Here is a 72,089-nt window from a genome sequence, read left to right on the forward strand (position 1 = left end):
CCAGCTTCCCCCCTCTACCCCTCCCAGTTATCTTGATTTTCCCCCTTTCCCTTCCCATTTCAAATAAGCAAATAAACTTATATACAATATACCAGGTACCAAAGTCAGATACAGTAACAACATAAGATAAATCATATGGAGGGAGCGAAGGATGGAGGGAGAGAGAAGGAGAAGAGAAATACATTCACAGGTAAGTTAAGAACAACAAACACAAAGATAAACCTCTTGTTTCCATATCCTGGAATTCATTTTGCGTATCCTCGTCCTGTATGGCCATATGCACATAGCTTTTGAGCTATTGTGATCCTCAGCTAGGAGAATCCTGGATGTGTACTAGTTCTTGCAAATGAGGGAAACCAGGGAGCTATGATCCTTTAGGTCTGGCTTACTTTACTTAATATTTTCCCAAGTTTTTCCATTTCCTTTTGAATGGGTTGATGCCATTCTTTTTGATGGCAGCATAGAATTCCATTGTGTATAGATACCACATCTTCTTGATCCAATCATGCACTAATGGGCACCTATCTTCGCTATGGTAAATGATGGCATCTGTGTTCCTTATTCTTTTGCATGGTTGTGTTCTTTGTTTATATTGGGGTATTTAGTAAAGTCAGACATATATACTTGTTTCTTTGCCTTTGTTTGTTTAGTGTTAGTTCTAGGCTTAAACTCAGATCCTAGGGATGATTTTCTTTTGCTTAAGTCTAGTAATCTACTACTTGAGCTGCAGCTGGACTTCTGGGCTTTATTTTTCTAATTGGAGATAAAGAGCCGCATGCATTTTTCTACCTGGGCTGACTTTGAATGATGTTCTTTAGATTTCAGGCTCTTGAATCCCTAGGTTACAGTTATAAGCTATCACAGTCCAGTGAGTAGTTGAAAATGTAGACAAGTGGATATATGCATACATGAGAGTTAGAACCACTAGTTAAGCTATTTAAAAACTTTAAAGATCCTTACTACAATGCTCCTGTGCTAGATATTTTTTCCCTCATTTTCCCAATAAGAAGTTGCCCATATGTGTTTTCAAGTATTCATGCATTTTTTTCTTTTACCTCTTCTCAGTTAAACCATAGTGAAAGGAAACCAAATAATGAATCTGAGTTACCTTTAAGTAGCAAAAGTAAAGCATTTTTGTGTGTATGCATGTATATGCCATATCTTGGGAGGATTGAATTCAGGGCCTGGGCACTGTCTCTTTTCTGGGTACCTTCTCACTCAAGGCTGATGCTCTACCATTTGAGCCACAGCTCCACTTCTGTGAATCCTATTCTCAGTTGCTTCCATTCACAAATGGAGCAAGAAAGAGAGGTTCTTACAAATAAACCCTTCGAATGTAACCAAAAGCACTTATGTAAGCCCATAAGCGCTGTCCTGAAAGGTAGGAATTTTAATTAGCTTGCTGTATGTTTTTTTTATCAGATAACAAGAAATTATCTTTCTTGCAGGGCCCTGGTGGTTCACACCTGTAATACTAGCTTTTTACACAATATGCTTGTGATGCAATTTAAAAATTTCAGGCATGTGGAAATTTCAAATTTCTCTTGTGACCCTTCTTGAATTCTTCATCTCAGCTGTGTTGACACTTTTCTTTAGTCACCTTGTCAACGATTTTCTAGTTGTTCTCTGTGGTTTTTGCCCCATGTCAGGAATCTTCTTCTCCGATTATAGAATTATTTCATCCATCATGAGGCTTTTTCTCAGGTGGGAAATACAAAGCCTTCTTCACCTGTGGCTCTCATCTCTCTGTGGTGTGCTTATTTTATGGAAGCGCCACTGGTGTGGGTCAACAGTATCAAAGTCTCCTAAAGACTTGGTGCTATATGATGTGGTCACCCTATTTGAAGCCCTTCATCTACAGCCTGAGGAACAGGGACATCAAGTGTGCTTTATTTAAGCTGGGGGGCAGACTACTCCAATGACACTCACTACCTTTGGTGCACTGTCCAAGGTATTTATTTTTGGCTTCTTATGCTTATCATCCTATATCAAACCTGTGCTTCTCCAGGCCTGCATCCTCATATCTCAGACTACTGAGTAGCTAGGATTACAGGTGTGAACCATCGTTCCTTGCAAGATAGATGTTTGTTCACTCATCTAAGATTCAGAGCTCTGCTGAAGCCACAAACCTCTTGTACCACAACACCACTTCTGGCTTTTGGCTGCCTAGTTGGAAATAAGAGTCTCTTCTTGCCCAGGCTAGCTTTGAACCTTGATCTTCATATCTCAGCCTTCTGAGTAGCTGAGATTACAGGTGTTAAACCACTGGTACTCATTTCTACTTAGTGTTAAATTTGACCTGCCCAGTTCTTCATCACTGCTACTTCTACCATCATTCTTCACATCTTGACTATTCCTCCCATAAAAAATTAATTTGAGGTTTCCCACTTCTGTTATCACAGATACACATTGTCTGTTGTTCTTTTTTGCCAGCCTTGGGGCTTGAACTCAGGGTCTGAGCACTGTCGTTGGGCTTTTTCCTCAAGGCTAGAGCTCTACCACTTGAGCCACAGCACCATTTCTGGCTTTTCTATGTATGTTGTGTTGAGGAGTCAAACTTGGGTCTTCATGCATGCTAGCACTCTACCACTAAAACAAACTCCCAGCCCCTTTGTTCTTTTTTGATTCATCCACCTGCCCTCGCCCCAACTAGCAACCTTCCCATTAAACTTATTTTTGCTAAAATCTGTTTTCCTACTTAGTGTTTAGCTCACCCTTCTTGACATTCATGGAACTTTATCAATTGTTTATTTGTTCCTTATCATCTATATTTGCCTATAATGTGGTCAAATGTAATTGAAGGATTTTGTATTTTGTGCAGGCCTTGGGGCTTGGACTCAGGGAATGGGCACTATTCCTGAGGGTTTTTTTTCTCAAGGCTAGCACTCTGTCACTTGAACCATAGCCCTACTTTCAGACTTATGGTAGTTAATTGGAGATAAGAATCTCACAGACTTTTCTGCCTGGGCTGACATTAAACCATGATCTTCAGATCTCAGATTTCTGGGAAGCTAGCATTACAGGTGTGAATACTGGTGTCTGACTAAGTCATTTTTGATGCTATTAAATGCATTCCCACTTGGGTCTGAAGTGGGAATTCAAAGCGATCTTGACTACCCATTCTGTATGGATCTTCTGTCCAAGGCTCAGTGAACAGTTGTGCTTGCTGTTGGCAAGGGCCTCTGTAATAATTTTGAACCAGGTCAAGAAATATTACTTTGCAACAGTGACTCATGACTTCAATCCTACCTACTCAGGAGGCTGAGATCTGGGGATAATGGTTCAAAGCCAGCCCAAGCAGGAAAGTCTGTGAGTCTCTTATGCCCAATTAACCACTAGAAAACTGGAAGTGGCACTGTGGCTCAAATGGAAGAGTGATATCCTTGAGCAAAACGAGCACAGGGACAGAGCCTAGGCTCCATGACCCACACAAAAAAGAAAGAGAGAGAGAGAGAGAGAGAGAGAGAGAGAGAGAGAGAGAGAGAGAGAGAGAAATTTAAGAACTTGATCCTTACATTCACTATTCATCCATTCAAAAAGAAGCCAAGACTTTAGAGAATGTCTAGCCCTCAAGGATTGATCGATAGCAGAAGTATAATAGCCTCAAATTGGAAATAATCCAAAATGTCCATTAACTGATGACTAGATAGGCAAAACAAGAAATATTTATACAATAGGGTATTATTCAAAGGGGTGACTTACTTGATAGATGAATCATACATTGATAAATTATGTCCATAAACAATAAAAAAGGAGCCTGGAGTTTGGCCTAGTGGTAGAGTGCCTGCCTAGCATGCACAAAGACCCAGGTTTGATTCTCTGTACCAGATACATAGAAAAAGCCAGAAGTGGTGCTTTGGGTCAAGTGGTAGAGCTTTAGCCTTGAGAAAGCTCGAGATAAGCTCTGAGTTCAAGCGCCAGGACTGGTAAAATAAAACAAAAAACAATAAAAAGTATTCCTTTATCTAAGCACGAGTGGTGGTTTATGTCTGTAACCTGCTACTCAAAAATGCTGAGATCTGAGCTTCACAGATGGAAGCCAGCCCAGGAGAGGAGAGTCCATACGACTCTCATCTCCAGTTAGCCAGCAAAAGAAATAGAGACCTGTCTCAAGTTTTAGAGCACTAGCCTTGAGCAAAAATGTTCAAGGACAGCACACAGGTCCTGAGTTCAAGCTTCAGGATTGGAACACACACACACACACACACACACACACACACACACACACACACACACACACTGCACCCCCATAATGTGCATAACATGAAACACATGCATTGCTGTATGGTTTCTTTGGGGGTATTGCCTCATTTTTGGCACGGGGGGGATTTGCTTTTACTTTATATTCTACTTTCTGCACGGATTCTTCATTCCTCAAATTCATTCACATTTTGTCTTCCTACTTCCAGGATGCTAGCACCTGTGTGAGCTGCACCGCCAAAGTCATTAAAGACATTTCTAGTCCTCAATATGCTTGATGGCTCAGTAGCAGAGCCAGAGGAACTGTGGTTGCTCATTGTAAGATGGTGATGATGGGTTATTTCTCATACAGTTCATTTTTGGTACAAATGGGATCCTGAAAGTCAAGGCTGTTGAGACTTCCTGTAACACTAATATGTCACTCAGGGAGAAACTTCTATTTTGAAATTTTTTTTTGCCAGTCCTGGGCTTGAGCTCAGGGCCTGAGCACTGTCCTTGGACTTTCTCAAGGCTAGAGCTCTACCACTTGAGCCTCAGCACCACTTCCGGCTTTTATCTATATGAGGTACTGAGGAATTGAACCCGGGTCTTCATGCTTGCTAGGCAAGCACTTTAACCACTAGGCCAATCTCCCAGCCCCTGAAATTAAAATCTTTAAAAAATTTTTGTGCCAGTCCTGAGGCTTGAACTCAGGGATTGGGCACCTTGAGCTATTTTGCTCTGCCAGTTGTGCTAGATCTCCATTTCCAGTTTTTGTTTTGTTTGTTTGTTTTTGGTGGCTAAATTGGAGAAAAGAGTCTCATGGGATTTCCTTCCTGGGCTGGCTTTGAACTGCCACCCTCAGATCTTAGCTTCCTCAGTAGCTAGGATGACAGGAGTGAGCCATTGGCACTCAGTCTGAAATTAAAATCTTTTAATGGGAGACAGCAATTAGTGAAGTTTGATAAACAGTCATGGGAAACTTCTTTTTTAGAATGAGAAAGGTGATTAAAAATCTCCAGGGCACTGATCATATTAACTAAAAATGATCAAATATAGTATATAAAGAAAAAAATAGAGAAAACAAATGTATCTGTCTTTAGAGATAGGTGGCTGGCAAGACATTTATTCTGTCTCCCCGTTAAAGTAAAGAACAATTAAATGAAGGAGTTGCTCTGAAAATTCTTTTCTCAAGGTCTTGGAAATATCCCCAAAGAAAACATGGGGACTCTTACCGCTTAGGGATTACCTAAGGGGGATATCTCCTTGAGCTTTCTTGTTTTTTTTTTTTTGGAAAAAGTTACTGGGGGAAAGGAGACATGTCAGACAGGGTTCTATGATGCAGTCTGAAAGTGATGTGTCTTATAATTGCAAGAGCTTATTTAGAAGTAAATTAAAATTGAATGGAAGCAATAGGGACCCAATAAAGGTCCAAAGTTTCTAAAGTATCTTCTCCAAATTAGCAAAACCAGCCTCCCTGGGTGCTTATTAAACACGAGAATTCTTGGCTCCTTTCACAGATCTTTTAAGTCTGAAACTCCTGGAGTCAGACTCAGATTTTTAATGAGCTCTTAAAGTCATTTCTGCATGGTTGAAGTTTGGGAACGTGTGGCTCTAAGGGGTTTGTTAGCATGAGTAACTTTAACGAACAACGGGAGACCCACAGAGGACTGCCCTTTTCAGATTTCAGGGCTCTCTGCCTCCTTCCAAATGCTCATGGGTACATCTGAAGAAAGAATGATGTGTTCATTTTGGAATTCATTAAAAATAGTCTGCATTTTTTCTTTTGGGAACACTGCACTTTTTCCGTATATTTTTTATTGTAATTAATAGAAGGGTTACATTGTATTCATCAAATAGAAAGTGCATTACTTCACAAATATTGATACCCTTTCTCATGTCCTGTTTCCCATTTCCCTCCCCTCTCCCCCCTCACAACTTGATTTCCCCCCTTCCCTCTCCTATTTCAAATAACCAATTAAGCATATATAAGATATATGAGATAACAAGGTGAAGTATTGTAACAATATGAGATAACCAAGGGACAGTAAAAGAGATGAGATGAGAGATAACATAGTACATCAAGGACAACAATCACTCATTATATTGCTTTTGTTTCCTTATCTTGGAGGTCCTTACATTTAGTGTTGTACTATTTGGCCTAATGTCTCTAGATTTTGTTCTATTTTAAATCCCTGCTAAGAGAGTCCTAGGTTCCTACTGATTATGACAAATGAGGGAGACTTTTGGGCCTATGTTCCTTTGAGTCTGGCTTACTTCACTTAATATGATTTTTTCTAAGTCTTTCCATTTCCTTACAAATGGGGCGATGTCATTCTTTCTGACAGCAGCATAGTATTCAATTAACACTGCATTTTCTTAAAACCACCATTTCTTAATGTTTCTATGTTCAGTGGAATGTTATTCCTCATATGAAAATCTAATTATTTATCTTATTTTTTATTGGAGTTTCTTAACATTAATTTTTACATCATATTTCAAATGACATATTTAACAAATAAATATTCAAGAAGTGAATCTCTATTAATCACTGGCACTTACATTTTAGAACATAATTAAAATTAGGCTGAGGGGTTGTATGTCATAGATACATATTTGCCAATCCTGGGACTTGAACTCAGGGCTTTGTCACAGTCTTTGGACATTCAAGGCTAATGCTCTGCCACTTGAGCCACAGCGCTATTTCCAGCTTTTTCTGTGTATGTGGTACTGAGGAATTGAACCCAGGTCTCCATGTATGCTAGGTGAGCACTCTACCATTAGTCTGTGCTCTGGCCCCAATTATTTATCATTTTAAAGGGGCATCTTGATCTTTTCCATTTGAGTGTCTACATGCATGCTTCTCCCTTCTCATGCACATTGGCAACTGCTGGTGACATTAAAAATTACAGACAATAGCTGGGAGTTTGGCCTAGTGATAGAGTGCTTGCCTAGCATGCACAAAGACCCAGGTTTGATTCCTCGGTACCACATCCATAGAAAAAATTCAGAAGTGGTACTGAGGCTCAGGTGGTAGAGCTCTAGCACTGAGAAAGTCCAAGGACAGGGTTCAGGCCCTGAGTTCAAGCTGAGGACTGGCAAAAAAATGAGATGTAAATTTTGATTTCTATTGTACTGAAGTAGATATATTTACCTGAACACTTAATGCATATTTATTTATTTTTTGTTTGTTAATGCATATTTATATCTTAAGAGTGATGCACATTTAAATTCCTGGGAGAAATTGGTCAGGTGTGGGGCTTGAACTCACAGCCTGGGTACTGTTCCTGAGCTTTTGTGTGCAAGGCTAGCACTCTACCACTTTGAGTCACAGCACTGCTTCCAGTTTTCTGGTGGTTAATTGGGGATAAGCCTCATGGACTTTTCTTCCTGGGCTCATGATTTTTTTCTTATATTTTCTTTAATAATATAAGATGGGGCCAGGAGTATGGCCAAGTGGTAGAGTGCTTGCCTAGCATGCACAAAGCCCTGGGTTCGATTCCTTGGTTCACATACACAGATAAAAACTGGAAGTGGTGCTGTGGCACAAGTGGTACAGTGCTAGCCTTGAGAAAGCTCAAGGAGGATACCCGTGCCCTGAATTCAAGACCCAGGACTGACAAAAAACAAAACAGAACAAAACAATACAACAACCCCAAATCCCCAATATAAGATGGTCTTACCATTCTACTCAGCTTTATTTTCTTTATATTTATTTTAGCATTTAAAGCACTATGTTATATATGGAATATATAGTGCATGTTATAATTAGATCATATACTTTATTATATTTATATTATAAAACATAAATTATATAACAGAATCATTTGTATGTGATAAATGCAATTTTATTAACATTTTATATTAAAATAATTTCATTACTTTTAATACAGATATGCTATAGAACATTATACATTATATCTATAGACTATAAATTCCTATGTAATGCATACCATAGATCATATAATATACACTATGTGTTATACTGCATATATTATATACATTATACATTATATTCTATAAATCATGCATGATGTATTATATGTTATTTACCAGGTATGAATATAAATGTGAGCCATTGGGGCTTAGCATGTTGTCTTTTCAAGGAAGAGTCAGGACAAGATGTCTCTATGAATGAGAAGAATCAGTAAAGACAGAAAAGAAAATGGATCTCCTTTTCACCAAGATGGCACTGAACATGAAGAAGGGAGCTCCTGCCCTTTCTAAAGCTGAAGCCAAGGAAGGAAAAGGCATTGAAGGCAAGAAGGCAGTGCTGAAAGGTGTCCAAGCCACAAAAAAAGAAGATACACACTTCACCCACTTTCAGGCTGCTGGGGAGACCGCACAAATATCCCTGGAAGAGTGCTCTGAGGAAAATAATTGTATGCAACTATCAGGTGACCTTGACCACTGAGTCATCCGTGAAGACGATAGAAAACAATAACACATTTGTGTTCACTCTGGATGTCAAGGCCAACAAGCATCAAATCAAGCAGACTGCGAGAAGCTCTGTGACATTGATGTGGCTAAGGTCAATACCCTGATCAGATCTGACAGAGAGAAGACATAGGTGCGACTGGTTCCTGATTATGATGCTTTAGATGTTGCCAACAAAATTGAAATCATCTAAACTGCATCCAGCTGGCTAATTATAAATGTACAACTTTTTCCCACTTAAAAAGGAAAGAAAGAAAGAAAAGAAAATGGAGGTGTGGTTCAAGTGCTAAACACTAGCCTTGAGCAGAAAAGCTCAGGGACAGAGCCCAGGCTCTGAGTTTAAGCCCAGGGCCAGCTCAAAAAGAAAAATAAATAAACAAACAAACCAAAAAGGAAAACAGGAAAGTCTATTCTGTGGGGAAAGAAAGAGAGGAAAACCAGTGGGAATCACAAAAGAGGAAGACAGCAGAAAAGCCTATATAGAGAGAATTAAAAAATATACAGATACCCTGCTTTCATCAAAAGAAATGTAATCAATTATAATAGATATAGATATAGGATATAGATTAATCAATAACAAATATATACAATCCTCTATTATTATGTAGCATTGCATATCATGCATTGTATATTATTATTATTAGTATTTTTAGCCTTAAGAGGATGTCCAAAGATCTTGACTTCAACAAGTCAGTGTATGAGAACAAAGCATCTCTTCCCATGCCACCACTTCCAGTTTTTTCTTCCATCTCTGCCAACTCTATGGCATCCCCTCAGGTTACCTGGTTCCATTTTCACATCTGTACCTTGCAATTATGACTGCTTCCATTTATTTGCCTAACCTTGACCTCCCCCACCCTGACAAAACATGTTTCAGCTTCTTGCTATTCCTTTTGTCAGGAGGCTACTCAGGAAATCTGTGGATCATGTTTTGAAGGCAGCTGGGGCAAAAAAGTTTGTAAGATTCTTATAGCCAAAGAACTACCAAAAGCAGGAAGTGGAGGTGTGGCTCAATTGGTATCCTTGAGTGAAAAAGCTCAGGGATAGCACCCAGACCCCAAGTTCAAGCTCCAGGACTGGCATATGGAAAATGAAGCTTGTTTTAGCTTTACACCTGCATTCAGGTATCTAAATTAGTGCTATCTGGGGCTAATTACCAACAATTTCAGTGTGTATTAACTAAAGTTTTGCTTCTTTTTACTTCTGTTTTCCACTTAATATGTAGGGAAACGTCATGTTAAATAGGAAAATGGTATTGTTCCCATCTAAACAAAAAGTGGAGTGAACTCTGTACATACGATAGGTTTTACAGGTGATAGAATGAATGTAAGATTCATGAACAGAATTTTACTCATATATACCTTTTTTTCTTTTTTGCTGGACCTGGGGCTTGCTTTCAGGACCTGGATGCTCTCCTTGTGTTGTTTTACTCAAGCCTAGAGACCTACCACTTGAGACACAGCTCTGTTTTCAGAGCTTTGGTAGTTAATTGGAGAGAAGAGTCTCATAGATTTTCTTGTTTGGGCTAAGTTTGAATTTCAGTCCTTAGATCTCAGCCTCTGGAGAAGCTAGGATTACAGCATGAGCTCCTGGCACTCAGCTTAGATTGGTTCTAAAGTTTGAGAATTTGAGCCACTCAGTTCCTCTGTGAGCTTCAGATATCTCAAGGCCAAACTGAGTGCAATATATTTATAACTCCAATGTCATTCAATGATTATATAAAATTGTATCACAAACAATTCCCGTAATAGTTCACTCTCAATGGTCCATCCTATTGATGTAGACAACTAGCTTCTTTTTTTTTATTTGTGCCAGCACTCAGGGGCTGGGCTTTGTCCAAGTGGGCATTCTACCACTTGTGCCACAGCTCCAATTCCAGCTTCTCAGTGGTTATTTGGAGATAAGAATATCATGGAATTTCCTGTCCAGGCTGGGTTTGAACTGCAGTCCTCAAATCTCACCCTTCTGAATAACTAGAATTATAGATGTGAGCCACCAGTGCCTGGCAATAACTAGCTTTTCCATGTGCATTCATTCCAGGTGCTGGTGGTTTACACCTGTAATCCTAGCTACTCCGGAGGCTGAGATTTGAGTATCTTGATTTAAGGTCAGCTTGGGCAGAAAAATCCATGAGACTTTTATCTTTAATTAATGAGTAAAAAACCAGAAGTGGAGTTGTGGCTGAAGTGATAAAGTCCTTGCTTTGAGCAAGAAAGACAAGTGAGAGCACGAGGCTCTAAATTTAAGCTCTAGTACAGGAATACATAAAAGGTGTTCATTGGCTGGGAGTTTGGCCTAGTGGTAGAGTGCTTGCCCAGCATGCATGAAGACCTGGGTTCAATTCCTCGGTACCACATACATAGAAAAAAAGCTGGAAGTGGTGTTGTGGCTCAAGTGGTATTTCTCTAGCTTTGAGAATAGTCCAAGGACAGTGCCCAGGCCCTGAGTTCAAGCCCCACGACTAGCAAAAAAATGTGTTCCTAGAATTCACGAATTAAAGCTTGTGTGATCTTCAGTATGCCAGCAAATGTGTTGTAGTTAGATTGCTTCTCAGAAGTGTGTGGTACCCGGAGCATTTTACTGAAATCCTGGACCACACAGAGTCGAATGTTCTAAATCAGAATTTAGTTCATAGTAACATATAGTAGGGAAAACTGTCATTATTAAAAAATGATAACTAGGAGCCAGGTACCCTTGTCAGTAGTCATAGCTACTCAGGAGGCTGAGATGTAAGAATCAACATTCAAAGTTCAGGCAGAAAAGTCTATGAGATTCTTTTTTTTCATATATTTTTATTGTAATTAATAGAAGGGTTACATTATATTCACCAGATAGAAAGTGCATTACTTCACATACATTGATACTCTTTCTCATGTCTTGGTTCCCATTTCCCTTCTCCCACCCCCGCCCCCATCTTGGTTTCCCCCCTTCCCTATCTGACTTCAAATAACCAAATACACATATGTACAATATATCAGACAACCAGGTGAAATACTGTAACAATATGAGATAGCTAAGGGACTGCAAAAGAGATGAGAGATAACAGTACATTCAGGACAACAATCACTCATTATATGGCTTTTGTTTCTATATCCTGGAGGTCTTTCATTTAGCATCATGGCCTTACATATCTAGGTTTTGTTCTATTGTAGATCTCTGCTAGGAAAGTCCAAGGTTTCTACTGATTATGACAAATGAGGGAAACCATTGAGCCTATGTTTCTTTGAATCTGGATTACTTAACTTAATATGATTTTTTCTAAGTCTTTCCATTTCCTTACAAATGGGGCGATGTAATTCTTTCTGACAGCAGCATAGAATTCCATTGTGTATAAATACCACATCTTGTTGATCCACTCATCAACTGAGGAGTCCATGAGATTCTTATCTCCAATGTATTACCAAAGTAGTTAGAAGCAGAGCTGTGGCTCAAATGTTAAAGTACTAGAGTTGAATAAAAGAACTCAGGGACAGTGTCCATGCCCTGAGTTCAAGCTCTAGGACAAGGCAATATATATATATATACATATATATATATATAAATTCATGGAGAACTCAATAAATAGGCTTGTAGTTCAAAGCTATTTTTCAGCATCATCTCAGTTATAAACTGAGCAGACTGGATTTCTAATGGTGATCAGTTTTTAGTGTACTCAGCTGGGGGAAAATAACAGAATGGATAATATCCACATTGTGTAGGAATTTAGTAAATACAAATATAGTTATCACCATCATTATCATCATCTGTTGACCTATTAAGTAGGGCATTTCATTTAGCTACCTGAACCCTAGTCGTGCTTAACCTCAAGGGTTGAGAGACCTTGGGGTCTTTAATCTTGTTTATTTGAGTCTCCCCTTTCCTTTTTTTGATTAATCTTGCCAAGGGTCTGTCAGTTTTGTTGACTCTTTCAAAGAACCAACTTTTTGATTTATCAATTTTTTGTATAATAGATCTTATTATACACAGATGTGTCTTGTTATCATTTTTGGCTGCATGGATGACATGCTTCTGACAGTGATGGCCTACGACAGGTACGTGGCCATCTGGCACCCCTTATATTACTCTGTCCTCATGAACCCTCGGTTCTGTATCTTTCTGGTTCTGGCCTCATTTTGTGTTAGTCTCTTGGACTCCCAGTTGCATAATTTGTTCGTGTTCCAGTTTACTTACATCAAACAAGTAGAAATTTCAGGCTTCTGTTGTGCGCCTGCACAGATCCTTCATCTGGACTGTTCTGACACTGTTGCCAAAAGCCTACTCACCTATTTGGTTGCTGCCCTATTTGGCTTTCTACCCATTTCAGGAATCCTACTTTCTTACTGTAAGATAACATCCTCTATTTTGCAAATCACATCATCTGGGGGGAAGTCCAAAGCTTCCTCTACATGTGGGGCTCACCTGTCGGTCGTCTGTCTATTTTATGGAACAGCTGTTGGTATGTATCTGGAGTCAGTTGTATTCCATTCTTTCAAAGAGGGGAAAGTGGCCTCGGTGATGTACACTGTGGTCACCCCTATGTTGAACCCCTTCATCTACAACCTGAGGAACAAAGATATTAAAGCCACCATAAGGAAACTCTACAGTGGAAGACTCTAGAAAAGTAATTCCTATGCAGGTAGGAAAATATCCCAGCAGTCAATACAGAAGGCTATATATAATACACCTCGAATGCTGGGACAGTCTTGGGAAGGAGAGTGGAATGGAGGACAAGACAGAAAGCTGTCTGCCTCTTGGGAGGAAAACATGTCATCAGAAAAACCTGAAATAAAAGGAGAGCTGTTGTGGTAAAAGCAGTGTAAGAAGATCCAGAGAACATCCAAACTCTCCTGTCCTCTTATTGATCACCAAATAGAAAATGATAAAAAGAAACCATGAAATCACTTACAGGAGGGCCTTGTTGATGCAGGGAAGAGTCATTCTTGTCTCATTCGAATTCCAAAGTATAAAGGGGTAGGGGTTGGGATGGGGAGAGCCAGCAATCAACTATATCTCCCTTGGTTTGTGCCAACATTTGTCTGGATCAAACTATCTGTCATCTTCAGAGGAACTGACACAGAGCAGAAGCTGGAGGAGAAGCAGCATCAGAGCCACAGGGGACATTTCTGCAGCATTCACAGAGCTGTGAATCTAGCTGGAGACTGAGCCTGCAGTGTCAGGCAGGTGTATAAATGGATCTTCAGTTTCTGTGGATCCTTGTTACCTGGATGGCACCGGGATGCATCACCAGCCTCCTCCCCTGTCCTCTAGAGAGCCTGCTCTGCCCTCTAGCTCTGCATCTGCAGTCTGGCATCAAGGTAAATAACACAAGTGGTAAAACATGTGTCGGATCTTCTTCTCCATGCCTTCAGGGCTGTGATTTCATCTAGGACTCTAGATTATAAAATGCCATGGAAGTGGTGCTGTGGCTTAAGTGGTAGAGCACTAATTTTGAGCTGAAGAGCTCAGGGACAGTGCCCAGGCCCAGAGTTTAAGACTCATGACCACCACCACCACCAAAATAATAAAATATAAATCCCAGGGATGGAGTCATTTTCTGTTGAGTTGTTTGCAAACTTATGTGCAGAAAAGGAGTTTAAAAGAAAATGAAGCACAAAAATAAGTTACAAAGATCCGTACAATTGCCACTAGGGATGATATAAATGGATGGCACCAGAGATTGCCATGTGAAGGTCACAAGATGAAACAGGGCTCTGACAACCCTGACAAAGGCTATCTACAAATTAAATGCAATGCCACCGGTATCCCAATGTCATTCTTTAATGAAGGAGAGGAAGCAATCACAAATTCATATGGAATAATAAAAGATCTAGATTAGCAAAAACAATCCTTAGTAGAAAGAATAGCATTGGAAGAATATCAGTACAAAACTTCAGACTTTATTACAGAGCTATAGCAATAAAAACCCGCTTGGTACTGGCACAAGAACAAGCCTGAGTGAGGACCAGTGGAATAGAACTACCCAGAAATTAACCCACAGGCTTATAGCCACATGCTGTTCAATAACGGAACCAAAAAAAATAGAATGGAAGAAAGACAGCCTCTTCAACAAATGGCACTAGCAGAATTGATTAGACACTTGTAGGAAACTAAAGTTAGATCCTTATATGTAACCCTACACCAGAATTATTTCCACATAGATCAAAGACCTTGTGGTATAAGCAGATACCCTGAAAATTTTACAAGAAGGATAGGAGAAACTCTAGGGCTCCTCAGCACAGGTGGAAACTTTCTTCATAAAGACCCAGAAACACAACAACTTAAAGAAAGTTTGGACAAATGACACTGAATTAAACTGCAGAGCTTCTGTATGGCCAAGGACATAGCTAGTAAGTTAAATAGAAAGCTCACAGAATGGGAGAAGATCTACACTAGCCATACAACAGAGAAGGGACTCATATCTAAAATGTATCTACAGGGGCTGGGAGTTTGGCCTAGTGGTAGAGTGCTTGCCTAGCATGCATGAAGACCCGGGTTTGATTCGTCGGTACCACATACATAGAAAAAAGCCAGAAATGGTGCTGAGGCTCAAGTGGTAGAGGTCTAACCTTGAGAAAGTCCAAGGACAGTGCTCATGCCTTGAGCTCAAGCCCACGACTAGCAAAAAAAAATACATAGGAATGAATGAATAAATAATAAAAAATATTTATTTAAAAAATAAAATATATCTACAGCTGAAAAAATTGAATCTCTCAAAGAAACAACCATCCCATTAAAATGTGGGCTAAAGACTTAGAGTCTTCTCTGAAGAAGAAATAAAAATGGCCTATAGACACATGAAGAAGTGCTCAACATCTCTGGTCATAAAAGAAATGCAAATCAAAACAACTCTAAGATTCCACCTCACTCCAGTCAGAATGGCCATGATCAAGAAATCTACTAACAAAAGATTCTGGCGGGAATGTGGCCAAGAGGGATCACTACTACACTGTTGGTGGGAGTGCAAACTCGTTTAACCACTATGGAAAGCAGTATGGCAGTTCCTCAAAAGACTAAACATAGGTCTCCCTTATAACCCAGCAATCTAACTCCTGGGCATTAACACAAATGTCCATAAGCAAGGGCATACCAAAGCTACCAGCACAAAATGTTCATTGCAGCACTATTTACCATAGCAAAGATATGGAACCAACCCAGATGTCCCTCAGCAGATGAACGGTATTTATACACAATGGAATTTTTTGCTGCCATCAGAAAGAATGACAGCACCCCATTTGTAAGGAAATAGAAAGACTTGGGAAAAAATCATAGTAAGTGAAGTAAGCCAGATCCACAGAAACAGACTCCATGGCTTCCGTCATTTGTAATAATTAGTATATATGTAGGGGATTTTCCTAGCAGAGGATCACAGTAGCTCAAAAGCTGTGTGCATATGGCCATATGGGATGAGACTAAGTGAACTCTAGGATAGGGAAACATGAGGTTTATCTTTGTGGTTGTTTTTAATGTACTATATGAAGTTATTTATTTTCTTTCTTTTTACCCCCTCCTTATAGTTTCTCCCCTGCTGTTTCTGTATCTGACTTTGTTACCTGGTATATTGTATATACGTTTATTTGTTTGTTTGAATCAGGAAAAGGAAGGGGAAAAACAAGATGATGAGACAAAGGATAGTCATCCTTTGTGACCTAGTGTAATGGCAATATTCATAGACAATATTCTGGAAATGAACTTTACAACTTGGGAGGGTGTGGGGGGAGTGAAAGTGGGAGAAAAACATGGGAAGAGGTAACAATGTTTGAGAAGTAATGTACCCACTACCTTGTGCATGTAGCTGCAACGCCTCTATACATTACCCTGACAATAAAATAGAATTAAACAAAACAAAGCTAAATCTTGCCCTATTTGAAGTTGTGGCTGCTGAGTTCTGAGATATGGTAGACCAGGACAAGGCAGTTGCCCCGGCCCGCGGGGTTCAGTCAACTGAGACCCGAGAGGGAACCATACCTAAATGAGTGGGACAGACAAACACAAAGAATGAGACCAAGACAGTGCTCTGATCAAGGTCTGTTTATTGAAAGTCAAAGGGGGTTTATATAGGGCTCTAAAGCAGGGGCTAGCGCAGCAGAATTTTTACTTTGCAAGATTCATTATAGGCAGAGAAAGGGGGTTTGGGAAGACAGAAGATGGAGCAAGTGACCTGTCTAGATAACACAGCGTAAATCAGAATAGTTTCTAAATTAACTGTCAAGATACCAGTCCAGGCGCTTCTTGACACAGAGCAAAGCAGCCAGTAAATAAAGATAATGATCCAGATGTCTCTTAGCACAAAGTAAGCGGCCTAAAACTTTTTTACTAAGCTATCATATTAAAAGTATTAGACAGCAAGTTAAGAGACCCTGAGGCAGTCTCCAACAAGTCCCCCTTTTTTGTTTTAAATATAGAACGCATATGGCAACATTGGTGACGATAGGCATTAATCCGAGAGGGGAGACAGAGGCACTGATCCTTCATGCACTTTGGAGGTGGAACAAGGGGAGCGAACTGTTGGTTGGCAGTCGAGTCCCTTATTCAAAGCCTCGGGTGTCGTTTTGAGAAGGAGGGGGTTGTCAGGGGAAACGGTCCTGTACTCACAAGGCCACGTCCCATGATGATGCGACACCAACCCCTATGCTATCGTGCGTATCTCTCAAGGGGTCCCACGTGCTAGCTTTACTAGCCCCTTTGCACTAGCAGTGCACCTCTTAAGCAGATGCCTTCGCCCAGAGGGTGTGTGCCATGTGGGACTAAGGCCCAGTCTCCATAGGAGAGCCATATGGCACATCCAGGTCTTCGAGAGCCAATTGATGATAATGGATTTGTATGGGTTTTGCCATCAGGGTATCTACCTGCTGCTTAATAAATGAAACAAGCCTATTAACAATACATGGTCCAATCATAGCAATTAGTAATAGAGCAAGCAAGGGTCCTAGCAGGGGCAAGAGATAAGGTAAGAGTCCATTGAATCCGCTCCAGAGGGGGTTATCAGCCAGCTCTTTTCGCCTTCTTTCCAAATCCTCCTGAAGGTTTTTGATTTTGTCCTGGATGATGCCAGACTTGTTTGCATAGAAGCAACATCGTTCCTGTAAAGCCAAACAGATACCTCCCTTTTCCGCAGTTAAAAGATCTAGCCCTCTCCTGTTCTGAAGTACTACCTCTGCCAAGGAATCTAGCTGGTCCTGTAAATCTCGGACAATACTGGATAATTATTGTCCATCTCCAATTCCTGTCACCAAGAGTTTTTCCAGTCCTCTCAGGAAACAGTTGTGCAGTGGTGGTGGAATCAGGCAGGGCAGAATATATGGCAGCAGCTTCATCTCTCAGGAACTCCAATGGAATGTCACACCTCCTGCTGGATTGCCTGCAAATTTCTGCACAAACTGGTTAAAGAAGCTTAACCTAAGGCCTGACTTTGGTGAATTCTCCCAATGATTCCCTGGTCCCTTTATCTAAAGGGGATTGATGGCCGGAGATTCAGTTTCTGTAACTTCTTCAAGCTGACTCAGGGGCGTTGTCTCTGTACTTGACCAGGGACCTTAAAAAGTTTAGCCTATTTTACCAAGGGGTTGCCAGGATTAGCTATCAGGAACAATGATTTGCTCTGAACTAGAGATCATATTCAACATTTAACGACTGCACAAACCTTCTTTGGCTACAATAGTTTAGCCTACTTAGCACCCATTTGCAAAGGCATTTTCTTGATTGTCTGGGGAACTTAATCCCTACGACTCTAACTATGCTTCAGTTGCCAGATCTAAACAGATAGTAGGGACACAAGCCTCAGATCCACAAACTTTCCTGAATTTGTGGCTGGTGTCAAACCAAACTTCACTTAGTCAGAACTACCACTATCACAGATGATTGACAAGTTCCTGCCCAGTTATGGAAGGCAGGGGCGTTAGTAAGGCATGCTTACAAACTATTCTATGACCTCCCGACTCTGATTAATATTGAATGGCTAAGCACAAGTGACTCTAGGATCTGACACCATCTCTGCCATCCAAGCAGCGGCTTGCTGCATTATTGCTTTTTGTCCTAGTGGTGTCTCTCCACACAGGGAAGAACACCCCATTGGCACTTCACTCTGTTGGTTGCTGGACTTGAACTCAGGGCCTGGGTGCTTCCCTCAACTCTCCAGCTCAAGGCCAGCACTTTGCCACTTTGAGCTCCAAAGCAACTCTGCCTCAGCATTCTGCTGGCAGATTAGGCACCACAGTCTCACAGGGACCTTGCTTTGCCCGGGCTGGCTGGAAACTGCAGCTTTCAGATCAATGAGTCCTACAAAAGACCAAGTTACTCCAATTAGAAGCAACAAGGTGGTCAACTCAGAAATAGTCTCTAAGCATGAGCTTACCTGGAACTTGGTAAGAGCCAAAGTTACATCTGAATAAGGATTGCTGTCCTTCTCCATGGGCCAGCTGGAAATTGCTATAAGGAGACTTTATAAGAGCAGGCTAAATAGCAATTAAGCAATCATTTTGGTAGTCCTAATTTTCCCTTTTTTTTTCTTTCTCTCTCTTGAAACAAACATTTAGGACAACTTCACTTTCAAATTTTGTTCAGAAACCCATTTCCAATGTTCTTTAAAACTTTTACTGATGTTTGCTTGAACAATTAACACTTTAGCCTTTATTTGCATTTGAAAAATCTTTAAGAGCCCAAGAAACCCCCCTTTGCCTTCAGGCTTCCTTTTAGAAGAGTCTTTCTCTCTCTCTCTCTCTCTCTCTCTCTCTCTCTCTCTCTCTCTCTCTCTCTCTCTCTCTCTCTCTCTTTTTTGCAGTCTAGATTACTGCCTAGAACTCCAACGACAGTTTAAACTCAAATAAGTTTTCCTTAATGCAAGAACTACAAACATCCTCATTACACCAAAAGTCTAAGTCTGGACTTAGTTTTCTTCTTTTTCTAAAATATGTCCAATTGCAATCCAGTAGCATAAAACCAAATCATACGGAGATAAACTTTTAAACATTCCTTTAAAAACTCTTTTCCCAATTTAATACATTTTAGGGGGCAGTTTAAGAAACACTAACCACATCACCTCTGACAATGATAAACAAATTCTGACACTTATCTCCAAATTGGACCTCAAGGTAATAAATTCCAAATTCCCTAATACCTCTGTGCTAAACAGTTACAATGTTTACAATGTAAACAGTTCAATGCATTACAATAACAGATTTTTTTTTAAATTCAGATTTCAGAATCTTTAGAAAAATCCTATTAACCAGTTTCTCTTTAAAATAATGCAATAATCCTTTGAGACATAGGAAACATTTAAACCTAATACTTTTCCTGAAGTTTAAACTTAAATGTACCCAATTGCTTTTGTGTTTCAAGTGAGCTCGACCATTGTTTTATACAGCATGCTGACAATTTAACCTTGAACATATTCATTCACACTCATTCACACACATTCATACTCAAAGATCTTAAAGCACGCAAAATTAATATCAGGCGTACATTTTCCAGAAGTTTAGTGACAAGAGATTTTTTGCTAATCTTATTCTTGTGGGTAACAACCAAGTTTTAAAACAAAGGTTTTTAATGAAGCGACTAGCCGAAATTTATTTTTTCAGAGCTAGTTCCTGATATTAGACATATTACCATAATACCCTTTACAGATGAAAGTTGGGTGGGAGTCTTAAACTTAGGAGAACTAAGACTGAAATTTGTGTCGTGCCACCAACTGTCTCCAGACTGTCACTTCAGCAGGTTGTAGGAAAAAGGAAGCTAGACGAAGCCTGCAGCTGCTTTGTCTGGCCTCTGCTCACCTGAACTGCAGCCGATTGGGAGGGGCCATACCAGGCCCGAGTGGGGCCAAAACTTTTACTTCCCAGAAACATTCAAATAGATAACAAGGATGTGCTTGAGTACACGCAGAAAAACCATAAGGATCCATATTTAAAACTGGTACCAATTTTAAAGACAAAACTGAACAAGGAAAAATATATAACACGAACAAGACAGAGAAGCAGAGACTTAAGTAACTCCTAAACTTTTGATGGCATGCTGGGCCTTAAACTACCAGAGTGACAGAGAGAGATTTCCATTCCCTGGTAGCTGGCAGACGGAGGCCATCCTAACCTACCTACAAAAGGCTCTGAAACAAAATCAGACATTGACATACAACAAGAAAATTGGACTTAATCAGATACACTTAACACAAAAACATGAGCTCAGATGAATGTTTTCACCAAACAGCTGTTTTTAGATTTAGACATGTCTTGCTGGTGGGACTCTCAGGCATGCCCTGTTATCTGCAAGAAACTCAGAAGGGGGGTCAAGGCGTCCCTTGACCACCCAGGCCTTAGAGACCTTGCTGCGTCCAGCCTTCTTTTCTCTCTGTTTTAGGACGGCAATGCACTTTCTTAAAAACATAACAAAACAAAACACAGACATACAGGGGGTCGGCCGATTTCTACTTACCTCCAGAGGCCTTTGCTTTTCACCTGGGCATCTTTTACAAAAAAGGTTGTTAAAGGAAAACCACTGTTTCTAGAAAAAGCAATCTTTTATCTCAATAGCATAAATATACAAATTATTAGGAATTGATGAAAGACTTGGGAGCCCTGGTTGGGTGGTTCCCATGAAGAAACCTGTATTTGAGACTTGTATTTGCCTGATCCAATTGTTTTTCCGGCCAATAGGCCACTGCTCCCCATGCGATTAGACTGTGGCCTCTAGAATTGGGGGAGCAGTTCTATGCCAATTTTTTCATAACTAATGCAGTCATCATAGAATATCACAACATCCATATCTTGTCTCTCCCTAGAGATTATAGGGCAGGTTCTCTTTAAAAGCAGCGGCTGAATGGCTCTGGCCAGAAAAGGGGGCATGCCAATTGCTAAGATGCTGCTAGGCCAGCTACACACAGGAGCTGGGCCTGCAGCAGTTTCTAGGCCGGAGGCCTTTGCTTTTCTTTTCCAAGCCCTTGGCCGGGAAGAATTCCTTGACTAAGTATTTGCTGTGTTACAATCTCATTTGGCCTGCACATAAAAAGCTTCATTTGAGAGAGAATAGCCCTCCCCCATAAGTTAACTGGGATATTTGGAACTACATAGGGCTGAACTGTGCCTTTACTTCCTTCTTGATCCTCCCATGTTAAAACTTTTGAGCTCTGGAGAGGGTTGGAAGACTGGCCGATTCCTTTTAAATATGTTAATGAGGGGGTAAGTGGCTAAGTGACTGGCCATTGATTTTGAGCAATAATGGTGGCATCAGCTCCTGTATCCAAAAGAAATAGGTGTCTAGAAGGGGTAATGGCCTGGACCCAATAGGCATCGGAGGAGCCAAAATTAGAGGATTCTCTAGATTTTGAGAAGCTTGGGTTATTAGTATTTAGGGGTAATAAAGCCAATTGAGCGATTTTCTGTCCCAGATAAATAGAGACAGGGCCGTCCTGTGCAGAGGCCATGATTTTTATCTCACCTGTGTAATCATTATCAATTATGCCAGGTGAAATATTAAGTTCCTGAATAACTGAGCTGCCTCTTCCTAAAATAAGGCCAAATACATTTGGCGGCAGGGTCCCAAACACTCTGGTGCATAGGAGCTGGGTTCCCACCTCAGGGGTTAATATGTATGGGTGGAGGAACAGAGGTCAAGTCCTGCGCTCCCTGGGGTGGCCCGTATGAGGGATGAGACACTGCAGGGGCCGCCTGCTGTGGGGGAACAAATCTGACTGCCCCAGAAGTTGGTTGATTGGGGCCCTGAGGCTGGCCCCTCCTGTAGTTTCCCGCTGGCCCAGAAGTTAAAGGTTTTCCTTGAATATTTGTCTTGGAGTGGCACTCGGAAACCCAGTGTCTGCCCTTCTTACACCATGGACAAAAGGGTGGGATTTGTCCCTGCTGTGGGGAGTTCCCTGGAGCTGAGTTGATAGTTTTGGGCTGGGGGCACTCCCGAGCAAAATGTCCAGCCTGGCTACATTTAAAGCACAGGCGCTTTTTTTCTGGGTGTAACTCTTTGAGCGCCGCTCCGATAGCTAGGCCAATATTGCGGGAGGTGGGGTCTACATCTGAGCAGATTTTTATATAGTCAGAGAGAGTCTTAAGACGCCGATGAGGCCGTAACGCAGCTTGGCAGGCGGAGTTGGCGTTTTCATAGCCAGGTGTTTAATAAAATCACTCTCAGTTTCATCCCTACCAGAAATACGTTCAGCGGCTTCAGTAAGCCTCCCCATAAACTCATTATAGGGCTCTTGTGGTCCCTGACGAATTTTAGCAATGGAGGAAAAAATAGAGCCGGGGGAAGGTATTGCTTTCCAGGCCTGCAGCGCGGCGAGCCGGACTTGTGCTAACAACCCAGGAGGAAACCTGGCTTGCCGCTCATTGGTGTTATAGGGAGCCTGTCCTAATAATTTCTTGAGTGTTCATTTAGCTGTTCCTGGCTCAAGGATATTACTATTTTCTTGTTCCCGACACCTCTCTGTATAATCAGCTTTCCAGGAGAGATATTGACCTCTGCTAAGAACTGCTTTTGCCAGGGTTTCCCAGTCGTAAATAGTGAGGTGTTGTGAACACAAGCTCTCCAGCAAAGACAGAGTAAAAGGCAGTCTCCTTCTCTCTACTCTCTCCTCCTCCCGTTCCCCTGGTCCCTTGATCTCCAAGCTGGAAGCCCTCTGCCAATTGACTAACTCCATCCACCATTCCGAAGCCTTCAGGAAAAGTTAACCAGCTGTAGTTTGTGGTGGAGGCATACTGACAAGGACTGGGGACTCCCTTCCTGTCTGTGGGGTCCCTAGAGACTTCAGAGGTCTCTCGTGAAACTTTTCACATTTTTTCCTATTTTTTATAACAATAAAAATGGAATATTCATCATTAACTCTGGCAGTAATGATACAGTTCACAGACATTTGTCATTGTTCCCTGCTTCTCAATCAAAGGACTTACAGCCATCAACCATTACAACTCAACTACAACCAGGATAGGATATTTTAGCTCCATTTGGAGCTAGAGGAACTGTCACTTAGAGGTGGGCCAAGGGAGGTTTGGGAATCTTTGGTTAGATAAGATAGAAATAGAGCTATCTTGCATGCCAATCTCAGTGTGAAATAGAGAATCCACTAAAGTATTGGTGATAGAACATTCAGTCACCAGGATGCTCTGAATCTTGCATTCAAATTTAGTTATATAGTAAAAAATAGGATTGTTAGTCAGGTGCTGGAGGCTGTAATCCTAGCTACTTAGGAGGCTGAGACCTCAGGATCACGGTTCAAAGCCAGCCCAGGCAGGAAGGTCCATGAGACTCTTACGTCCAACAAACTATTCAGAAAAAGCCAGAAGTGTTGCTGTGGCTCACTTGGTAGAGTGCTAGCCTTGACCAAAAGCAGCTCAGAGACTGTGCCCATGCCCTGAGTTCAAGTCTTAGGACTGGCAAAAAGTATAGTTGTTATGAACTAGAAAGAAATGTTTTCAGAGGTTGCAGACAACCATGGTGGAAATGAACAGTTCTACACAGAAAGAAAGTCCAGAAACTGTGAAAACCAGACACTAGGATCTTTTCCATCGTAAATTTAATTGGAGATGACATACAAGACATGACATAAGACAGCAGTTTATGAGAATTACTATAATTTGACACCTATGAAATGGTTTAGAAAATGAAAAAAACATCATGCTTGCTGACAGTAGATATGTCAGAAATGTCAGTGTCAAGTAAGACAGATTTTTTTGGCTCCTCTGCTGTTGTCATCCCTTGATACCAAATCGACTTGAGGCAACCATTGGATATCAAACGATTAGTAAACTATCTAGGGTTCCTGCTAATGCCTGAAAAAAAAGCTAATTCCTGAAAAAGCTACAAATGATTCTTTATTGATGTATTGATACTGTGATATTTTAGATATAAAAGGTCATTTCTCTTAATAGCTGGGAATGTAGTTTTGAAATAGTTTATGGAATAGTCAGAGGATTGCCTAAGAATGATGGATTTGTCATGATTATTGTCTCATTCAGTGACAAATGTGCATTTACACATCAGAAGTTAGACTTTTAGAGATTAATTCTGATGAATTACTTGGAAAAATATCAATTTCCAACTGAATACATGGAAATAAGTATATTTGTATATACATATATATACATATGAAAACAAGTATATGTAAGTAACTATACACACACACACACACATACACACAAATATGGAATACTGCTTGATTTTAGCATAAAATCTCCCTTTCCCAATTACATAGTTACAAAAGCTGTACAGTAAAAACAGCATAGAAATGGCCAGGAGTTTGGCCTAGTGGTAGAGTGCTTGCCTAGCATGCACGAAGACCCAGGTTTGATTACTCTGTACCATATACATAGAAAAAGTCTGGAAGCAGTGCTGTGGCTCAAGTGGTAAAGCTATAGCCTTGAGAAAAGTCCAAGGACAGTGCTTAGGCCCTGAACTCAAGCCCCATGACTCACAAAAAAAACCCCCAACATTGAAACAAGTAGAAAAAAATATGCCACACATCTTGGATAATTATCTATATGCAGTGAAATTTACAGATATAGAAGAAAATACAGCATACTCCTCTACAGTGAACATTATTTTTTAGGTACAATGTATTCCTAGCTTGTGGTTGTGGTCATCAGCCCTAGTTGTTTTCAGAAGAGAGAACAAGAGTTAGTCAGTCTGATACAGCTTCTTGACAAAGCCATTTTTTTGCCAATCCCAGAGTTTAACTCAGGGCTTGAGCACTGTCCTTGGACTTTCTCAAGGCTAGAGCTCTACCACTTGAACCACAGCACCACTTCCAGATTTTTCTATGTATGTGGTATCGTGGAATCGAATCTAGGTCTTCATGCATGCCAGGCAAGCATTCTACCACTAGGCCAAACTCCTGACCCATTATGACCTTCTTGAATGTTGCAATATTATTAGTATACAGATTCTGTTTATTCTTATCACAGAGATCTTTCAGTAAAGCCTCCAGTTCATTTTCATCTGTGTATTCATTGTGATCCTGCTTAGAGAATTGGTTATAGAAGTCAAAAGCCTTGTTGCGCTGTCTCACACATATTTTGACTCCCTGAAATTTAAGAAAATCCACTTATAATGGTAGAAACCTGGCCATGTCAGTCAGTTCTAACTTCCCATCACCATTTGAACCAGTTCTAGCATTAGCTCTGTGTACTCAGCTAGTTCTGTGTCAGCAACTGTTTCCTTTTTGTAGCAGGTTCTTTGGAAAGCTCTTCATCTCCTCAGTTTCTATGAAGACTCCAAGTCTTCATTAATTTCTCATAGGACTTCAGTTGCTGGCACTGGAAGAGCAACAGGAAATACTCTTCTGTGGGTAACACATGAACCCACTCCACAATTCCTGTTTTATCAAATTGATCCACACAAGTTTTCACCTCCATAGCCATTCAGAAAAGTTTTCTCCTCAGGTGATAATTCCAATCCAGCCTTCTTCAGTGCCTGCAAGAGCTCCTGGATCAAGTTGTGTAGTGGTAGAGCTCTACCCTTGAGAAAGTCCAAGGACTGTGCTCAGGCCCTGAACTCAAGCCCAGGACTGACCAAAAAAAAAAAAAAAGAAAACTGTGAGGTTGTGATGAGGGGTTATGGTAAGGGAGGTTTTGCCATTGCACAACAGTAGTGTGTGTGTGTGTGTGTGTGTGTGTGTGTGTGTGTGTGTGTGTGTGTAATTGTTTCCATCTGAGAAGGTCATGGTGAAGGTCTCAACTTAACACATCTGTGTAGATGTGCAATAAATTTTAATCCAAGTTACTCCTTCCACTGATCTTACCTACTCATTTTTTCCATATATTTTTACTGTAATTAATAGAAGTGTTATATTATATTCACCACATTGAAGGTGAATTACTTCACAAACATTGATACCCTTTCTCATGTCTTGGTCCCTATTTCCCTCCCTCTACCCCTGCCTCTCATCTTGTTTTCTCCCCTTCCCTATCCTATTTCAAATAGCCAAATAAGCATATATACAATATATCAGATAACAAGGTGAAATACTGTAACAATATGAAATAATCAAGGGACATAGTACATCAAGGAAAACAATCACTTCTTATATACCACCTACTCATTTATAATAGACACCTTAATATCCACACCTCATGTTTTCATGCGTAAATATTGAGTATTATTACTATACTCACTCGCTGCTCCTTTTTTTTCTTTTGTTCCAAACCTTTCTGCTAGCTCCCCATTCAAGGTACTGATATTCAAGACATTTCTTTTTTTTTATATTTATCTTTTTTTTATTGTAATTAGTAAAAGGGTTACATGATATTTGCCAGATAGAAGGTGCATTAATTCACATACATTGATACCCTTTCACATGTCTTGGTACCCGTTTCCCTCCCCCCCCACACCTCCCACCCGTCTTGGTTTTCCCCCTTTCCCTATCAAATTTCAAATATCCAAATACAAATAAATTCAATATATTAGATAACAAAGTGAGATACTATACCAATATGAGATAACCAAGGGACAGCAAAGGAGATGAGAGACAACATTGTACATTAAGGACAACAATCATTCATTATATGGCTTTTGTTTCACTATCCTGGAGGTCCTTTATATTAGCTTCACATTATATGTCCTTATGTATCAAGATTTTGCTCTATTGCAAATCTCTGCTAGTAGAGCCCAAGGTTTCTACTGATTATGACGAATGAGGGAAACCATTGAGCCTAAGTTCCTTTGAGTCTGGCTTACTTCACTTAATATGATTTTTTCTAAGTCTTTCCATTTCCTAACAAATGGGGCGATGTCATTCTTTCTTACAGCAGCATAGAATTCCATTGTGTACAAATACCACAACTTGTTGATCCACTCATCAACTGAGGGACATCTAGGTTGGTTCCATATCTTTGCTATGGTGAAGAGTGCTGCAATGAACATTGTTGTGCTAGTGGGTTTAGTATGTCCTTGTTTCTGGATGGTTGGGTAAATGCCAAGTAGTGGAATTGCTGGGTCATAGGGGAGTTCTATGTTTAGCCTTTTGAGGCACTGCCACACTGCTTTCCATAGTGGTTGAATGAGTTTGCACTCCCACCAACAGTGTAGTAGTGATACCTCCTGGCCACATCCCCTCCAGCATCTGTTATTGTTCGTTTTCCTAATCCTGGCCATTCTTATTGGAGTGAGAAGGAATCTTAGATTTGTTTTGATTTGCATTTCTTTTATGACCAGAGATGTTGAGCATTTCTTCATGTGTCTATAGGCCATTTTTGTTTCTTCTTCAGAGAAGATTCTCTTTAAGTCTTTGGCCCATTTCTTAATGGGATGGTTGTTACTGTGGAGATTAGCTTGGGAGTGATTCAATTTTTTGAGTTGTTGATATATTTTAGATATGAGGCCTTTGTCGGTTGTTTGGTTGGTGAAGATCTTCTCCCACTTTGTAGGCTTCCTAATTAATTTACTAACTATGTCCTTTGCCATACAAAAGCTCTGCAGTTTAATGCAGTCCCACTTATCCATCCTTTCTCTGATTTGTTGTGATGTTGGTCCTTATTAAGAAAGTTTCGACCTGTGCCAAGGAGGCCTATTGAATCTCCTATTCCTTTCTGTAAAGTTTTCGGTGTGTCAGCTTTTACCTCCAGGTCTTTGATCCATCTGGAGTTAATTCTAGTGCAAGGTGACAAAGAAGGATCCAAGTTTAGTTTTCTGCAGGTGCTTAACCAGTTCTGCTAGCACAACTTGTTGAAGAGGCTGTCTTTCTTCCATTCTATTTTTTTGGCTCCCTTGTCCAAGATTACATGGCCATAGGTCTGTGGTTTCATATCTGGGTCCTCAGTTCTATTCCATTGGTCTTCAGGCCTGTTGTTGTGCCAGTACCAAGCTCTTCCTTTTTGATCCAACTAGACAGCCTATGCCGTTTAATTGGAGAGTTAAGTCGATTGATATTGAGAGTTAGGATTGAGAGATATTTATTAGTTCCTACCATTTTAAAAGCTTTTATTAGGGCCTGTGTCTTGACAGTTTTTGTGGTCCTTAGATGGTATGCCGTTTCTCTATTTTACATTTATTTTGGTTTTCTATGTATAGCACATCTTTGAGAATTCTCTGTAGTCTTGGTTTAGTTGTGACATATTGTTGCAGCTTTTCCCTGGAATGGAATGTTTTTATTGTTCCCTCAGTTATGAATGAGAGCTTAGCTGGGTACAGTATTCTTGGTTGGTAGTTGTTTGACTAAAGGGCATGACATATATGCTTCCAGTCACTTCTTGCTTGCATGGTCTCTGCTGAGAAATCTGGGGTTATTCTGATTGGTTTTCCTCTATAGGTTACTGAACCCTTTTCCCTGGCTGCCTTTAGAATCCTTTTTTTGGTTTCTATTGATCCAGTTCGGATTACGATGTGGCGGTGGGATATTCTTTTCTGGTCAGGTCTGTTTGGGGTTCTAAAAGCTTCTTGTATCTGGATGGGCCTGCCCTTCTGGATATTTGGGAAATTCTCTGAGATGATGCCCTGAAGTATATTTCCAATACCATTGACCTCTTCCGCACGCCCTCCTCAATACCAATAAGCCATAATTTAGGCTTCCTAATTGTATCTTGGACCTCCTGAAGCGCTCTCTCATTTTTCCTAGATTTGGATTGACTCATTTTCTGTTCTTTCTCTATAATAACTAAATTATCTTCAGCCCCGGAAATTCTCTCCTCTGCATTATCTAACCTGCTATCAAAGCTATCTACATTATTTTTCATCTCCCTTGCTATTAATTGCTCATTTTTGATGCCTTGCATCTCTTCTTTTAGATCATGTATGGATTTCTTTAGCTCCTTGATTTCCATTTGAGTGGTTAGCTCAGTAGATTTATTTTCTTTGAACGTTTTCTGGAGTTCAGTCATCTTTTTATGTGTGGATTCTATGAATTCATCCATCTTTCTTTGAAAAACCTTTATTATGGCCTCCTTTATGGCTTCTTCTTTTTCACTTATCACCTTGTTTATGGTTTCCTCTTGTTCAGCTATGGCTTCCTCCCTTATCTCTTTCTTTGTATTTTCACATTTTTCATTAATGATGCTTATCAATTGCATTTGTATAGCACTTGGAAGACTCTCCTCTAGGTTTGCCAGTGACTGTTCCATTGGCTGTTTACATTGGGTGGGGGATGTTGTTTCTTGATTTGACATTTTTCTTGAGTTTCTTGTTCTGCCCATTTGAAAATGGGAGCAAGATTAATACTAAACACGATTATAGTTTTTCAGATATAACCAACCTAGACATCTGTAGCTGGTAGATACTAGATGTTCACAGGTTTTGATTGGTGTTATCACTCTTTCTTTTTGTGAAGTTAGCAACCAGTCTAATACATCCACTGATAAGCGATTTATACACAAAACAATAAGCCTCTCAATCCAATCTCTATTGTCTTTAAGTCCCTCTGAGCATAGAGAATTATTAAACACCTAGATATACAGTATTGCTCAACAGCCATCAAGTGTAGATCCATGCAGTATAAGGGCTGAAAGATAAACAGAGGTCCAGAGATAGAAAAATAGAATAAGAGAGGTCAGGGGAGGTACAAGAGGATTAACATAGGAGTGTAAGAATATTGTAGTAATGAAGAATAGGTATAGTGTAAGGATAACTGACCTAAGTTTGTAAGTAGGTAGTGTATTTGAGTACAAAGTTTGGAGAGTAGCTCTTAGCCCAACCAGTGGCCTCACAGTGGACCATGGGATGGATCTGCGAGCTTCCGTCTGAGCGCGGTTGGTGGACGTTTTCCTGTGCTGCTGCCAGGGGCGGCCCCAAACCAAGGGTCTGGGGATTGAGAGTTTCAGGGGCTCTCAGCAGGACCAGCAGGAGACCCCTCTGTTCCCAGGGGCGGGGCCCAGCTGGGGATGTGGGCTCCAAGGGCGGAGCCGCGCCTTTTTGATTCTCAGAAGAGAAGCTTGGCTGCTGGTCGGCCCTTCAGATCCCTGATGTGTTTCCACTGCTTTGTCAGAGTCTGTGACTATGGGCAGCTCCTCAGTGCTGTCTTGCTCAGGATTCCCAGCTGGAGGATGCCCCGCTCAAGAATTGACGGGGGGCAGAAGCTGGCTCCTATTTTCCCGCACCCCCTATCTGCTGTTGTATGGCAGGGTCCCAGTGCCCTCCACTCTCCATATCCAGTAGCCTGGGAGAGGAGCCTGATGGGTGGGTGGGTGCTGGGACAGCTCTGCCTCCCCTGGTGGGTTGCTGAGTCTTAGAGTCCGCCTGCTTGTCAGTCTCCAGTCAGAGGGCTGGGGGTTGAGCCCCTTGGGTGGGTGGGAGTTGGGACAGCCCCGCCTCCCTTGGTGGGGTGCTGGGTCTTAGGTAGCCCGCGTGTCAATCTCCAGTCACTGTTCTGAGGGAGGGGGCTGTTGAGGGAAGGGACAGGATTCTACATTCCTTGCCCCCCTGCTCCTGCCAGTCTTTCTCGGGCGGGGTGGATGGGTCTGAGTTAAGTTCTATTGCTTGGCATCGCTCTACTTTCCCGATGTGTTTGGGGACGCGCTGTATTACTCATGCCTCTGCGCCTCTCTGCGGGTGATCCATGGTGGTGGGGAATCTTTCACTCCCCTCGGGTCTCCGCTGCCACCTGTGTTCTGCGTCTGGGTTCCACTGCTTGCTGTTCTGGTTACGCGTCTGGTTTTCGCTGCTTCTGCCGTTCGCTGGCCCGGTTCTGTGCTGGTTTCTGTAGCAGTTGGGCTCCCGGCCTGGCGCCCTAGACTGCCGCTGCTTTTCGTGGCTTGGAGCCAGCGTCCACCGGCGCTTCCCCGGCGTGGAGCCGGCACCCATAGCCGCTTTTCGCGGCTTGGAGCTGGCGCCAGCTGCCGCTTCTCGCGGCTTTCCGAGGCTTTCGCGGCTTGGATCCAGCGGCAAGAGGTGGGGGAGGGGTCCTTGTGTTCCGAATTCTTTGACAAAGTTGGATGTAAGCTTTATCCAGATTTCTTTTCCGGTTTGGGTCCTTCTCCATTGCTTTTTGAGTTTGTTGTTGTGGATTTCTTTAGGTAGTTGGCTCATGGGACTCCCTGGTTCTCTCTTTTTTGAGAGAGAGGTAGGCAGCGTCCCTATTGTCTCAGCGCCATCTTCCTTCTCTTCCCGAGGTGGCCTTTCTTTAGGGGAAACACAGCCTTGTATCCTTAACTAGAGAGTGGGACAATTGCAAGTATTTCACCATTTTGATGATAAGTAATGGGAAATGTGAAGGTTATGTCTTCTTTGGGGGAAGGTTATAGAATTAAGAGTTAAGATCTGAGTTAAGATCTATTTCGGTGTTTTGGTTGTGGTGTAGTCTGCAAAGTTGTGTTATAGAATAGGGCTGAACACACCGTTCTTAGGTAGGTTGTGTAAAAATGGTGAAAAAAAACACAAAAGGGGACTCTTGAATCTCTCTTCCTGTCATTTTTTGACATAGAATATGCAGTTTTGGAAAGGATGCCTTTGTAAAGATCTTAGAAAGCAGCCAATGGAAGCCTGAATGTTTCTAATATCTAGGAAGAAGATATTGATTTGTTTTCTTGGAAGAAAGGACCATCACTTTGAATTTACTGTAGAGAAGGCAATAGGCCAGATAGATGGCAGAACAGAAGGAATACAGCCATTAGATATAGACTTCCATTGTCCATATCCTTGGAAAGTCTTGCTAAGATATATATTTCTAAAATCCTGGAATTAACACACAGAGAGGCACCTATCAGGTCTTGATTTATTAGACAAATTCAAAGAGTTAAAAAAATGGAAACAAGAGGATTATCTTGTGTGATTGTTGTTCTAAATGTACTATGTTATTTCTCTTACCTTTTTTTCTGCCTTTATGGTTAATCTCATATTGTTACTGTTTCTGACTCTGTTACCTAGTATATTATATATATGTTTATTTGTTTATTTGAAATACTAAAGGGAAGGGGAGAAAACAAGATAATTGGGAAGGGGTAGGGGCGGGAATCGGGGACAAAAACATGAGCAGGGGAATCAATGTGTGAGAAGTAATGCACCTACTACTTGGCAAATGTAACTGTAACCCCTCTATACATTATACCAACAATAAAAAAGTACAAAAATATCTGTGTTTTTACTCCCAGTGATGGTGGTTCACATATTATGTTAGCTACACAGAAGACTGCATTCTGAGGATAGAGATTCAAAGCCAGCCTGAGCAGCAAAATCTGTGAGACTCTGATCTCACAAAAAGTGAATTTGGGACTCAAGTGGAGGAATGTTACCCTTGGGCGTGAAAAACTCAGCAATATTGCCCAGGTCTAGATATTTCAATTCCTAGGACTGGCACGCATGTATGCATGTATGCATGCACATATGCACACACACACATGCGCGCACGCACACACACACACACACACACACACACACATACATACACCAGAAATAAAACCAAAATAGAAATTAGAAAGTCCAGCAATGATAAATCTCCAGGGAGATTTTTATTTTCTAAAGTTGAACTATGTCAAATTAGATTTAGAACAGTCAGGCCTCTATATTTTACAAAGCCTTTGTAAATATCATATGTCTAGAATTTTTTCTCATTCAGTACCCACTACTTTACTATTTCCCTATGATAAAATAAAGCTTATATGACTTTATAGGTTGGATAAAAAGAAATTTCCTCATCTTTTTTTGTCATGGGGTTGAACTCTGGGTCTGGGCACTGTTTCTGGGCTCTTCAGCTCAAGACTACCACCATACCCCTTTGCCTGGGTGCTGTCCCTGAGCTCTTCAGTTCAAGGCTATTGTCTTTCCCCTGGAGCCACAGTGCCACTTCCCGCTTTCTAGTGATTAATTGGAGATAAGAGTCTCACATTCTTTAGTGCCAGGGCTTTCTTTGAACCGTGATCCTCAGATCTCAGCCTCCTGAGTAGCTAGGATTGCAGGCATGAGCCACCATGACCAGCTTATGGATTTTTTAAAAAGAAGAGTCAGTAAAGGTCCAGGAGTTTGGTCTACTGGTAGAGTGATTGCATAGCATGCCTGAAGATCAGGATTGGAGTCCTCAGTACCACATACTTAGGAAAAGATAGAAGTGGTGCTGTGGCTCAAGTGGTAGAGCTCTAGCCTTGAGAAAGCCCAAGGACAGTACTCACGCTCTAAGTTCAAGGGCCAGCACTGGTAAAGAAAAAGAATATTGTAATATTCTACCATAGTTTAGAATGAATACATAAAATGGAGTAAATGAAAGAGAAGAAATCAAGGATGATTGGGGTTGTGACAACTAACAATATGATCGATGGGATATAGTCATGAACAATGAATACTTAAATTCAAAATGATTGAAGCATTCTGAGTTCTTCATTAATTATTGCTTTCATTATACATCAAGGTGTCTAATAAACATTAGGCTGAAGAATGAAACTCGCATCTCAAAATTTTATCTCTTGGGACTCTCAGATGACCCTGAGCTACAACCCACACTGTTTGGGCTGTTCCTGTCCATGTATCTGATCACAGTGCTCGGAAATCTGCTCATCATCCTGGCCGTCACTACTGACCCCCACCTCCACACTCCCATGTACTTCTTCCTCTCCATTCTGTCTTGGTCTGACATCTGCTTCACCCCCACCACCGTCCCCAAGATGCTGGTGGACATCTAGACTCACAGCAGAGCCATCTCCTTTGCAGGCTGCCTCACCCAGATGTCTGTTTTTCTCATTTTTGGTTGCATGGATGTTATGCTTCTGACTGCGATGGCCTATGACTGCTTTGTGGCCATCTGTCACCCAGTGAATTACCCTCTCATCATGAACCCTCATCTCTGTGTCTCCTTGGTTCTGCTGTCACTTTTTGCCAGCTTCTTGGAAGGAGAGGTGCATGTGTGGATGGCATTACAGATGACTGATTTCAAGGAATTGGAAATCCCAAGTTTCTTCTGTGACCCCTCTCAAGTCCTGGGTCTTTCCTGTAAGGTCACATTCACAAATGATTTTTTAAATATATTTTTGGTACCATATACGGTTTCCTTCCTATCTTAGGGATCCTTTTCTCTTACTACAAGATCATTTCTTCAATGCTGAGAATGTCCTCTTCAAGAGGGAAGTCCAAAGCCTTCTCCACATGTGGCTCTCACCTGTCCGTGGTCTGCTTATTCTTTCGGACAGCATTGGGTGGCTACTTTGAGTCAGCTGTGTCACATTCTCCCAGGGGCAGCGTTGTGTCCTCAGTAATGTACACAGTGGTCACTCCTCTCCTGAACCCCTTCATCTACAGCCTGAGGAACAGGGACCTCAAAAGATCACTGAGCAGGTTGTACAAACCAGGAGCTGACTAGGAGATCTATGAATATTGTGGTTTTACAGAAGCAAGAACTTTTAGCCTGTAGACCTATAAGTCCTTTCTGTCTGCACATATTGTTTGTTTGGATTCATTTGTACAGTTCTTGACCAAGTAGCACTGGAAGAAGATTGGAGCCAAGTCAATGGGCATTTATGAAGGAGGAGCTCATTTTTTTTAATGTATGAAATTTTACTTTGTAAAGATGATGAGTGTCTAGAAGGTCAGTCTACAAACTGAATTTTACAGTTGTTGAGATGTAAAGTTTTTATTATATAAATTTTCTTTATATATTCCTGTCTACTTTTCTTTTATTTTGTTTTTTTGGTTTTCATAATACTGAGGTTTGAACAGGGCTTTCTGATTGCTAACCAAATGGTGTGCCATCTATCTTTTTTTAAAATAGTTATTTTATACATGAGATCAAGTGCTTTGCTAGCCACAGTCTGGCCAGATCTAGAGATCCCAGCCCTCTGTATATCTCTGATTAAAGGTGTGAGCCTCTAGCTCTTGGTTAATAAAAGTGAGGTGGATGCTTTTTTGGTTATGCTATTTATTTGCTCTATTTCTAGGACTTGAACTAAGGGTCAAGAAAATGTCCTTGTGCTTTTTGCTCAAGGCTAGCACTCTACCACTTGTAGCACAGTTCCACTTTTGTGTGTGTGTGTGTGTGTGTGTGTGTGTGTGTGTGTGTGTGTATGTGTGTGTGTATAACTCTTGTTAGGAAAATGTATACATAAGCTGTATAACAGGGCAGAAAATTTACTGATGCACATAACCAGCAAAGTGAATAAGAATAACTTGTTTCTTTGAAAAATTCCTCAAGATAAAGTGAGAAGGACACTTTTCAGGGAGAAAACCCCAAATCAACATCACTACTCCAGCCAAGGGAAGAGACTTCAGTGGAAGCCATTTCCACTTAGCCTTGATACCCACATTAGCACCACACTGGGACACTAGGCAATAGGATTCTCCAACCTTTGTGTGTGTGTGTGTGTGTGTGTGTGTGTGTGTGCATGTGTGGGTGTGCATGTGTGTGTGTGCGTGTGTGTATGTGTGTGTTGTGCATGTGTGCGTGTGTGTATGTGTGTGTGCGTGTGTCTGTATGTTGGTGTGCATGTGTGTGTGCGTGCATGTGTATGTGTGTTGTGTGTGTATGTGTGTTTGCGTGTGTGTGTGCTTGTGTGGGTGTTATGTTTGTGTGTGTGCATGTGTGTGTTGTATGTGTGTGTTGTGTGTGTGCATGTGTGTATATGTGTGTATGTGTGTGTGTTGTGTGTGTATGTGTGTTTGCGTGTGTGTGTGCTTGTGTGGGTGTTGTGTTTGTGTGTGTGCATGTGTGTGTTGTATGTGTGTGTTGTGTGTGTTGTGTGTGTGCATGTGTGTATATATGTGTGCGTGTGTGTGTGTTGTGTGTGTGTTTGTATGTGCGTGTGTGTGCATGTGTGTGTTGTGTGTGTGTGTGTGTTGTGTGTGTGTGAGCACACTTGGCGTTGAACCAGGACCTGGATATTTTTCTTGAACTTTAGTGCTCTTGGCTGGATGGACATTACAACTTGAGTCATAGCTCCATTTCTGGCCGTTTCATGATCCTTTGGAGGTGAAAGTATCACAGATTCTCCTACCTGAGCTGTCTTTGAACCCTAATCCTCAGATCTCACCATCCTGAGTGGCTAGGGTTACAGGAGTGAGCCACAGGCACCTGGTGCAACTAGCTTGTCATCTTAAGGTCTGGCCATCATTCAAAGTCCTAAAACAATTAGCATGAATTACAAACAAGAGCCACTAGCATCTAGCTTTAAAATAAATATATTACTTGTCAAAACTCAGTCCTAGGGGCTGGGAGTTTGGCCTAGTGGTAGAGTGCTTGCCTAGCCTGCACAAAGACCTGGGCTCAATTCTTCAGTATCATACACATAGAAAAAAATCGAGAAGTGGTTCTGTGGCTCAAGCGGTAGAGATCTGGCTTTGAGAAAGCCCAAGGACCGCTCAGGGCCTGAGTTGAAGGCCCAGGACTCTCTCTCTCTCTCTCTCTCTCTCTCTCTCTCTCTCTCCCTCTCTCTCTCTCTCTCTCTCTCACACACACACACACACACACACACACAGACAAAATACCTCAGTCTTGGCCTCGTGGTTCCCACATATAATCTTTGATACTGTGGAATAGAGATTGAGAGGATTGAAGTCTAGCCAACCAGTTCCCAACCAATAAACTAATATAGTGGCAGCATTTACTCAAATCCCATTTTACAAGGCTCAGGTTAGTTCAGACTGTTGGCTTATGCCTGTACTCCTAGCTACTTAAGAGGGTGGGATCTGAAGATAAGATTCAATACCAGCATGGGAAGGAAAGCCCCTGAGCCTCTTACTGAAATTAACCAACAGAACACTGGAAGTGGTGCTGTGGTTCAAATTGGTAGATGGCTAGTCCTGAGCAAGACTGCTGAGACTCATTGCCCAGGCCTCAAGTTCAAGCACCATGAACAATTAAAAAAAGAAGCATGGGTGTGTGAATCTGAATGTGAATCTCCAGGTAAAATATGGAGACCATATTTAAAGCTACAAGGAAATCTGTAGTTGAAGGAGGAAATTGCTAACTTTGAGTGAAAACGTTAAGGTACCATGCCTAGACCCTGAGTACAAGCCCTAGTACTGGTTCAAATTTTAGACAGACTTCTATATTGGCCTGGGACCATTTTAGTTTCAAATTGCTCTGTGCACTAGCATCATCTGCAATAACCTCACCATTTCTATGATGATAGAATGCTTTTTTAAAGAAAAATGTAAACTCCAACAGTAACTACATACTTCATATCTCCCATTTTTATCAAGCAGTTTGAGAGCTGATGTAGAAATATAGGCATATTGTGTATGTACTGCAAGTTTAACGTTACAGGCTAAAAGTCATTTCCACAAAGCCCATCACTGAGCATTTTGGTATATATGGGAGATAAATATTAATTTTCCTCCATATACGTGTTGAAATAGTTTGATCCGCAATCTTAAAATGATTGTCCTAAGAGATGTGTTTGACATAATAGACATAATTGATAGGGGCGACTTATTTTTACATTCTCATTCAAAAAGTATCTTTTGAAAAATATTTTTATTGTAATTAATAAAAGGGTTACATAATATTTGCCAGATGGAAGGTGCATTAATTCACATACATTGATGCCCTTTCACATGTCTTGGTACCCATTACCCTCCCCCCCCAACCCGCCGTCTTGGTTTTCCCCCCTTCCCTATCCAATTTCAAATAACTAAATACAAATAAATTCAATATATCAGGCAGCAAAGTGAGATACTGTAACAATATGAGATACCAAAGGGACAGCAAAAGAGATGAGAGATAAAATAGTACATTAAGGACAACAGTCATTCATTATATGACTTTTGTTTCAATATCCTGGAGGTCCTTTCATTTAGCGTCATACTATATGGCCTTATGTATCAAGGTTTTGTTCTATTGTAGATCTCTGCTAGTAGAGCCCAAGGTTTCTACTGATTATGACAAATGAGGGAAACCATTGAGCCTAATTTCCTTTGCGTCTGGCTTACTTCACTTAATATGATTTTTCTAAGTCTTTCCATTCCCTTAGAAATGAGTCAATGTTGTTTTTTCTGACAGCATCATAGATAAAGTTAGTATATTTAAGGAGCAATGCAAAGGATCATCATTATCATCATGATATGGTTGTACAAAGAGGTTTCAATTCGGCATCCCAGGGTATAAGTACGATGAATTGTGACCAATAACAACTTCTTTTATTTTCAGTTGAATATTTTGTATATTTACAGGTTGCACATCAATTTGCGTATATGTGTATTTACACTCAGACATGACATGTGCCTGAATTTTAACTTCTTTTGCCCATTTTTCTATCACTGGATCTTTTTTTTTATCGTAATTAGTAAAAGGGTTACATGATATTTGCCAGATAGAAGGTGCGTTAATTCACATACATTGATACCCTTTCACATATCTTGGTACCCATTTCCCTCCCCCCCCACACCCCCCACCCGTCTTGGTTTTCCCCCCTTCCCTATCAAATTTCAAATATCCAAATACAAATAAATTCAATATATTAGATAACAAAGTGAGATACTATACCAATATGAGATAACAAGGGACAGCAAAGGAGATGAGAGACAACATAGTACCTTAAGGACAACAATCATTCATTATATGGCTTTTGTTTCACTATCCTGGAGGTCCTTTTAATTAGCTTCACATTATATGTCCTTATGTATCAAGATTTTGCTCTATTGCAAATCTCTGCTAGTAGAGCCCAAGGTTTCTACTGATTATGACGAATGAGGGAAACCATTGAGCCTAAGTTCCTTTGAGTCTGGCTTACTTCACTTAATATGATTTTTTCTAAGTCTTTCCATTTCCTAACAAATGGGGCGATGTCATTCTTTCTGACAGCAGCATAGAATTCCATTGTGTACAAATACCACAACTTGTTGATCCACTCATCAACTGAGGGACATCTAGGTTGGTTCCATATCTTTGCTATGGTGAATAGTGCTGCAATGAACATTGTTGTGCTAGTGGGTTTAGTATGTCCTTGTTTCTGGATGGTTGGGTAAATGCTGAGTAGTGGAATTGCTGGGTCATAGGGGAGTTCTATGTTTAGCCTTTTGAGGCACTGCCACACTGCTTTCCATAGTGGTTGGACGAGTTTGCACTCCCACCACCAGTGTAGTAGTGATCCCTCCTGGCCACATCCCCTCCAGCATCTGTTGTCATTCGTTTTCCTGATCCTGGCCATTCTAGCTGGAGTGAGGTGGAATCTTAGAGTTGTTTTGATTTGCATTTCTTTTATGACCAGAGATGTTGAGCATTTCTTCATGTGTCTATAGGCCATTTGTGTTTCTTCTTCAGAGAAGACTCTTTAAGTCTTTGGCCCATTTTTTAATGGGATGGTTGTTACTTTGGAGGTTAGTTTTGGAGTGATTCAATTTTTTGAGTTGTTGATATATTTTAGATATGAGGCATTTGTCCGTGGTTTGGTTGGTGAAGATCTTCTCCCACTCTGTAGGCTTCCTGATTAGTTTACTAGCTATGTCCTTTGCCATACAAAAGCTCTGCAGTTTAATGCAGTCCCACTTATCCAGCCTTTCTCTGATTTGTTGTGATTCTTGGTCCTTATTAAGAAAGTTTCGACCTGTGCCAAGGAGGCCTAGTGTATCTCCTATTCCTTCCTGTAGAGTTTTCAGTGTGTCAGCTTTTACCTCCAGGTCTTTGATCCATTTGGAGTTAATTCTAGTGCAAGGTGACAAAGAAAGATCCAGCTTTAGTTTTCTGCAGGTGCTTAACCAGTTCTGCCAGCACAACGTGTTGAAGAGGCTGTCTTTCTTCCATTCTATTTTTTTGGCTCCCTTGTCAAAGATTAGGTGGCCATATGTCTGTGGTTTAATATCTGGGTCCTCAGTTCTATTCCATTGGTCTTCAGGCCTGTTCCTGTGCCAGTACCAAGCTGTTTTGAGGATTATAGTTCTGTAATAGAGTGTAAAGTTTGGAATTGAAATTCCTCCAGCGCTGTTCTTTCTGCTAAGAAGTGTTTTTGCTAAACGGGGTCTTTTATTATTCCATATGAAATTTTGGATTGCCTCTTCTATTTCTTTAAAGAATGACATTGGTATGTTGATGGGTATTGCATTGAATTTGTAGATAGCTCTTGGCAAGATTGTCATTTTCACAATGTTGATTCTTCCAATCCAGGAGCATGGGAGGTTTTTCCATTTCCTTAGTTCTGCTTTAATTTCCTTTTTTAGGGTTTTGAAGTTTTCGTCAAAAAGGTCCTTTACATTCTTAGTTAAGCTAATTCCTTGGTACTTTATTTTCTTTGAGGCTATTGTGAAAGGAGTTTCTTTCCTGATTATTGCCTCGTTCCTCTCACTGTTGGCATAAAGGAAGGCAGTTGATTTTTGAGGGTTGATTTTATAGCCTGCTACACTTCCAAAGCTTTGGATCAGCTCAAGGAGCTTGGGAGTAGAGTCTATATGATTCTTTAAATACAGAATCATGTCATCTGCAAAGAGGGATAGTTTTATTTCCTCTTTCCCTACTTGGATCCCCTTTATGCTTGCTTCTTGCCTTATTGCACTGGCTAGGAATTCTAGTACTATGTTAAAGAGTAGTGGAGAGAGTGGGCATCCTTGTCTCTTTCCTGATTTTAGAGGGAATGGCTTTAGATTTTCACCATTAAGTGTAATACTAGCAGTAGGTTTCTCATACACAGCCTTTATTACATTAAGTAATGTTCCATGGATTCCTAGTTTCTCCAGAGCTTTTAACATGAAGGGGTGTTGGATCTTGTCAAATGCCTTTTCCGCGTCTATTGAGACAATCATGTGATTTTTGTCTTTGCTCCTGTTGATGTGTTGAATTATATTAATTGATTTGCGTGTGTTGATCCAGCTTTGCCTCCCTGTGATGAATCCAGTTTGATCATAGTGTATAATTTTTTTGATGAGTTGTTGTAGACGGTTGGCCAGTATTTTGTTGAGAAGTTTTGCATCGATGTTCATCAAAGATATAGGTCTGTAGTTCTCTTTCTTTGATGAATCTCTGTCTGGTTTGGGGATGAGGGTTATACTGGCTTCATAGAATGAGTTTGGTAAAGAACCTTCATTTTCAATTTCGTTGAAGAGCTTGAGGAGTATTGGTGTGAGCTCTGCTTTGAAGACCTTATAGAATTCAGCTGTGAATCCATCTGGCCCTGGGCTTTTCTTAGGTGGAAGTTCTCTAATTGCCATTTCTATTTCAGAGCTTGAAATAGGCCTGTTGAGTTGGCTTAGTTCTTCTTGGTTCAGTGTGGGTATGTTAATATTGGCTAGGAATTCATCCATTTCATCTAGATTCTCAAATTTGTTGGCATAACGGTTTGAGAAGTATTCCCTCATGATATTCTGGATCTTGGTAATTTCTGTCGTGATATTACCATTTTCATCTGCGATTTTGTTTATTTCGATATGCTCTCTTCTTTTTTTGGTAAGATTTGCTAAGGGCTTGTCAATTTTGTTAATTCTTTCAAAGAACCAACTCCTTGTTTTGTTGATTCTTTCTATAGTTTTTTTTGGATTCCAAATCATTTAATTCGGCTTTGATTTTAATTATTTTCTTTCTTCTACTGGGATTAGGGTTGGTTTGTTGCTCTTTTTCCCGGAGCTTAAGGTGGGACATTAACTTGTTGGTTTGCAATTTTTCCAACTTGTTTTTGTAGGCACTCAGCGCTATAAATTTTCCTCTGAGTACTGCCTTTGCTGTGTCCCAAAGGAGTTGGTATTTTGTGTGCTCCTTACTGTTAAATTTCATAAACTGTTGGATTTCTGTTCTGATCTCTTCAATGACCCATTGGTGGTTCAACAATGTGTTGTTCAGTCTCCATGAGTTACAGGGTTTTCGTTGGTGGAGGTGTGTGTTCAGTTCCAGTTTGATGCCTTTGTGGTCTGAGAGTGTGCATGGAATAATTTCTGTGTTTCTGAATCTGTCCAGGTTTGTTTTATGGCCTAAGATGTGATCTATTTTGGAAAATGTTCCATGTGCTGCTGAGAAAAACGTATATTGTGTTGTTACTGGGTGGAATATTCTGCAGATGTCTGTTAGATCTAGTTGGTCTATATAGCTGTTCAGTTCTAAGGTTTCTCTTTTGAGTTTTTGCCTTGTTGATCTGTCCATAGGTGATAGTGGTGTGTTAAAGTCACCGACATTACTGTATTTCGATCTATGTATGGTTTCAGTGTAAGTAAAGTTTGCTTGATGAAGTTTGGAGCTCCGGGATTGGGTGTGTAAATATTTAGGATCGTTATGTCTTCCTGGAGGAAAGATCCCTTTAGTAGTATGTAGTAACCTTCTTTGTCTTTTCTTACTGATTTTGGTTTGAAGTCTATTTTATCTGATATGAGGATGGCAACTCCAGCCTGTTTATGGGGGCCGTTAGCTTGATAGAGTTTATTCCAACCTCTCACTTTCAAAAGATGCTTTTTTTTGGGTAAGATGTGTCTCTTGAAGACAGCAGAACGATGGCTCCTGCTTTTTGATCCAACTAGAGAGCCTATGCCGTTTAATTGGAGAGTTGAGTCCATTGATATTGAGAGTTAGGATTGAGAGATATTTATTAGGTCCTACCATTTTTAAAAGCTTTTATTTGGGCCTGTGTCTTGACAGTTCTTGTGGTCCTTAGGTGGTATGCTGTTTAGGTGCCATTTATTTCTTTATATTGCCTTTATTTTGGTTTTCTATGTATAGAACATCTTTCAGAATTCTCTGTATTATTGGTTTTCTTGCAACATATTGTTGCAGCTTTTCCCTGAAATGGAATGTTTTTATTGTTCCCTCAGTTATGAATGAGAGCTTAGCTGGGTACAGTATTCTTGGTTGTTAGTTGTTTGACTTAAGGGCATGACATATATGCTTCCAGTCACTTCTTGCTTGCATGGTCTCTGCTGAGTAATCTGGGGTGATTCTTATTGGTTTTCCTTTATAGGTTACTGAACCCTTTTCCCTGGCTGCCTTTAGGATCCTTTGTTTGGTTTCTACTGATCCAGTTCGGATTACGATGTGGCGGTGAGATGTTCTTTTCTGGTCAGGTCTGTTTGGGGTTCTAAAAGCTTCTTGTATCTGGATGGGTGTGCCCTTCTGGATATTTGGGAAATTCTCTGAGATGATTCCCTGAAGCATATTTCCAATACCATTGACCTCTTTCTCCAGACCCTCCTCAATACCAATTAGCCCTAAATTAGGCTTCCTAATTGTATCTTGGACCTCCTGAAGCGCTCTCTCATATTTCCTAGATTTGGATTGACTCATTTTCTGTTCTTTCTCTATAATAACTAAATTATCTTCAGCCCCGGAAATTCTCTCCTCTGCATTGTCTAACCTGCTATCAAAGCTATCTAATTTATTTTTCATCTCCCTTGCTACTAATTGCTCATTTCTGATGCCTTGCATCTCTTCTTTTAGATCATGTATGGATTTCTTTAGCTCCTTGATTTCCATTTGAGTGGTTAGCTCAGTAGCTTTATTTTTTTGAACATTTGCTGGAGTTCGGTCACCTTTTTATTTGTGGATTCTATGAATTCATCCATATTTCTTTGAACAGCCTTTATTATGGCTTCCTTTATGGCTCATTCTTTTTCACTTATCACCTTGTTTATGGTTTCCTCTTGTTCAGCTATGGCTTCCTCCCTTATCTCTTTCTTTATATTTTCACATTTTTCATTAATGATGTTTATCAATTGCATTTGTACAGTACTTGGAAGACTCTCCTCTAGGCTTGCCAGTGACTGTTCCATTGGCTGTTTACATTGGGTGGGGGAAGTGGGAGGTGTTGTTTCTTGATTTGACATTTTTCTTGAGTTTCTTGTTCTGCCCATTTGAAAATGGGAGCAAGATTAATACTAAACACGATTATAGTTTTTCATATATAACCAACCTAGACCTCTGTAGCTGGCAGACTCTAGATGTTCACGAGTTTTGATTGGTGTTATCTCTCTTTCTTTTCGTGCAGTTACCGACTAGTCTAATTTTTCACTGATAAGCAATTTATATTCAAAACAATAAGCCTCTCAATCCAATCTCTATTGTCTTTAAGTCCCTCTGAGCCTAGAGGATAATTAAACACCTAGATATACAATGTTGCTCAACAGCCATCAAGTGTAGATCCATGCAGTATAAGGGTTGAAAGAGGAGCAGAGGTCCAGAGATAGAAAAATAGAATGAGAGAGGTCAGGGGGTAAGTAGGTAGAGTATTTGGAAAGTATTAGAATAAAACTTATGTGTTGCTGCGCGACTAGCTCTTAGCCCAACCAGTGGCTTCACTGTGGACCATGGGATGGATCTGCGAGCTTCTGTCTGAGCGCGGCTGGCGGACGTTTTCCTGTGGTGCTTCCAGGGGCGGCCCCAAGCCAAGGGTCTGGGGATTGAGAGTTTCAGGACCTCTCAGCAGGACCAGCAGGAAGCCCCTCTGTTCCCAGGGGCGGGGCCCAGCTGGGGGCGTGGGCTCCAAGGGCGGAGCCGTGCCTTTTTGGTTCTCAGAAGGGGAGCTTGGCTGCTGGTCGGCCCTTCAGATCCCTGCTGTGTTTCCACTGCTTTGTCAGAGTCTGTGACTGTGGGGGCGGCCCTCGGTGGTGTCTTGCTCAGGGTTTCCAGCTGGAGGATGCCCCGCTCGAGAATTGAGGGGGGGCAGATGCTGGCTCCTATTTACCCGCACCCCCTACCCACTTATGTAAGGCAGGGTCTCAAAGCCCTCCACTCTCCAGATCCAGTGGCCAGGGTGAGGAGCCTGGTGGGCGGGTGGGAGCTGGGACAGCTCCGCCTCCCCTGGTGGGGTGCTGAGTCTTAGGGTCCGCCCGCTTGTCAGTCTCCAGTCAGAGGGCTGGGGATTGAGCCTGTTGGGCGGGTGGGAGTTGGGACAGCCCCGCCTCCCTTGATGGGGTGCTGGGTCTTATGGGTAGCCCGCCTGTCAATCTCCAGTCAATGGCCTGAGGGAGGGGGCTGTTGAGGGGAGGGACAGGATTCTAAATTCCTTGCCCCCCTGCTCCCGCCAGTCTTTCTCGGGGCGGGGTGTTGGGGTCTGAGTTAAGTTCTATTGCTTGGCACCCGCTCTGCTTTCCCGATGTGTTTGGGGACGTGCTGTATTACTCACGCCTCTGCGTCCTTCTGTGGGTGTTCCATGGTGGTGGGGAGTCTTTCACTCCCCTCGGGTATCAGCCGCGGCCTGTGTTCTGCGTCTGGGTCCCGCTGCTTGCTGTCTGGTTCCGCGTCTGGGTTCTGCTGCTTCCGCCTTTCGCTGGCCCGGTTCTGTGCTGGTTTCTGCAGCCGTTGGGCTCCCAGACTGGTGCCCTCCACTGCCGCCGCTTTTCATGGATTAGAGCCCGTGCCCGCCCCCGCTTTCCCCGCGTGGAGCCGGTGCCAGCTCAAGCCGCTTTTCGCAGCTTGGTCTGGTGCGGCTTTCTGCGGCTTTGGGAGAGAGGTGGGGGAGGGGTCATCGCGTTCTGAATTCTTTGAGAAAGTTGGATGTGAGCTTTATCTGGATTTCTTTTCCGGTTTGAGTCCTTCTCCGTTGCTTTTTGAGTTTGTTGTCGTGGATTTCTTTTGAAAGTTGGCTCGTGGGACTCCCTGGTTCTCTCTTTTTGTTAGAGAAAGCTAAGCAGCGTCCCTATTGTCTCGGCGCCATCTTCCTTCCACCAATAACAACTTCTATCCTAATTGCCCACCTATCTCTTCATTCTTCTCTACCTAATGATCTGTAGTTAATTTCACAAGATCATTTACTTTATTTTAATACTAGATGTTTTTTTGATTTTTAAGTTTAATAATTTATATTTAATAATTGGCATGTTTATTTATTTTAATGTTAATTTCTGACAAGTAATGACAACAACAGCAATAATGTTACAAGTAACTTCAAACATATACTCCGGAAATATCGTATGTAGATCATATGACAGAAATTACATGCAATACATAACTCATATCCTTGCATTGCAGAACTCCTCCTCCCTCATCCAGGATATTGTGGTAACTTTCTTCCCCATATGCATCCTTACGAACCCCATCCTCTTCCCACTGGAGTTCATAGGAAGCAATGTATGTAACCATTTTAGGCCATGATAGATGCTATTGTCTATGATTTCACAAAGGAGTATGAAAGACAAGGAGAGTACAGAATGACACTCTGTGGTGACCATGGACAACAAATCATGGTTTTTGTTGTTGTTGTACCAGTAGTGGAGCTTGAGTTTAGGGTCTGGCACTGTGCATGAGATACTTTGCTCAAGGCTGGCACTCTACCAGTTGAGTCTACAGCTTCATTTCTGACTTTGTGGGGTTGATTGGTGATTAGACTCTGGACTGTCCTGCCCAGGCTGCAGCCACCTGTGTCCAGCGTAATCATGATTATCACAGCTTAAGTGTTGCATGCTGGTATTCTTCCAGCTTACAACAGAAACTATTAAACTGGTTTTCCTCATGAAGAACCACTTTTGCCAATAACCAGTCCTCCCCCTGTTCTTCAGGATTATGCTTTGTCTCTACTGGATCACAATCAGTGTATTCAGCTCCTGTTCCTTTCTCCATTCAACATAAATCAATAGCCTTTGGCTCCAGGGAGGCTTAATATGGATACTGGCAATGGAGAAAGCAATGTCATATAGGAGCTTCCTAATTCACACATCCCTGACAGAAAGAGAACACAGTATGGTTCATACAGCCTGGAAGAATCAGACTATACTGGATGAATCAGACTAAAGGGCTGGAGGGAGACAGCATCTGCGGTTCCATCCTGGAACACTAGATACTCAGAAAAATGAAATCTGAGGATTGTGGCTTGAATCCAGCCGAGGCAGGAAAGTCATGTGAGCCTTTTATTTTCAAGAAACTACTCAGAGAAATACAGAAGGGAGGCTGTGGCTCAAGCCTGAGTGATTTTGTCTTGAGTAAAAGCTCAGGGACAGCACCCAGAGCCAGATTTTAAGGACTGCTAAAAACAACAAACAAAAAATAAGAAAGAATGGGAAAGAAAAGGCGATATTTTCCTTTTTTATTTTTGTGTGCCAGTTCTGCAGCTTGAATTCAGGGCCTGAGCACTGTCCTTAGGCTTCCCCAAGGTTAGAGCTCTGCCACTTATGCCACAGCACCCCTTCTGGCTTTTTCCTATTTTATTTTATTTATTTATTTTTTTGCCAGTCCTGGGCTTGAGCTCAGGGCCTGAGCACTGTCCTTGGACTTTCTCAAGGCTAGAGCTCTACCACTTGAGCCTCAGCACCACTTCTGGCTTTTTTCTATGTATGTGGTACCGAGGAATCGAACCTGGGTCTTCATGCATGCTAGGCAAGCACTTTAACCACTAGGCCAAACTCCCGGCCCCTTTTTCTTATTTTAACGTATGTGGTTTTCTAACTTTTCCAATTAATTTCCTACCTGGAAGCTGCAGGAGCAAACACGGAGAATGCCCGGGTGTCAAATCTCTCCAGGGCTCTGCTAATGTCCCTGTTCCTCAGGCTGTAGATGAAGGGGTTCAGCAGGGGAGTGACCACAGCATACATCACTGAGGCCACCACATGGTTTCTGGGGGATCTTGACAGAGCTGAACCAAAGTACTCCCCCAGTCCTGTGCCATAAAACAAGCTCACTATGGACAAGTGAGAGCCACAGGTGGAGAAGTCTTTGTACTTCCCCCCTGCAGATGGGATTTTCAAAATGGAGGACAGAATTTGACAGTAGGAGAAGAGAATGCCTGAGGCAGGGAGAACACCAAGCAGGATGCCAATAACACACATGACTATCTCATTGCTGAAGCTGTCGGTACAGGCCAGGTGAAGAAGCTGGGAAGGGTGGCAGAAGAAATTAGCAATGTCCACAGTCCTGAAGCAGGTAAGCTGTAAGACAATCAGATTGTGTAGCAGGGATTCCAAAAGACCAAGTGTGAAAGACACCCAAAGTAAGGAGACACAGAGACGAGGGTTCATGATGCATGAATAATGCAGGGGGTGACAGATGGCCACAAAGCTGTCATAGGCCATAGCAGTCAGAAGCATAGAATCTGTACATGCAAAAGTGATGAAAAAAGACATCTGGGTGAGGTAGCCCCCATAGGAGATGGATCTGCTGTGACTCTGGAGGTTCATCAGCAACTTAGCGACGGTGGTGGAGGTGAAGCCGATATCAATCAAGGACAGATTGGAGAGGAAGAAGTACATGGGGATGTGGAGGTGGGGGTCAGAGGTGACGGCCAGGATGATGAGCAGATTTCCAAGCACTGTGAACAGGTACATGGACAGGAAGTGTGCAAAGAGGACACGCTGGAGTTCAGGATCCTCTGAGAGCCCCAGGAGGGAGAATTCTGTGGCAGTGGTTACATTTTTTGTGTGAGTATGTCTCCAAACACTTAAAAAGAAAAACCAATAAAATACACTGAAATACAAAAAGAAATAAAATATCCCTGGCTCTTTATGCTTTGAATGGGAATAGTGACATGCGAATAATTTACACTTAGTACTCCGATCTTTTTCTTAACTGGGGCAAAACCAGTTTACATGAAAGTCATTAATGGTTTTCCTGCTCTCCTTCTTGTAATCATACATCAGATATATGAAGACAACTTAAGTATAAAACAGATCTTAATTCACTTTAAAAAGGGAATGGAATATCCTTTCAATATTACAATAGTTGAACTGGACTGGCATTAACTAATACTGAGATTAAATGGACAGTTTAGAATGAAAACAGTGTGCCTCTTACCGTGTGTGTGTGTGTGTGTGTGTGTGTGTGTGTGTGTGTGTGTGTGTGTGTGGCCTGGTGATTGGACCACTTCATGGTTTTCCTGTAACGCCTTCCTACAAAAGGAGATGCATTCAGTGGTCATGATGTGAAGTACCTACAGTTTATCATTCCAGCACTTTGGAAGCAGAAGCAGGAGGAACACAAGTCTAAGGCCAGCCTAGGCTACATGGTAAGGTCTTGTCAAAAGAAACACACACACACACACACACACACACACACACACACACACACACACACACTTCTTGGGTTTGGAAATGTAGCTCATTAGAAGTATGTGCTCATCATGGACAAGGCCCAGTGAAAACAACTAAAAGGGCATTTCCATGATATATATGCTATAGACATGGCCAAGGTTTTTCCATCAACGTCTCCACTGTGATGAGCAGAACTGAGGCTCTAATGGAAGAAGCCATTGCCTCTGCTCCAACGTGGCCTCTGCAGTGTCAGTCAAGACATTTGAAGTGAAGATCTCTGAACTGGAGCTGGGCACCAGTGACTCACGATGATAATCCTAGCTACGCAGGAGGTTGAGATCTGAGGATTGCAATGGGAAGCCAACCATGAGACTCTTATCTCTAATGAACCTGCAAAAAAACAGTTTTGGTGGTGTAGCTCAAGTGGTATAGCACCAGCCTGAGAGAAAACATGACAGGACTTCACCCAGGTCCCAAGCACACACAAAAGAAATATGCATGTATATCTATGTGCATATACACACATATAGTCATGTATGTATCTATACCTCTGTATATTATGTATTCATGATGGTCTTCCTGAGATATTGCAATCCTACCACCTGAATGATGATAAAGAAAATTTTAAGATTTTCTTTCCACTTTCCTTCCTAACTCTCCTATGCCTCAGAACTTACAGAATTTCAAAGCTGCTTTGTAGGGTCTGGGCCAACACATCTAGCTCTGAATGATCTCCCATGCCTGCTGTACCTAATACAATTAAAAACAAATTCACTAAGACGCTTCTGAATGCAGAGATCCAGCCAAGGAGGAGAAGAACAAATGTAGACTGGACTTCAAAAATCACAGACTAAAAAGACAGGCTAATTAGTAACTGTTTTTTTTTCTCCTCAGTGGATCAAGGCAAAATGCACATAATTACACAAATCAGTCTGTGCTATCTCAGTCTCTGTGGATTTTCCAGTATTAGAGATGGAAGATGAGTAATAGAAAAATGGATGTCCAGGGCTGGGAGTTTGGCCTAGTGATAAGAGTGCTGCCTAAGACGCATGAAGACCCGGTTTGATTCCTCGGTAGCACCCACACAGAAAAAACCTCAAAGTGCTGCTGTGGCTCAAGGGTAGAGCTCTAACCTTGAGAAAAGCCCAAAGATAGTGCTCAGGCCCTGAGGTCAAGCCCCACAACTGGCAAAAAAGAAAGAAAATGAATAAATGGGTGTCCAAAGTCCAGCATATCTTTCTCTACTACTCACCAATAAAATATCTGCCTACACACACACACACACACACACACACACACACACACACGCAATGTGAAAGGCAAAAAGTTAATCAAACAATAAAGTTATCAGACAGATGTTGTAGCTCACACCTGTAATCTTAGCTAATACTTCTGAGAACTGAGATTTAACATCAGCCTGGATGGCAAAGTCAATGAGACTGTTACCTCCAATGAGCCACTGAAAAGCCAGGAGTGCAGTTGCCTTTGAGCAAACAGTAAGGCACAGTACAGCCAGGAGTCAATAAGACTGAGGGAAAATACATCAAATTAAGGAGCCACAGAGATGAGTGTTGCAGGTCACTTGGTAATGTGGAGTGTGACAAATGGCCACAACCCTGACAAAATCCATGGCAGTCAGAAGCATATTACCACCACACATAAAAAGGATGAACAGAGACCTTGGTGTGAGGCAGCCCCCATAGGAGATGGTTCTGCTGTGACTCTGGAGGTCCGCCAGCATAGAATGGTTAGTTTGGCACCTCATGCAGAGCGCAATTCGTCTTGAATTTGAAGTTTTCTTGTTCTCATTGCTGTGTGGGACAATTGGTCATAGCCTTCAGAAACTTTGAGGCAGGTGTTTGATGTGGTAGTGTAATACTTGTTAGTTTTCATTTCTTTTGTTGTTTTGGCGCAAGTTAAAGCTTTATTATAGGCAAAACCCATCAATGTTCCTGTCTTGTAAACATACTGTCCTACCATAAGACTCAGTACCATAGCACCTATAAAGAATAGTAAGCAGTCTCTGCGGTTTATGAATGTATTTCGATCAATGTCACCCCTCCAATATTGTCACCGTCCCCTACTTACACCTTCACTCACTCTTCATAATTTTGTAGGATATACATTGGATGCTTGTTTGCATTCTCCCCATCTTCTCCTCTTCATCTACCCCTTGATGCCACTCCAATCCTGTCCAGTCCCCACTTCCTGGTGTTTATTTCTCAGAACATTGATTTTGCCTTTCTATGGAATTACACCATTTCAGATCTTCTGGAATCTACCATATATCAGTGAATACATTTGTATACAAGATCATACAGCCCAATGTATTTACTAAGGAGTTTGTGAGCTAAATAAACCTTGCGCATACAAAGGAAAACATAGATCCTAATTTACTCTCTTTAACATAATTTTTTTCCAGATCTTTCCAAATGATACAATGTTGTCCTCACTAATGGATGACTATGTATAGATACCACATTTCCTGGCTCCATTGGCCCACTGAGGGTGCTCTGGGATGATTCCATCCATGTCTGATAATCTACCAACAGCAGAATCCTCACATCCTTCATACTGTTTTATCTTTTTTTTTCCCCAGGCCGCGCTCCTTCCATATGGCTGCCCAATTCCTCATCATAATGGGGAATCTGTGCCACTGGGGAGTGTGGGGGGGAGGGAAACGGGTACCAAGACATGTGAAAGGGTATCAATGTATGTGAATTAATGCACCTTCTATCTGGCAAATATCATGTAACCCTTTTACTAATTACAATAAAAAAAAGAATCCTTCTAACATCTGTAGGACCTCTGTGCACTTATTGCTTTATGTTTTTGATCCTCTGGATCATTCCAAGCGGTGCAAGTTCAATTCATTCCCCATACTTGTGCTACAGTGAATCCTGGGACTCTGCTCCATCATATGGGAACATCAAAGAAATGTTGCATGGGGACTCCGCTGGTGTTTGCAGGTATTTCGTCCTGGGAAGTGAAGGATATGTTTGTATAAATAAAATATTTATAAAATAAATAAAACTCGCAGGGTAGAACAATGATATTCTTGGTGATGTTTTGTGTGGATCAATTGTAGAACAACACAAATATTATAAACGTTACTCTAGTTTGTCCATAATATGTAAGGCTTTGGTAAAGCATATTTTAATGCTAATGAAAATGAAAATGGAATGGTTCTGCCCTTCATCAAATAAGTATAAATGACCAAAGTTTAAATCTATAAATCTTCTTGCTAGACAAAGCAATTTTCAACCAGGAATGCATTTTTTTCTTATGATTCTGTCAGCCCTGTGTGTCAAATGTCCAAAACTTGGCCTGTTAATACACACAGGTTGGTTAATTGTGACCTGTGGGTATTAATCCTCCAAGGCCATATAGAAGTCAAGGATGAGCCTTCCCTCCCTTGTCACCAGCACAATGGTCCTATATCTGTCTCCTCATCACCACCATCTCTGCCCTTCTGTGTCTTCACCTCTCTCCTGAGGACAGAGGCTGTACTTGTGCTGAGCACCAGATCTGGGGTCCTCAGATCTGTCAACCTGAGTCTTAGCTGAGCAGTTTAAGCAATTGAGTGGGGCAGGATGGGCAGTGAAGGACTCTCAGGAATGTCTTCTCTGCAGCATGAGGACAGGTAGGATGGTTTGGGTATCACAGGGGGTGAGGATGCCCATGTAAATCCCTGCACACAAGGGGACTGGAAAGGGTATGTCCTCAGTGAACTTGCAGGTAGGGTTTGAAGGTTACGGATACCAGTATATGTAATGGAGAATTATTTAGCTACTGTGCTTTTCATTATCATTTGTGGCTCACCAAATGCAGCAGGATATAAATGATTCAAACCAGTTTCCTAAGTTTTCATAGAGGCTGACTGAAAAGAGGAGGAGGAGTATGAGAAGTACGAGGAGTAGTAGAAATAGTAGGGAGAGGAGGATGAGGAGGAAGAGAAGGAGGAGGAGGAGGAGGAGGAAGATTGTGATGATGATGAAAATGACAAGAGGATGTTACATCAATGAAACTACTGGCAGATATGCCTTGTGTCCCTCTCGGAGATCTGGTTCTTAGGCCATTCTTTCTCTTTTCATATGCTTAACCTTCTGTGGTGTGTGTTTATGTGTGTGTGTGTGTGTGTGTGTGTGTGTGTGTGTGCGCGCGCGCGTGTGTGTGTGTGTGTTTATGTGCAAGTACATATGTAGGTTGGGTGACTTGAACTCAGGGCCTGGGTGCTGTCCCTGAGGTTTCTGCTGAAAGATACAGCTCCACTTCCTGCTTTTTCTATTTAATTGAAGACAAGTATTTCTCAGACATCCCTGCCCCAGAATGGCTTCCACCTGTGAATCTCAGGCCTCAGCCCCTAGAATAGTTAGGATGAGAATTATGAGCCAACTGCCTCTGAAACAATGTATATTTTTAAAGAGCAGGCTGTTTACCTTCCTCTTATTCATTTGGTTAAACAACAGATGAGTTGATGAAAGGAGTTATTCCATCAGAATCCTTTCCTACCATACTTTACTAAATTGGTTTCTGAATTGATACATAAGACCCTGTATGTATTCATACACCTTGATAGTTGAGATCTAATTTCCATGTTTAAGAGAATGTTCAGCGTTCTTTGTTTCTATGAGCCTGACTTATTTCACTCAATATCACATTTCCGGACTCACCCATTTCCCCACAAATACCATAATACCAGAAAAGGCAAGTGCAGAGGAACCAGAAGTAGATTTGTGCCTGCTTGATATCAGAGATGAATAAGAATCGGATGGGATTGGGTTTTTTCATTGGGATAAAAAATATTCACTGCACTAATGGCTGGGAATCTGCTTTGTTCTCCTAACCCAATATTGCTCTAGTGGCTTGGCCTACTGCTGGCCCTTCCCCCAGTGGATGGTCCACAAATCCTCCAGCCCAGTTTACCACCCAGAATCTCAATCTCTACAGGAAACCCTACTCTCCCAACCTCTCAGTGGAAAGGCTTCCTAGACCTAGGTCTGGGCACTGGCTCCAAAAATAGGCTCCTAGACAGAGACATGCATCATAAGTGTGTAAAACGCTTAGATTCCCCCCTGCTGCCCTGGAACCTGCTCCCCCCACTATACAAGTGTGTGCTGTACTGTCAGGTGATCTTGCTCTAGCCAGCCCAGTTGTTCTTTGCTTTTCAACACAGCTGTGTGTCACATGTAGAAACTTCACATGTAGAAAAAGCCCGAGGAACAAGGCATCCCAGAGTGAGAAGATTCTAGAAGTAAGGGAATGCAACACTTCACCATCATTCACGAGTATATTGTATTGCATGGGTGGTGCAAAATTCAAATTTGTATGTACTTGAATTTCACATGTATACAGTTGACAATTTCTGGATATGTGTTTCATTCTCCTAGCAAGATGTTTTTTGTTTATGAGCAGTTGCCCAAGTGATATAGAGGCACAAAATCTAACCCAGGTTACAGATTTCCTTCTCCTGAGAATCTCAGAGGATCCAAAATTACAACCCATGCTGTTTGCGCTCTTCCTGTCCATGTCCTGATCACTGTGCTGGGAAATCTGCTCATCATCCTGGCCGTCAGCTCTGACCCCCAGCTCCACACCCCCATGTACTTCTTCCTCTCCATCCTCTCTTTGGATGACATCTGCTTCATCTCCACCACTGTGCCCAAGATGCTGGTGAACCTGCAGACTCACAGCAGAGCCATCTCCTGTGCAGGCTGCCTCGCACAGATGTGCTTCTACATCATTTTTGGCTGTATGGATGTTATGCTTCTTACTGTGATGGCCTATGACCGCTTTGTGGCCATCTGTCACCCCCTGAATTACTCTGTCATCATGAACCCTCATCTCTGTCTCTCCTTGGTTCTGCTGTCGTTTTTTGTCAGCTTCTTGGAAGGACAGCTGCACGTGTGGATTGCATTGCAGATGACCGATTTCAAGGAACTGGAAATCCCAAATTTCTTCTGTGACCCTTCTCAAATTCTGGATCTTTCCTGTAGAGACACACTCTCAAATGATGTCTTCAAATATGTTGTTGCTATCATTTATGGATTTCCTACAATCTTTGGAATCCTTCTCTCTTACTATAAAATTATTTGTTCAGTGCTGAGAATTCCATCATCAGGAGGGAAGTACAAAGCCTTCTCCACCTGTGGCTCTCACCTGTCAGTGGTGTGTTTATTCTTTGGGACAGCATTCGGTGTTTATGTTGAATCAGCTGTGTCACATTCTTCAAGGGGCAGTGCTGTGTCCTCAGTGATGTACACAGTGGTTACTCCTTTCCTGAACCCCTTCATCTACAGCCTGAGGAACAGGGACCTCAAAAGAGTCCTGATCAGGCTGTTGAAACGAGGAGCTGACATCAGGAGGTAGAAAATCCATCTGTAATATGGTTTTGCAGAGGAAAAAAAATAAACCTCATTCCTGTAAATCCTACCTGACTGTACACATTCTTAGTATTTTTCTGGCTTCATTAGTGTAATTGATGACACAGGAGCACTGTGTCAAGGATATTCATGTGGAAGGATTCATTTGTTTTTAATGTATAACATTTTAGTTTGTAAAGATCATGCATGTCTAGAGATGGTCACTCCACAAGCTGAATTTTACAAGGGTTGGATGTGAATTTTCTATCATGGATATTTTACTGTTGCTCCTCTCTGGGGCAGCAACACGGGAACAGGGAGGGACACACAGGGCCAGCCTGTAGTCCCCTGGGAGCTGAGCGAGATGGTAAGTGTCGATGACCCAGCCCTCCCCCAATTACTGGGGAAGAAATAACCACGCTGAGTCAGAAGCAGTGTTAACCATGAAAGCGCATCAGATCTCTCTGCTGATCTCTGCTGATCTGATCTGCTGTTCTCTCATGTTCTCTGATGCTCTCATGCCTTTATTGCATCAGACAATTAGTTATATACTGTTGGGGTAAGAGAAGGTGGGAACTGGGAAGCTAGCCAATAGGAAGAGGGCCTCTGTGCTACCACTAAGGGTCTGGGTGGGGCTGTCAGATACTGGGCAGGACAGGGAAAAGGTGTCTATTGTTAAAAATGTATTTAAGTTATCCAAAAAAGGGAAAATGAGGTCTTTGAACTGGTATAATGAAGACTGTTTCTGTGCGTTGTACTTCCTCCTGCATTGATGTATCTGCTAAGTATTATTCTGTCAAAGCAGGTTCTTTTATTCTTCCATATGCAACTTCAGGGTATCTGGTTTACTTCTTTGAGGTCTTTTATCCAGTATAATGTAGACTGAATTTTTGCATTGATCTTTGGGGAGCAAGGAATTTAGAAACCTGTCCCTTCCCTCAACAGCCCCCTCCCCCAGACCACTGACTGGCAACTGACAGGCAGGCGGCGCTAAGACCCAGTACCCCACCAAGGGAGGTGGAGGTGTCCAAGTCCCCACCCACCCACCAGGTTCCTCTCCCAGGCCTCTGACTGGAGACTGACAGGCGGGCTAGGCCAAGACCCAGCATCCCACTAAGGGAGGCAAAGGTGTCCCAGCTCCCACCCGCCAACCAGGTTCCTCTCCCAGGCCACTGGGTCTGGAGAGTGGGGAGCGTTGAGACCCTGCCTTAAACAGAGGGTGGGGTGTGTGGGAAAATAGGAGCCAGCATCTGTCCCCCCAAATCTTGAGCCGGGCATCCTCCAGCTGGGAATCCTGAGCAAGACAGAACCGAGGGGCCCCTCCACAGTCACAGACTCTCTGACAAACAGCAGGGAACTGAAGGGCCGACCAGCAGCCAAGCTCCCTTTTGAGAATCCGAAAGGCTAGGCTCAGTCCTTGGAGCCCATGTCCTTAGCTGGGCCCCGCCCCTGGGAACAGAGCAGACAGCTGCAGACCCTGCTGAGAGCCCCTGGAAACTCCCAAACCCCAGATCCTTGGCCGGGGGCCCGCCCCTAGAAGCAGCACAGGAAAACCAACCACCCGCCCAGCACACTGAGACTGAAGCTCGCAGATCCATCCCACAGCCCACTGTGAGGCTACTGGTTGGGCTGAGAGCTAGTCGTGTAGCAGCACACAGCCTCTGGGAATGGACCGAATACCTGCAAAAACTGCAAACTCTGACCTAGTCAGTAGAGGAATCAATTTGGCCGAGAATCACAGGTATTCACATATTCCCAGGACCGCGGTCCCAATCCAAGTAAACACCACCGCTACCTACTGACCACAGAGTGAACTAAACAACAGTTCTCAATGCTGAGGAGAGTGCAAAGAAGAATTATGACATACATAAATAATCAAAGTCCCACGCAAAGCCCAAAAGGTAACAAGAGCGAAGGGACAAGAGAGATCTCACCACCCCAAGAAATGACACCTGAAGAGACATGAAACAGGACCCTATTCAAGGAGATGATTGTGAACATGACTAAGAGATTAAAACAGAACTCCAAAAACAATTCCAGGAACATAAGCAGGAAATCTCCAAAGAGCTCCTCAAATTCAAAAGAGAAATGGAAGAAAAGATTAATACCCTCAGAGCAGACATGATCAGCTCAGTGTCCACACTTCAAGCAAAAATGGAGGCATTAAGCAGCAGATTGACTGAGATGGAGAATAGAGCATCAGAAACAGAAGACAAAACACAAGAGCTGGAACAGAGAATCGCCACCTTGGAAAAATCAGTCAGAATCGACCAGAGAGAGCTCCAGGACCTGGCAGATGCAGCAAAGAAGTCTAATCTTCATATAATAGGGATTATTAAGAGGGGGCCGAATTCCAGGACAAAGGTATGCAACCTTTATTCACCAAAATCATAGCAGAGAACTTCCCCAACTTCAAAAGGGAAAATACTCACATTATTGAAGGTTTCAGGACCCCAAGCAGGCAAGATCCTAGAAGGAACTCACCTAGACATATCATAGTAAAGACATTAGACCCAAATACTAAGAAATTGATCTTAAATGCTGCAAAAACAAAGAAGGAGCTCTATTATAATGGGAAGAACATTTGAATTACAGCAGATCTCTCCACACAAAACCTAAATGCAAGAAAAGCTTGGGAAAACATCATTGATGTCCTGAAGACCAACAACTGCCAACCCAGAGTGATATATCCAGCAAAACAAGCATTTACATTGGAGGGAGAAACAAGAATATTTCACTCCAAAGAGAGCTTTATGAATACGTGCACACTAAACCAGCATTACAAAGAATACTAATTAATCGAGAACAGATAGTAGAACATCAAGAACCCCCATCAAGATCAAGAAGCAAACATCTATAATTCACTAAACACAAAAGGGGAAAAAAGAGAGAGAAAGAAACCTAGAAGTAAAAATAAATTACGACAATGTACACTGACCACTTCTCCATAATCTCCCTAAATGTGAATGGGCTGAACAATCTAATCAAAAGACACAGAGCAGCAGACTGGATTAAGAAACACCACCCATCCATATGTTGCCTCCAAGAGACCCACCTCACTGCCAAAGACAGAAACAAATTCCAAGTGAAAGGATGGAAATGAATTTTCCACTCCAATGCACCATGCAAAAAAGCAGGAGTAGCAATCTAAATCTCCGACAAAATTAACTTCTCAGTAAAATCAATACATAAAGATAGAGACGGCCATTATATATTAGTAAAGGATACAATCCATGCCCATAATATTACAGCTATAAACATCTACTCCCCCAACACGGGAGCACCCAAATTCGTCAAACAAACTCTTTTAGAATTACAGAATAAGATAGACTCAGACACAATCATTGTGCATGACCTCAATACACCACTCTCAACAAATGACAGGTCAACTCAACAAAAGTTAAGCAAAGACACCATCGACTTAAATGACACCATAGCCCAGCTGGGCTTAACAGATGTACACAGAATCTTCCACCCAATGGCGAAACTTTTTACATTTTTCTCAGCAGCACATGGAACACACTCCAAAATAGATCATATAATAGTTCATACAGAAAACTTAAGCAGATATCAGAGGTCTGATATAATCCCATGCATCCTATCAGACCACAGTGGAGTCAGACTAATTCTGAACAATGCAGTCAAAGTAAAAAAACATTTAATCACATGGAAACTGAACAACACACTTCTGAATAACCCCTGGGTAACAAATCAGATCAGAAATGAAATTAAAAACTTCCTTGAATGTAATGACAGTCAAGAAACATCACAAAGGAACTTATGGTACACAGCAAAGGCAGTTCTAAGAGGCAAATTTATCGCACTACGAGCGCATATTAAAAAGACAGAAGAAGAGCATGTAAATAACCTTAAAATAAAACTGAAACACCTAGAGGAGCAAGAAAAAGTTAATTCTAAAACAGCTAGAAGGACAGAAATAACAAAAATAAAATCAGAAATTTCAGAGATTGAAATAAGATCTACTATACACAAAATTGATAAAGCAAAAAGTTGGTTGTTTGAAAGTGTCAACAAAATACAGACCCTTAGCAAGATTAATCAAAAAAAGGAAAGGGGAGACTCAAATAAACAAGATTAGAGACCCCATGGGAACAATCACAACTGATTTCCAAGAAATCCAGTCCATAATGAATAGGTATTACCAGGGCCTATATTCAAAGAAACAAGAAAATCTAGTAGAAATGGATGATTTCTTAAATAAATATAGGCTACCCACACTGAACAACAATGAGGTAAACAAATGGAACAGGCCAATTTCTTACAATGAAATTGTGGAAGCCATCAGGGAAATGCCAACCAAAAAAAGCCCAGGTCCAGATGGATTCACTGCAGAATTCTACAAGGCATTTAAAGATGAAATAACACCTATACTCTTGAAACTCTTCTGAGAAACAGAAACAGAAGGAGAAGTTCCAAACTCATTTTATGAAGTTAATATTACTCTCATCCCCAAACCAGGGAAAGACCCAACAAAAAAAGAAAACTACAGACCTATCTTGTCTTAAAACACAGATGCAAAACTCCTCAATAAAATATTAGCTAACATGTGGTATTTGTACACAATGGAATTCTATGCTGCTGTCAGAAAGAATGACATCGCCCCATTTGTTAGGAAATGGAAAGACTTAGAAAAAATCATATTAAGTGAAGTAAGCCAGACTCAAAGGAACTTAGGCTCAATGGTTTCCCTCATTCGTCATAATCAGTAGAAACCCTGGGCTCTACTAGCAGAGATTTGCAATAGAGCAAAATCTTGATACATAAGGACATATAATGTGAAGCTAAATGAAAGGACCTCCAGGATAGTGAAACAAAAGCCATATAATGAATGATTGTTGTCCTTAATCTACTATGTTGTCTCTCATCTCCTTTGCTGTCCCTTGGTTATCTCATATTGGTATAGTATCTCACTTTGTTATCTGATATATTGAATTTATTTGTATTTGGATATTTGAAATTTGATAGGGAAGGGGGGAAAACCAAGACGGGTGGGGGGTGTGGGGGGGAGGGAAACGGGTACCAAGACATGTGAAAGGGTATCAATGTATGTGAATTACTACACCTTCTATCTGGCAAATATCATGTAACCCTTTTACTAATTATAATAAAAAAAGAAAAAAAATATTAGCCAACAGAATCCAGAAACAAATTTAAAAAATCATACACTATGATCAAGTGGGCTTCATCCCACAGATGCAAGGCTGGTTTAACATTCGCAAATCAATCAATGTAATACATCATATCAATAGAGTTAAGGATAAGAATCATATGATAATTTCTCTAGATGCAGAGAAGGCATTTGACAAAATACAACATCCATTCATGTTGAAAGCACTGGAAAAAATAGGAATAAGAGGTAAATTCCTCAAAATAGTGAAAGCCATATATGAAAAACCTACAGCCAATATTATACTAAATGGTGAAAGACTGGAACCATTCACCTTAAAATCAGGAACTAGACAGGGATGCCCACTCTCTCCACTTCTCTTCAATATAGTGCTGGAACCCTTAGCCAGAGAAATAAGGCAAGAAAAGGACATCAAAGGGATCCACATAGGGAAAGAAGAAATTAAACTATCCTTATTTGCAGTGACTTGAGTGACCCAACAAACTCCACTCCCAAATTTCTAGAATTAATAATCCACTTTAGCAAAGTGGCAGGATACAAAATCAATCTTCAGAAGTCAGTAGCCTTCTTGTACACCAACAATACACAAACAGAAGGCCAAATCAAGAAAATGATCCCATTCGCAATAGCCCCCAAAAGAATAAAATACTTAGGAATATACTTAACCAAAGATGTAAAGGAATTATTCAACAAAAAATATAAAAGCCTAATGAAAGAAATTAAAGAGGACAGTAGGAAATGAAAGACATCCCATGCACATGGCTAGGGAGAATCGACACAGTGAATATGGCTATACTGCCACAATTTATATACAAATTTAATGCAAACCCCATCAAAATCCCAAAGACATTGTTTACAGAAATTGAAGGTATAATCCAAGGGTTCATATGGAATAAGAAAAGACCTAGAATAGCCAAAACAATTCTAGGCAAAAAAAGCAATGCTGGTGGTATTACAACACCAAACTTCAAACTCTGCTATAGAGCCATAATAACAAAAACTGCTTGCTACTGGCACAAAATCAGACCAGAAGATCAGGGAACAGAATAGAAGACCCAGAAATAGAACCACATAACTATAGGCAACTTGTATTTGACAAAGGATCCAAAGATATATACAACAGAACAAACACAGTCTATTCAATTATTGGTGCTGGCAAAACTGGGCAGCCACATGCAGAAAACTAAAAATTAACCCTAGCCTTTCGCCATGCATAAGCATTAACTCAAAGTGGATCAAAGACCTCAACGTCAGACTGGAAACCGTGAAACTGCTACATGATAAAGTGGGAGAGACACTGGAACTCATAGGCACAGGCAACAGCTTCCTGAACAGAATCCCAGGGTCACAACAGATTGGAGAGAGACTCCATAAATGGGACTACCTAAAAATAAAAAGTTTCTGTACAGATAAAAACATAGTTGCAAAAGTAGAGAGACAGCCAACCAACTGGGAAAAGATATTCACCAATAATATATCTGACAAATGCTTAACATCCAATATCTACAGGGAACTCAAGAAAGTAATCCCCCGAAAACCCAATAAACCATTCACTAAATGGGCGAGGGAACTAAAGAGAGACCTATCAGAAGAAGAAATTAAAATGGCAGAAAAACAAATGAGAAAATGTTCATCATCTATGGTCATAAAGGAAATGCAAATAAGAACAACCCTAAGATACCACTTTACCCCAACAAGAATGGCCAAGATTTCGAACTCAGACAATGACAGTTGCTGGCGGGGTTGTGGAGAAAAAGGAACCCTACTGCACTGCTGGTGGGATTGTAAACTAGTTCAGCCACTCTGGAAAGCAGTGTGGATGTTTCTTAAAGAACTGAAAATAGACCTTCCCTATGATCCCGCCATACCACTTCTGGGCATCTATCCTGAACAGCATGACCCAGGATATTATAAAGACACCTGCTCAGCTATGTTCATCTCTGCACTATTCACAATAGCCAGGCGATGGAAACAATCCAGACGTCCTACTGCAGATGAATGGATACAGAAAATGTGGTATATATACAATGGAATTCTACATAGCCAACAGACAAGATAAAATAATGGCATTCACAGGGAAGTGGATGAATCTAGAGCGAATCATGTTGAGTGAGACAAGTCAAGGCCTAAGGAACAAAAGGAGCATGGTATTCATAATATGCGGTTATCAAATCCAAAGAGTACAAGAGCGAGGACTCAGTAACTGCATACCCAAAGCTATGGACATGGTAATGGAAATACAAACATAACTATATAGACATAAATTCTTCCACTGGGCTTTTCAAACCATAGTGTGTCTGGTTTTATTTCTCAACGTTTTTGATCCAATGAAATGGAGTCTGAATTTTTGTATTGAACATCCTCCTGCATTGTTCTATCTGCAAAGGATTGTTCTGTCTTAAGAGTCTTTTATTCATCCATATGCAGCTTCAAGTATCTGATTTTATTTCGTTGCAGTCTTGGATCCACTATAGTGGAGACTGAATTTTTGCGTTGAACTTCCTTCTGCTTTGATGACCTGCTAAGAATTGTTCTGTCTGAACTGCATATGTTATTCTTCCCTATACAACTTCAGTGCATCTGCTTTCTCTTATTCAAAGTCTTTGATCCAGTACAATGGAGACTGGATATTTGCGTTGAATTTGGTCCTAATGGATCTATCTGCTAAGAATTTTTCCGTCTAAACGTTGTCTTTTATTCTTGCATATACCACTTCGGTGAATCTGGTTTTATTACGAGTTCTTTGATCCAGTGTAATGGAGATGTGATTTTTCAGTTGAGCTTGGTGCTGTAGGGTTCTATATCTTAAGAATTATTCTGTCAAAATGGAGTTTTTTATTCTTCCATATGCAACTTGAGTGTATCTCATCTTATTTCTTCATGGTCTTTGATCCAGTAAAATGGACATGGGATTTTCAGTTGCACTTCATTCTGCATTTTTCTGTCTACTAAGAATTCTGTCTAAACGGGGTCTTTAGTTTTCCAAATTCAACTTTAGTGTATCTGCTTTTACCTCTTCGAGGTATTTGATCCAGTATAATTTAGACTGGATTATTGCCTTGAACTTTCACATGAATTGTCCTATCTGCTAAATATTGTTCATTCTAAACCTGGTCTTTTATTCCCCCATATGCAACTTCAGTGTGTCTGGTTTTACTTTTTCAAGGTCTTTGATCCAGTAAATGGGAGACTGGATTTTTGCCTTGAACTACCTCCTGCATTGTTCTACCTGCTAGGATTTGGTCTGTCTGAACGGAGTCTTTTATTCCGCCCGGTGCAACTTCAGTGTGTCTGCTTTTACTTCTTCCAGCTCTTTGATCCAGTATAATGGAAACTGGATTTTTGCGTCGAACTTCCTCTGGCATTGTTCTTTCTGCTAAGAATTGTTCGGTCTCAACTCGGTCATTTATTTATCCATGTGCAACTTCAGTGTTTCTGCTTTTACTTCTTCAACGTCCTTGATCTAGTATTATGGAGACCTGATTTTTGTATTGAACTTCGTGTTGCATTGTTCTATCTGCCAAGAATTGCACTGTCTAAACCGGGTCGTTTATTCTTCCCTCTCAACTTTAGTGTATCTGCTTTCACTCATTCGAGATCTTTGATCTGGTATAATGAAGACTGTTTTTGTGCATTGAACTTCCTCCTGCATTGTTCTATCTTCTAAGTATTTTTCTGTCTAAACAGGGTCTTTTATTCATCCATATGCAACTTCAAGTATCTGATTTTATTTCCTTGCAGTCTTTGATCCACTATAGTGGAGACTGAATTTTTGCCTTGAACTTACTTCTGCACCGATGATCTGCTAAGAATTGTTCTGTCTAAACTGCATCTGTCTAAAACTGTCTAAAATTGTTCTGCCTAAACTGTTCTGTCTAAAACTTCTGGGAATTCACAAAAAACAATATTTTCAGATTGTGACTTGTGTTCAGAAATGCTGTCCTGACTTACGTGGTGTTTATTCAAAAACAAAACCCAATTCCAGGAAAGTTTTATAATTTTTTTAAGAAAATAAGATAAACTTGATGGATGCTGAATTCATTTCCATTGGGATAATACTTTTCTACAAAGGGGTGGGATTGAACTAGTTTCTCTCTTTGTCCCCTTTTTCCTTGGGCCAGAGCTTGGACTTGAACTGAGGTCCAGAGTGCTGTCCTTGAGCTTCCTTTTGCTCAAAATTGCTGCTCTACCACTCAAACCAAAGCTAAACCAGTTTTTTTATGGTTAATTGTAAATAAGGGTCAATGGACTTTTCTGCCCTGGTTGGCTTTGAACCACAATCCTCAGATCTCATCCTCCTGGGTAGCTAGAATTACAGCTGTGCGCCATCAGTGCCCAGCTTCTCATTCTCTATTTTTGAAGACTAGATTGCAACTCAGTGTTATTGTACACTCTTAGACCTTTGCCATCACACTAAGAAGCAAAACTTCCATACAACCAAAAGTATGAAAAACAAACACCTGGATGAGTCAGCCTGCATAGGAGATGGCTCTGCTGTGAGTTTGGATGTCCACCTCCATCTTGGGGAGGGTGGTGGAGGTGAAGCCAATGTTGGCTAAGGAGAGGATGGAGAAGAAGAAGTACATGGGAGTGTGGAGGTGGGGATCAGAGGTGATGGCCAGGATGATGAGCAGATTTCTGAGCACAGTGATCAGGTGCATGGACAGAAAGAGTCCAAATAACATGGGTTGTAGCTCGGGGTCATCTGAGAACGCCAGGAGATAAAATTCTGAGATGTGTGTGTTAGATTGCACAGCTCTGCATTAATTGGAAACCTTCAATGAAAAGAGAGAGCAATACAAAATGAAGAAGTCAGAATTCCAGAATGATTTTGAACTCAAATATGCATAGTTGATATTGACATTCTGTTCCACACTTTTCAGTTGTGACAAACACAATCATCCTAGATATTTTATGTCTCATATATTCCTATTTATATATTCATTGCAGCTACTCAACCATGTTAGAACATTATAGGCAGTGTTTTCTGATCAGAGAAAATACATATTATTCTTCATTATAGGGTAATTCACAGCAGTAATTTCTTTTAATCTGTGAAATTCATTTTCATGCAATGTGCGTGCAAGCTCCCAGAAAATTTCTGCATCCTTGTTTTTTCTCTCTCCCTTCCTCCCTCCCATCCCTCCATCTCCCCCCCTCCCTCCCCATATGGATCCTAGTATTTTGACTCTGGGCTTGGGTACAGGCCTTGAGGTTTTCCTGCACAAAGGAAAGCTCAAATTTTTGAGTAAGAAACTCAACTTTTTGCTTCCTGGTAGCTAATTGGAGATGAGAGCTCACAGGTTTTGCTGCCTATGCTGGCTTTGAACTTCTACCTACAGAGCTCAGCCTGTTAAGTAGCTAGGATTCCAGGTATGAAGCCCCAGGACTGGGACTGAAGTATACTTAAAAAAAACACGAATTCTTAAGTCTCCATCATATAAATAAATCAAGATCTCCGATATGATATATGTTTCTTCCTGAAGTATTTTCAGGAATTGAGGAATTTGCTGACAATGTAGCAAGGGATTCCTGAGATTTAGGCAATGTTGGTTGACATTTAGTAATCGGATTTCTTCCTTTACAATCATCTTCTGCTTATTGCACTTCCTATACTGGTTTCTAGCTTTGACCCCTGCAGCTCTGTTTTGTGTTCAGTCAGTAATCCCCTCAACAAGAAACTGGTATTCTCTTCCTCAAAGTCAGAGAGAAATGAGACACATACCCAGGATCTCACTGGGGGCCTAACAAGGTCTTTCACAAATCACTTTCCAGTTTTTAATATTCAATATATTCAGTGACAATAGACAAATAGAAAGTTAGATTCACGCTGTTTTTTTATCTAACCATCTACCACCACTTACATATGAATAGTTTGTTCAGTCATATTCTATTAGATAACAAGGCAGACTATAGGGAAACAGTAAGAAATTTTAGGTACGACTCCTGTGAGCTTCAGCAGAACAATGAAATAATTTACATTCTTCACTACTGCTATTCCTTGGTCTCCTCTTACAGAATACCAAGCTGCTGGCTTGTCTTCATTATGCAAAAACAGTACTTGCAGTTATTTTGCTCTTTAGTTAAGACATTAGACTGTGTATCAAGACAAGAAGGAAAACTAAATCACCAGGAAGCTTGCAGAAAGCATGCTTGTATGAATAGTGTGGTACACTCTACACACTTGATGGCGTTGCTTCTCTGTTGGGTCATGTCCATGAAGTACAGATGAAAAGATTGTGCCATGTCTGAAGTGTATGAAAACCTCAGGCTCAATCCTCACAGTTGACCATAAATAGGACAACACAGGAGAATTGCATTGAATATATTTAGGGAGATGTCAGGAGACTGGCTGGTAATAGGCTCTTCTATGATTGTGGATGCACAATTCGCAGAGCTCACAATTTGCCAAACTGGTGCCTAACGCATCATCTCTAGGGAACCACTAACTTGGATGGCAGGTGAGGAAGAACAACGGCCTAAAAGAATAGTTTTGAAGCATGTCCTTTGGTTAACAAAGCTGGTCTAGTCTATGCATAGATGACAAGATGAAAAGTATGACTAATTATAGCCTATTCAGGAAGGGCATTCTGCCTTGCAAACCCTTTGGATAGTTCCCAGACAATTCAGAAAAGAAATACCTAGAATATCACTGTCTTGTATAGGGGACTACCAAGAATGAATGGATCACATGGAATCAGTGAACACAGAGGGAAGAATTTTGTCACAATACTCAATGTTCATGTATAAAAGGAAGTGTGGATATTAATGTGGCAGTTGGGGGAGGGAAGAGGAAGTATTTTGGAAGGTGTGTTTGGGTTTAAGATGCATTGTACATGTACATGAATATCTTAAATGGAAAGTTCTGTCCACAAACAAGTGAAGAATTAATGTCTCAAAAACGAGGCTTCACTGGTGGCTCAAATCTGAGATCCTAGCTACACAGGATGCTGTGAGTGGAAGATCAGGTTTTAAGCCAGCATGGGCAGGGAAGTCTGTGAGACTCTGATCTTCAATAGACTACTCAGCAATGGCTGGAAGTGGCACTGTGGCTCATTGAGTGGAGCACTGGACATGAGCCAAAAAGCTCATGGGCCATGTCTAATCCCTGCGTTCAACCACAAGGACTGGCACAAAAATGTTAAAAACAGAATGTAACTTATATTTAACTCTCATCAATGACTCATGTGAAATGCAATTTTTAAAGAAAAGTCAGTTAAATGCACGTGGTGGTATGCTATAGCAGATTACAGAAGTGACATCAGGGTTCACAGAGCCTCCCCATAATTAAAACAATAAACGATGAGACACAGTTTCCATATGATTTATCTTAGACTGTTTCATTTGTTTCAACCATATTCTACATGCCAATGAATCTTTGTTATGTGAGAGAGTGTAAAATTGCAAGGAAAGGTCGTTTATTATTTTTTTTCCTGACCCAAAACACTAACAGCCAGGCACTGTTGGTCCACGGGTGCTATCCTACCTACTGTAAGGGGTCAGCCACAGCTGGAAATCCCATAAAACTGTTATTTGCAACTAAACACACACACAATCGATGAAAGCCCAAGACAGAGCCAAGGCACCAAGTTCAAGCTTTCATCTAACAATAATATTTGCAACACAACATTTCTAAATTTGTTCCTATTCTTCCTATTTGAAGTACTGATGGATACAACCTAGAAATGTATTTTGGAGGTCAACAGTGATTTTTTTCCTTCTGCTCAAGGCTAGCATTCTACAGCTTGAGTCACGGGCAACTTCAGGACTTTTCTGTTTATGTGGTACTGAGGAATTGAACCCTAGGCCACGTTCCCTGCCTGTCAGAAGAAATTTTTAAGAGTTGTGACATGAAACACATATGTTTATGTTGACATATATACCTAATTACTTCCCCCTTCCATCTTCTTTTGTGGCCGTTCTAGGGCTTGACTCAGGGTCTGGGCACTGTGCCAGAGCTTTCTTTTCGCCAGAGCTAGTGCTCTACTACATCTGCACTTCCAGCCTCTTTGGTAGTTTAGTGGAGATGGGAGTTTCATAGATTTCCCTGCCCAGGCTTGCTTCCAAACACACTCCTTAGATCTCAGCCTCCTGAGTATATAGGAATACAGGCGAGATCCACCAGTGCTGGCTTACCAACTTTTTTTCCATATATTTTTATAGTAATTAATAGAATGGTTACATTATATTTGCCAGATAGGAGGTGCATTAATTCACATACATTGATACCTTTCTCATGTCCTGGTCCCCATTTCCCTCCCCACCACCCCCATGCCTCATCTTGTTTTCCCCCCTTCCCTATCCAGTTTCAAATAACCAAATACAAATATATCCAATATATCAGATAACAAGGTGAGATACTGTAACAATATGAGATACCCAAGGGACAGTAAAAGAGATGAGAGATAACATAGTACATTAAGGACAACAATCACCCATTATATGGCTTTTGTTTCTATATCCTAGAAGTCCTTTCATTGACACTATCCATTTCTTAAAATCTGATAATGGCCTATACAGCCTGCAAGCACCAACTCAAAAAATGATCTCTTCTACGAGGTCTTTCTCCTCCTCCCAGCCAGAAAACTCCATGATTCCTTTTGAGCTTCATTTTTATACCTATTGTGTGTAGCAACAGAGACAGAGATGACTGTGTTTCACATGTCTTCTCTTATTTCATCTTGAAGCAATGGTAACAGATTGGATAATTATGTTCTTGGAGTTTGTGGGAAATTAAAGCAAAATTTCCTTTTTTATTCATATAAAAAGGGGAATTTATTGGGGAAGTAGATGGTGAACTGAACACCCAGGGACATAGTGTAGATTCAGGAGCTGACACTGTGACCCCGAGTGGCTCTCATGCTGGGGTTTTAAATATATTTTTATTGTAATTAATAAAAGGGTTACATGATATTTGCCAGATAGAAGGTGCATTAATTCACATACATTGGTACCCTTTCACATGTCTTGGTACCCATTACCATCCCCTCACCCCCCCACCCATCTTGGTTTTACCCCTTTCCTATCCAATTTCAAATAACCAAATACAAATAAATTCAATATATCAGATAACAAAGTGAGATACTGTAACAATATGAGATACCCAAGGGACAGCAAAGGAGATGAGAGATAACATAGTACATTAAGGACAACAATCATTCGTTATATGGCTTTTGTTTCTATATCCTAGAGGTCCTTTCATTGACACTATCCATTTCTTAAAATCTGATAATGGCCTATACAGCCTGCAAGCACCAACTCAAAAAATGATCTCTTCTACGAGGTCTTTCTCCTCCTCCCAGCCAGAAAACTCCACGATTCCTTTTGAGCTTCATTTTTATACCTATTGTGTGTAGCAACAGAGACAGAGATGACTGTGTTTCACATGTCTTCTCTTATTTCATCTTGAAGCAATGCTAACAGATTGGATAATTATGTTCTTGGTGTTTGTGGGAAATTAAAGCAAAATTTCCTTTTTTATTCATATAAAAAAGGGAATTTATTGGGGAAGTAGCTGGTGAACTGACCGCCCAGGGTCATAGTGTAGACTCAGGAGCTGACACTGTTACCCTGAATGGCTCTCATGCAGGGTTTTCTATATAATTAATAAAAGGGTTACATGAGATTTTCCAGATAGAAGGTGCATTAGTTCACATACATTGGTACCTTTTCACATGTCTAGGTACCCATTACCCTCCCCCACCCCCCACCCCTCTAGGTTTTCCCCCTTCCCTATCCAATTTCAAATAACCAAATACAAATAAATTCAATATATCAGATAACAAAGTGAGATACTCTAACAATATGAGATACCCAAGGGACAGCAAAGGAGATGAGAGATAACATAGTACATTAAGGACAACAATCATTCCTTATATGGCTTTTGTTTCAATATCCTGGAGGTCCTTTCAATTAGCTTCATACTATAAGGCCTTACATATCAAGGTTTTGCTCTATTGCAGATATCTGCTAGTAGAGCCCAAAGTTTCTATTGATTATGACAAATGAGGAAAACCATTGAGCCTAAGTTCCTTTGAGTCTGGCTTACTTCACTTAATATGTTTTTTGTAAGTCTTTCCATTTCCTAACAAATGGGTCGATGTCATTCATTCTGGTATCAGCATAGAATTCCATTGTGTATAAATACCACATCTTGTTGATCCACTCATCAACTGAAGGGCATCTGGGTTGGTTCCATAACTTTGCTAGGGTGAACAATGCTGCAATGAACATTGCTGTGCTAGTGGATTTCATATGCCCTAGATTCTGGATGGTTGGGTAAATGCCAGGAGTGGAATTGCTGGGTCATAGGGGAGTTCTATGTTTAGCCTTTTGAGGCAATGCCATACTGCTATCTATAGTGGTTGAATGAGTTTGCACTCCCACCAACAGTGTAGTAGTGATACCTCCTGGCCACATCCCCTCCAGCATCTGTTATTATTTGTTTTCCTGATCCTGGCCATTCTAACTGGAGTGAGGTGGAATCTTAGAGTTGTTTTGATTTGCATTTCTTTTATGACCAGAGATGTTGAGCATTTCTTCATGTGTCTATAGGCCATTTTTGTTTCTTCTTCAGAGAAGACTCTCTTTAAGTGTTTGGCCCATTTTTTAATGGGATGGTTGTTACTTTGGAGATTAGTTTTGGAGTGATTCAATTTTTTGAGCTGTTGATACATTTTAGATATGAGGCCTTTGTCCGTTGTTTGGTTGGTGAAGATCTTTTCCCACTCTGGAGGCTTCCTAATTAATTTACTAGCTATGTCCTTTGCCGTACAAAAGCTCCGCAGTTTAATGCAGTCTTAATTATCCAGCCTTTCCCTGATTTGTTGTGATTTTTGGTCCTTATTGCGAAAGTTTCGACCTGTGCCAAGGAGGCGTAGTGTATCTCCTATTCCTTCCTGTAAAGTTTTCAATGTGTCAGCTTTTACCTCCATGTCTTTGTTCCATTTGGAGTTAATTCTACTGCAGAGTGACGAAGAAGGGTCCAACTTTAGTTTCTGCAGGTCCTTAACCAGTTCTGCCAGCACCACTTGTTGAAGAGGCTGTCTTTCTTCCATTCTATTTTTTTGGCTCCCTTGTCCAAAATTAGATGGCCATAGGTCTGTCGTTTAATATCTGGGTCCTCAATTCTAGTCCATTGGTCTTCATGCCTGTTCTTGTGCCAGTATCAAACTGTTTTGATAATTATAGCCCTGTAATAGAGTCTAAAGTTTGGAATTGAAATTCCTCCAGCGCTTATCTTTCTGCTAAGAAGTGTTTTTGGTATACGGGGTCTTTTATTTTTCCATATG

At 41.2% G+C, this 72,089-nt stretch overlaps 1 protein-coding gene and 4 pseudogenes across 1 annotated transcript; 3 read left to right on the forward strand and 2 right to left on the reverse strand.

Moving 5' to 3' along the window:
* The first annotated feature begins 12,609 nt into the window (after window positions 1-12,609).
* LOC150068054 (olfactory receptor 7E24-like) lies at window positions 12,610-13,212 on the forward strand. The gene has a single exon (XM_090336800.1). It carries the CDS (start codon window positions 12,610-12,612, stop codon window positions 13,210-13,212), a length of 603 nt encoding a protein of 200 aa, XP_090192926.1.
* A 9,406-nt stretch (window positions 13,213-22,618) lies between these two features.
* LOC150068055 (calbindin-like) lies at window positions 22,619-31,314 on the reverse strand (annotated as a pseudogene).
* Window positions 31,315-31,953: 639 nt separating this feature from the next.
* LOC150068056 (olfactory receptor 7E178-like) lies at window positions 31,954-34,795 on the forward strand (annotated as a pseudogene).
* Window positions 34,796-47,855: 13,060 nt separating this feature from the next.
* Window positions 47,856-48,585, reverse strand: LOC150068057 (olfactory receptor 7E24-like; annotated as a pseudogene).
* Window positions 48,586-54,694: 6,109 nt separating this feature from the next.
* Window positions 54,695-55,656, forward strand: LOC150068058 (olfactory receptor 7E178-like; annotated as a pseudogene).
* Window positions 55,657-72,089: the final 16,433 nt, after the last annotated feature.

The sequence above is a fragment of the Megascapheus bottae genome, chromosome 1 (genome assembly GCF_031878675.1).
Source record: "Megascapheus bottae isolate mThoBot1 chromosome 1, mThoBot2.hap1, whole genome shotgun sequence".
In the NCBI taxonomy this organism is placed as follows: Eukaryota; Metazoa; Chordata; class Mammalia; order Rodentia; family Geomyidae; genus Megascapheus; species Megascapheus bottae.

Bases quoted from the DNA above. Each gene is read 5' to 3' on its own strand.
- LOC150068054 (XM_090336800.1), top strand. From the start codon at position 12,610: ATGGATGACATGCTTCTGACAGTGATGGCCTACGACAGGTACGTGGCC.